We start from the raw sequence: 52,814 nt of genomic DNA, 5'->3' as shown, positions 1-52,814 counted from the left end.
CTCTGTTTGCAAAGAGCTTACATTCCACTGAAAGGAAACAACATGAACACAGATAATAAAATATAAACTATATTCAAAGTTAATACAGAGTAATGTTGGGGAGAGAACTCAAATAACTTGTGGAATCAGTAAAGGCCTTTGAGCTGGACCTTGAATGAAATGGGGTACAGCTTCACCCCTTATCATCTTTATTTTACAGATTTTGGAGAGTGGGGCCCAGAGATGTTAAATGACTTGTCTAAAATTTACACAGCAAGTTCATTGCAAAGCCAAGAGCCAAGACTAGCACCCCAGTCTCCCGAATGCCACCCCATCATTCTGTTGCACCATGCTATCCTCTAATTCACATTACTTGCTTCTTCCCAAGATAAGATAGCTCTATGTAGAGCACAGCAAAGTATAGTGGAAGTAGTAGTAGAAAAATAGTAGAAGAAGAAAAATACTAACCATATGTCACTGAAGAGAAGATTCACTTTTCACTCTTTAGCACCAAGAAGCATTGTAACTGATTTCTGCCTGCTTTGCCTTGGAGTAGAGATATTGGGGGCCATGCAGTTCATATAAATTTTGTGGCCACAGTTGCAAAGCCACATTTAGAGAAAGAGAAGTGAAACCAACATACTGTCAGAAAGCTAATTAAGCCAAACTCCTCCCCAAAGATTTTTTACTTCTACTGGGTTTTTTCCTCTTTCTCTTTAAATTAGAATTTTTAAATTTAGGGATGATGAAAGGAATCAAATTGATAACCTAGACATGGCCCTAATTCATCCCTTCAAGTAAGTGGTGTCAGTATGGCTATCCTAGAATATCTAGCCCATTCAAAGGATAATGGGTTTAAATATGGAAGGGGTCAGGCATGGGTATGCATGTCCTACAATCCCTGCTGCCAGAGAGACTAAGACTAGTGGATTGCTTGAGCTCAGGAGTTCTGAGCTACAGTAGAGCTAAAGCTAATTGGATGGCCAAACTAAATCCAACATCAATATGGTGAAACCATGTCTTTGCCTAAGAAGTGCAAAGCTAGTCTAGGTCAGAAAGAGAGCAGGTCAAAGCTTCCATGCTAATCAGCAGCTAAGTGGCAGCTACATTTCAAGACAAGACAGAGAGACCCAGTCTCACCAATAATTAAATAAAATAAAAATGGAATTGACCTTCTTGTCCAAATCCTTCATTTTATAGATGAAGAAACCAAGGTTCAGAGAGGAGAAATTATTTGCTGATGGTCAAACACATAGTGCAAAGCAGAATCAGGATTTTGACCCAGATTCTATGATTCCAAATTCAACATTCATTGCACTGCATCACCATTAATAGTATCCAGGTTTTTCACAAACATGCCTATCATTAGCCATTCTTCTTCAGGAATGGGTGATTGAATTCAGTCATGAAGGATCAGATATATGGCTCTGACTCTAAATTTGTAATTCTTGTCATCAATGCTTACATCCTTTTTTTGTATACTTTGTGTCTGGGTTCTCAAATGGTATAGAATCTAACCATGCACAACACAAGACATCAAAGACAACATAGACAGGCCATATAAATGTTCCTTCCTCAGAGCCATTCCTACCATTCATTTCTCCTTTCTCTCATACATCTTACTATAACTTGCACAGGGTTGTTGGGCTTACTATAACTCACCAGGGTACACCAGAAATGAAAGCAATGCAAAGATGGCTTTAATATCTATTCCCATCCTACTGAATATGGATGAAGATCCTGCCACATACTGCCTATATAACTTTGAGAAAGACATTTAAGAATAATGTAGTGGACAGAATGCTGAACTTGCAGTCAGGCAGATATGGGTTCAAATCTTGCCTTAGACACTTACTATCCATATGAACCTGGGCAGTTGGGTATAGACATCTACATTACTCAAAAGGTAAGTAGGAGGGGAAGGGGACAAGAGAAAAGGGGGTGTGAAAAGGAGGGTGGATTAAGGGAGGCAGTGGTCAAAAACAAAACACTTTTGAGGAGGGACAGGGTAAAAAGAGAAAGAATCTATTATACCTCAGCAAGACAGAGGTAGCAATTGTGATCTCAGATAAAGCATAAGCAAAAATAGACCTAATTAAAAGAGTAAGGGGAACTACATTTTGCTAATGGGTACCAGAGACAATGAAATAATATCAACACTAAAAATGTACACACCAAATGGTATAACATTGAAATTATTAAAGGAAAGGTTAAATGAGTTTTAGGAGGAGATAGTGAAACTATACTAGTGGGGGAAATCTCAATTTTTTCCTCTTTCAGAGCTGGATAAATGCAACTATAAAATAAATAAGAAAGTAGTTAAAGAGATGAATAGAGTTTTAGAAAAGTTAAATGTGATAGACCTCTGGAGAAAACTTAATGGAATAGAAAGGACTATACTTTTATCCTAGCTGTACATGACACCTTCACAAAACTTGACCGTGTTTTAGCACATAAAACCCTCACAGCCAAATGCAGAAAAGAATAAACATTAAATGTACATTTTTCAGTACATAATGCAATGAAAACTACATTCAACAAAGGACTGTGAAAGCATAGATTAAAATTTAATTAGAAACTAAATAATCTAATCCAAAAGAATGAGTAAATCAAAGAACAAATCATAGAAATAATAATAAATAATTTCTTTAAAAAGAATAACAAACAGGGGCAGCTAAGTGGCCAGTGGATAGAGACTTTTGACAGGATACAACTACCATTCCTATTTAAAACACTAAAAAGCATAAGAATAAAAGTTTTTCTTTTTTCTTTTTAAAAGTTTCTATTTAAATGTCTCTGGGAGACAGACCTACTAGTGATATTTCTGGGTCTGCAGTTTTGTAGCTCTGGGCATAGTTCCAAATTGTTCTCTAGAATGATTGGAGCAGTTTTGAACTCTACCAACAGTGCATTAGTGTCCCAATTTTCCCCATCCCCTCCAACATTTGTCATTTTCAAAAGGAGCTTTCTTAAAAAGACAAGTAGTATTGGGGCAGCTAGATGGCGCAGTGGATAGAGCACCAGCCCTGGAGTCAGGAGTACCTGAGTTCAGGTCCAGCCTCAGACACTTAACACTTACTAGCTGTGTGACCCTGGGCAAGTCACTTAACCCCAATTGCCTCACTAAAAAAAAAAGACAAGTAGTATCTAAAGCCAAGAATGAGCATCTGTAATAAGGAAAGCTAGAAGCCTTCCCAAAAAGATCAGAGTTAAGATGTCCAATATCATGACTATTATTCAATATTGTACTACAAATGCTAGCTACAGCAATAAGACAAGAAAAAGAAATTGAAGAAATAAGAATTGGCAATGAGGAAACAAAACTATTGCTCTTTCCAGATAATAAGAAATTATACTTATAGAACTCTAGAGAATCAACAAAAAAAACTAGTTAAGACAACTAACAACTTCAGCAAAGTTGCAGGATATAAAATAAACCCACATAAATCATCAGTATTTCTATATATTTCCAATAAAATTCAGCAGAAAGAGATGTAAAGAAAATTCCATTTAAATATAACTGCAGAGGGCAGCTAGGTAGCACAGTGGATAAAGCACTGGCCTTGGATTCAGGAGGACCTGAGTTCAAATCCAGCCTCAGACATTTGACACTTACTAGCTGTGTGACCCTGGGCAAGTCACTTAACCCTCATTGCCCCTAAAAAAAAAATTTAAAAAAAAAAACCAAATAAATATAATTGCAGGGGGCAGCTAGGTGGCACAGTGGATAAAGCACCAGCCCTGGAGTCAGGAGGACCTGAATTCAAATCTGGCCTCAGACATTTGACATTTACTAGCTGTGTGACCCTGGGCAAGTCACTTAACCCTCATTTGCCCAGCCAAAACAAACAAACAAAAAATAACTGCAGACAATAAAAAATATTTGGGAATCTACCTGCCAAGAAAAACCCAGGGACTATATGAACACAATTATAAAACACTTCTCACTTGAATAAAGACAGATCTAAACCGTAGCTTCTTAAACTGTGGGATGCAACCCCATATGGGGTCATGTAACTGAATGTGGGGGTTGAGAAAATTTTGGCAACAATAAAAGGTTATGTGTAGCTATTTTATATACCTATATACCTGGGGTCACATAAAAATTCCTTGGGCAAAAAGGGATTGTGAATGGAAAAGGTTTAAGAAACCCTAATCTAAAACAACTGGAGAAATATTAATTGCTCATGGGTAGAACAAGCCAAGATAATAAAAATGACAATTCTGCCTAAATTAATTTACTTATTCAGTATCATACTAATCAAATTACCAAAGAATTATTTTATAGAGTTAAAAAAAATAATAAAATTCATCTGGAAAACAAAAAGTCAAGATTATCAAGGGAATAAATAAAAAATGTGAAGAAGGCAGCTTAACAGTACCAAATTTCAAATTATATTTCAAAGCAGTAATCATCAAAACAATCTGGTACTGGCTAAAAAATAGAGTGGTGGATCAGTGGAATAGATTAGGTATACAACAATAGTAAAAGACCATATTAATCTAGTGTTTGATAAGTCCAAAGATCCAAGTTTTGGGGACAAGAACTCACCATTTGATTAAAATTGCTGGGGCAGCTCGGTGGTGCAGTGGATAGAGCACCAGCCCTGGAGTCAGGAGGACCTAAGTTCAAATCCGGCCTCAGACCCTTGACACTAGCTGTGTGACCCTGGGCAAGTCACTTAACCCCAATTGCCTCACCAAAAAAAAAAATTGCTGGGAAAAATTGGAAAGGAATTTAACAAAAACAAGGCATTGACCAACATCTCACACCATATACCAAGATTAAGTCAAGATGGATACATGATTTAGACATAAAGAATAATATAATAAGCAAATAGGGGACATGAAAATTTTTACCTGTCCAATCTTTGGATAAAGGAAGAGTTTGTAACCAGAGACAGACAAGATCATGGGAAGTAAAATGTATCATTTTGATTATATGAAAGTAAGAAGTTCTTGCAGAAACAAAATCGATGTAGCCAAAATCAGAAGGAAAGCAGGAAATTGGGGGTAAATTTTACAGCAAGTTTGATGAACTTGATGAAAACCTTATTTTTCAAGTATTTAGGGAACTAAGCCAGAATTATATAACTAAGAGCCATTTCCCAATTGACAAATTGTCAAAGGATGTGAACAGTTTTCAAAAAAAAAAGAAAACAAATATATCAATAAGCACATGAAAAAATACTCTAAATTACTACTGATTAGAGAAATGCACATTAAAACTACTCTGAGGTACCACCTCACATCTATCAAATCGGCTAACAAAGCCAAAAAAAAAAAAGACAAATGATTGAGGGGATGTGGAAAAATAGGGACACTAATACACTGTTAGTGGAGTTGTGAACTACTCAAACCATTCCGGAGAACAATTTGGAACTATGCCCAAAGGACTACAGAACTGCATACCCTTTGACCCAGCAATACCGCTACTATACCTGTGTCCCAAAGAAATTTTTTAAAAAGAAAAAAGGAGGGGGCAGCTAGGTGGCACAGTGGATAAAGCACCAGCCCTGGATTCAGGAGTACCTGAGTTCAAATCCGGCCTCAGACACTTTACACTTACTAGCTGTGTGACCCTGGGCAAATCACTTAACCCTTATTGCCCCGGAAAAAAAAAAAGGAAAAGGAAAAGGACATATATGTCCAAAAATATTTATAGCAACTCTTTTTCTGGTGGCAAAGAATTGGAAATTGAGGGGATGCCATCAATTGAAGAATGGCTGAACAAATTGTGGTATATGATTGTGATGAAATACTATTGTACTATAAGAAATGATGAGCAGGATGCTTTCAGAAAAACCAAGACTTATATGAACGATGCCAGATGAAGTGATCAGAACCAGAACATTATAGAGAGTAAACACAATGTTGCAATGATGATCAATTGTAAAAGACTTAGCTACTCTAATCAATAAAACGATGCAAGACAATTTTGAAGAATCTATTAAAAAAATGCTATGTACCTCCAGAGGAGGAAGTCATGAACTCTGAGTGCAGATCAAAGAATACTTTTTTTAAACTTTATTTTTCTTGCTTTTTTTTGTAACCTAAGATGGAAATGTTTTGAATGATTTCACATGTATTGTTGATATTATATTACTTGCCTTCTCAATAGGTGGAGGACAGGCTGGAGAGAAGGAATTTGGAACTCAAAATAAAAAATAATTCAATGTTAAAAATAAATGTTTTTTTAAAAAAAACAAGAAAGACACACTTTGAACATGGAAATCCATGCAGAATTAAAATGAGGGTTTTTTTTTAATTTACTTTTCCAGAAATAGCCTGTGATCTATCCTTCCATTTAGAGGCAACTTGTTTTTGTGATCTGCTTTCATTTATATCAGGAATGTTAATTTTCATATGATTTTATTCATCTAATATTATGTCAACTCATTTGTTATTGAACAAAAATTTCATGTTTAATGATAATAGCTACATTAATTTTATAGAAAAATGAAAAATAGCGAAATTCTTAGCACCCTCTGACCTCTTTTTTGCAACTCTGCCGCTAACACTGAAAAAAATAGAACTCGGCAGGGGGCATTTTGAATTTTTTTTTTTCTTTCATGACTTTTCATGGCTAAGGAATATGTCATCTAATAAGCATCCTACTAATCACAAGTTTCCATATATATTTATAGGCTGTTAGATGTAGACAGATTTTAAAAGTTTTTATTTATTTTCAATTAACAGGTCTTTATTTTCCATCCCTCCCTCCCACTGTCTTTGGGGGAGAGGAGAGGAAACCCTATAAAAATATGCAAAGTAAATTTCCACGGTATCCATGTAAAAATGTAAAGCTCATTCTGTATCCCAAGTCCCCCACCTCTTTGTCAGGAAGTCTTCATCATTTGTCTTCTGAAATCATGGTTGGTCATTGCATTGATTCTTTTTTTTTTTAGGGCAATGGAGGTTAAGTGATTTGCCCATGGTCACACAGCTAGTAAGTGTCAAGTATCTGAGGCCGGATTTGAACTCAGGTACTCCTGAATCCAGGGCCGGTGCTCTAACCACTATGCCACCTAGCTGCCCCCTATTACATTGATTCTTTGCCTGGAGCCCATTCATGGGTTCTTATCCTTTTTTTCATCTTAAACTCTTCTTCTATAATCACCATCTGTGATTATTTACTTTACTTAGTTAGTAATAATCCCATATCTATCCTCCCTCTTATTGCACCCCTCTATTTCCCCCTTTCTCTATTTCTGAGTGAAATACATTTCTGTACCCAAAAGTATGTGTATTCTCTCCTTTGAGATGTAGATGCCTCCACCCTTTCCTCTTTGTATGGATTTTTACTTGTACAACCCAACTAGGTGAGATAATTTTCTCCATCCTTCCACTGCCTTTTTCTGCCCTAGTGTATTCCTCTTCCTGCCTTGGTTATTCAGCTACAGACTTCAGAGTTGTCTGGGTGATGGATCTGAGTCCCCACTCTACTCTTAGAGTCAGTGCCACACTGTTGCTGCTTGCTTCTGTACTTCTTACTCAGTAAGCAGTCTAAGGTCCCCAACTATTCTTTTCCCTAGACCTAGGTGCAGGTCTTTACTCAATCTGCACAGGATCTGTGATTCAGCTCCGTATAATGAGTGATAGAGCTGCCAATTGGCACCTGTTCTTGCTCCCTGCACCAAGGCAGACCCCTCTGTAGCAGATAAATACTCCTCTGGCACCTTGTGCACAACTGCAGTCAGGACTTTGTTCAATCCCCATTCTCGAAGACTGTGTGTGGCTCCTCTTGGATAGATCCTACTCCCAATGCCCACAGTCTTTTTATCTGTCTCCCTAGGCTGCATGAGGCAGCTGTGAAAAGATTATGCACTGTGATTTTTTTTTCTTTGTTTTTCCCCATCAGGATTTATTCTGGTGCATTTTCTAAATCTTTGTGGAGTTGGAGGGGAGAGCTTGACTGTATTACTTCCTTCTATTCCACCCTCTTGGCTAATCTCCAGCAGACACAATTTGTAGGCAGGATCTTAATCAAAGCCTTTCCAGCAGAGTAGAATCTTTCAGACCATATTTTCTTAACTTTTTTTTTTCACTTTAAGGCAAAAATAGTTGGAGAGAGGAAGGAGGTGCAGTTATAACAACAGGCTGAAGTCTGGTCCTCAATCCAATAGGGGCTTTGGAGGAAAAGGTGGACATTGGAGAAAGGCACTATAGTGATAGGATCCCTAAGATGGTACCAGTTTGGCAGTATGGGTCAACAAAGGACTATAAAATGAGGCACAGAAACAATGGTCACCATGGGAAAGAAGTAAACCCTCCCAGGGGAGAAGCATATTTCCCTAGAAGATACTGGAACCCTGGGACAAGGCCCCATTTCATCTTGTGAACTCATCATTCTTCCCTGTAAAATCAACTCTGAAACCCAAACCTTCTCAGTATCACCTGCCCCTGGGGTCCCTCCCTCCCTCTGATTGAAGGTAGAAAGGTAGACATCAGGGAGATGCTCCCAGATGTCATCCAAGGGCATTCACCTCATCATCCCTACCAGGCTGTTCTCTTGGATATGATTTAAAGAAACTTATTCTGCAAGATGAAATCAGCTCCAAAACTCAAACCTCCTCAGATAATTTCCTGCCCCTGACACAGGATACCCTCTTCCCACTGCTACTTGCCCCACCCCCAACCACTGAGTCCTCTCCCCACTTTCAGCTTCTTTTTATCTTTTGTCTTTGTCCATTAGATTGTGAGCCCCTTGAAGACAAGGACTGGCTCATGCTTTTCTTTGGATCCTCATTGTTTAGTACAGGGGCTGGCACATAGTAAGCACTTAATATCTTTTTCTTTTTTTTTTTTTTTTAGTCGGGGCAATGAGAGTTAAGTGACTTGCCCAGGGTCACACAGCTAGTAAGTGTCAAGTGTCTGAGGTCGTATTTGAACTCAGGGCCTCCTGAAAACAGGGCTGATGCTTTATCTACTGCGCCACCTAGCTGCCCCCGCTCCTAATCTCTTTATTGACTGATTCTGTGCTAGTTATTGCGCTGGTCATCTCTATACTATAACGAGACACTAGAATAGAACTTTCTAATATTCGTGGTTTTAGAACTTAGATATGTGCCAGGTGTGTATGTGTACATATATACACAACAGGTATACATAATCTTTTACTGTTGCCAAATTTTTTTGTGACCTCCACATTCAGTTACACAATCCCAGATGGGGTCATGACCCACAGTTTAAGAAACTAGAGTCTAGGTACAGGTATGGTATCTTCACCAGGAGGTAGCTCAGCACATGTGACACTTTGTCTAGAGTTAAGAATATTGTGAATAAGTTAGCCTTCGATTCAAGTTCCATCATTGGATATTTCTGCAATCTGGAGAAAGTCTGACAATGCGTCTCTTGCTCATGTATAAAGTTTGAATATTTCCCAAAACAGCATTAACCTCCTCACTCTGATTCCTCTTGTGAATATTTAACTCATTTCTCCAGTGACACAAAAGCACCCTCTGCTGTTGAACAAGACACAATGTTCTCAGGAAATTATACTGTATTACCAAGAGGTTTATGAATAATAGTGGGTAAAAGGAAGTTGGGGGGGGGGGACTTTACTAGTACTAGAGAAGGAAAGTGCTACTAGACAACAGTTCATTTGAAAGATATGGGGGAGGGGGGGCAGCTAGGTGGTGCAGTGGAGAGAGCACCAGCCTTGGATTCAGGAGTACCTGAGTTCAAATCTGGCCTCAGACACTTGACACTTACTAGCTGTGTGACCCTGGGCAAGTCACTTAAGCCCCATTGCCCTGAAAAACAAAAACAAACCAAAAAAAAAGACAGGTACAGATTCTTGGCAGGCAGCTAGGTGGTGCAGTGGATAGAGCACCAACCCTGGATTCAGGAGTACCCGAGTTCAAATCCGGCCTCAGACACTGAACAATTATTAGCTGTGTGACCCTGTGTAAGTCACTTAACCCCCAACTGCCTCACCAAAAAAAAAAAAAGAATGGAAGCCACTTGACACATATTTTGGGGCAGCGAGGTGGCACAGTGGATAGAGCACCAGCCCTGGATTCAGGAGTACCTGAGTTCAAATCCAGCCTCAGACACTTAACACTTACTAGCTGTGTGACCCTGGGCAAGTCACTTAACCCCAATTGCCTCACGAAAAAATATTTTTAAAAAAATTTGGAGGGTTTACTACACTATAAGTTCAAAAGGGGTCAACAGGATGCTATGGCATTAAAAAAAAGTTAATGTTTTCTTGAGCTATACTGAAGTATCTAGAATAGCTATACTGTTCCCTGGTCAGACCACAATTAGTGTATTGTACAGTATTGTATACATTTCTGAGTAATATATCTTAACTACAGAGATGAAAAAATAAGATGGAGTCCAAAGGAAAACCTGGATAATAAAGAGCTTCACATACATGTTGCATGAAGATCAGTTGAAGGGGGGCAGCTAGGTGGCGCAGTGGATAAAGTACTGACCCTGGATTCAGGAGGACCTGAGTTCAAATCCAACTTCAGACACTTGACACTTACTAGCTGTGTGACCCTGGGCAAGTCACTTAACCCCAAATGCCTCACCAAAAAAAAAAAAAAAAAAAGAGCAGTTGAAGGAACTTGAGGGTGTTTAGAGAAATACTGAGATAGAAAATTTTAATAGTTCAAGAATTTGAAGGACTGCAAACTTGTTTAGTTTAGGCCAAGATGGTAAAAGTAGGAGCAGAAGGAGGTTGTCGAGAGACAGATTTAGGCTTGATGTGATGTAAAAATTCTGAGCCAAGAGTTATACAAAAATGGAATGTATTACCTTGGGAGGCAGCAAATTAACCTCAACTTGAAGTATTCAAGTGCAAGTTAGACAATCTCTTGTTTGGAATGCTTCCAAGGAAATTTTTGGTTAGGTATGGGGTTGGTACAGATGGCCTCTCCAAGGGTTCCTCTCATTCAGATTCTGTGATCCTGCTTTCCCACTAGTGAAAAGGGAGTAATACTTAACCTGGCCACAGGGTTGCTAGAAGGATAAAAATGGAATCATTTCAAAAACCAAGTTAGCAGCACACCACGGTTTATTGTTAATGGAACATAAGAACTGACACATCAGGTCAGCCCCATTTCCCAGCCAGGGTACATGCTCTTCTCAATGATGTTCCCTCAGTGTTGAGGGAGGTCCTCCAAAGCACTTATTTTCTTTAATGACACAACAGACCTATCTTTCATGCATTTACCTAAGCTATTCCTGATCCCCAATTACACATGTGAGTAGGACCACTTACAGACAGTAACAAATTCCTTCAGCTTACTCTGTGTTGTGCTAAAGGACACTTGCTTTTAATCACACCATTCCAACTTTAAAAGGCATCTCCTTGTCTGATAATTCTGGAGAATAAAATTCACATTCACCCTTCACAACTGTATAGACTCCAATTGCCATATTTTTTTAACTTTGCTCTCCAACCTGGAGGACACTAATTTTTATCTCAAACCTACAACACTCTTCTCTATTTCTGTCATGTCTTTTTTAAGCTATGGCAGCAAGAAACACGGAAGATACTATCCATGTACAGACAAATCGGTTTTACACAGGGGCTGAATGATGCATTACTTTGTTTTCTATACTGTCCAGGCTGGTCATCGTCATTTGATTGAACTTTTTGGCTCCAGCAGTACCCTGAGCTAATTATGTCAGGGAACAGTCTCTAACAACTTACAGTTTTTCCTGGGTCATGAATGGAATGGATAGTTAGCTTAGAAACCAATTCTATATGGTCTGGCTCACTGTCACCAAAGTCTCCCACTTTATACTTGTCTCCATGGAAGTACACCTGGGATTTCTGCCTCCTCCTATCAAATGTTCCTACAGTTTGCCTTCTGCTGGTTCAGCATTTCAGTGCTACCAGGAGTTTAATCATATCACCTGCACAGCTGAAGAGCATTGTGAGCTAGTGTTAACAAAACAAGCAAAACCGTAGCTTCTGCAGGCTACCCACCAGACTGAGAGAATGGACCCTCTGCATGTGCTGTGCCACTGAGAGGCCAACTGAGAACTGCTCTGGAGGGCTCCTTTCCAAAGGAAAAGCAGAGCCCTAATTCAGTGGAGTTAACCATGCTCTCAGTCTGATAGGCACACACACCAGAAACACCATCCTCCACTGAGCAGACTATATTAATGGATATAAACTTCCCCATCATTGCCTGCAGCCACTGAATAACTAGGTCAGCTGCTCAGCTGGAGCATCAAAAGACTGGTTCTTTCCCCCTCCCAAGTTCACCTCAAGTTGTTAGAGAGGTTGGAGAGGAAACAGCAAACCTAAATCGCTCTCCAAAGTCAAGTATTTAGGAAGAAGGTGGTCTCCATTTCCAACCATTTGGCATATTGGGCTAAACCCCACAGCACCCTTGGTTTCTCTCATCCTCTTTACTAAATATGGGTAACAATCCTTATGCTGATTCATTTGACCTAATAGTTCCTAAGGCTTAATAGCCTGTCCCCCACAACTCAAACAAACACCAATGCTTGCGTAAAAGTTAAATGGGATGCAAAGCCCAAGAACAAAACCATTTTAATTAACTTGCCTACTACTGCTCCCTTAAGTTGTTCCATTATTTACTTCCTCCTCTGCAATCCCTCCTCACTTGTTAGTCCTCTACCTACCAGAAGTGTCCAACGCACATTGAAATGAAATTGGCCTTGGGTGGCACTAGCCTCATCTCATAGGTGTAGATCATCTTACTCAGCAGACAAATGCATTGAATCAGAAAGGCCTAGAGATTTCAGCCGTCTTCATCACCTTTATTACGTCAGGTTCGAAAACAAGTCTTCGGGTCTCTAGAGATCCTGGTTTGACTTTTAGACCAGAGAGCTATGCTGGGTTTCTTGCCCTGTACTCTATGGTCCTGCAAAGAAAACTGTTGTGACACCTTCATGACCGTGTGTAGGGTGAGTAGGATAGACTTCCTCTCCCCTAACCCTTACACACAGTATCATCCCAATCTTGCCACAGAGGGCAACAGAGCCCTTCAAAGAATAATGGCTTTATTAAACAACCTCGAAAATGCAACATTTGTAATCATGTTCAGACCTGGCTGTTGGGGAAGGCTAACTACCAGCCCGGCTATCCCGACTGGCTTGGTTGGTATCTCATCAAGGAAGCCTCTGCTTCTTACTGATGTCACCTTTTGTTTGTTTTGATCTTGGTAACCCTACTAAAGGGAGGGAAGCTTTTATCCTCTGAGAATCAAGAGCTCCTAATCCCATGTGGTAATAATGTCTATGAAGTGTGGGAGCCCCAGTGGTATAGCTATCTGCTACATTAAAGGGGGTTTGGGGGTGGGGCAGAGGAGGGAAAAGGAGAAGGGAGTAGCTTGGAGGCCAAAACCTGTGGATCCCAGAGGATGGTATTGCATTTGCTGAATAGAGGCTACCCAGCCCAGTGGCTCTATAAGACACAGATGCCTATCCTTGATCACTGAGCAGGCAAACAAGGACAACAGTCTCAAAGAAAGTCTTCAAGATGTCAGGCAACATCACAAAGCAGTCGATATGCCTGCAGGCTCGTTGGAAGGCCACCATCACAGACGATGAATGCAGATGTTACACAGGGGTCTTCAAGGAGCTGGCGGCAATCGCTATAGGAAGAAGAAAGAAAGCACAATCAAGACTTAGCCCAGCAAAATAAAGGAGCCTTTGTTCTACAGTTCAGGAAAGAAAGGTAAGGATAAGGTAGAGGCCTCAGGAGTCAAGCTTAGTAGGTATACCCTAATTCTTGGAGATGGCATAAAAATCTAATCAAGTCAGATTCCTACAGAAAGGCCCTTCTTAAAACCCACATCCTACTCAAGGCACAGTTTTTCCCATTTCCTTCAATGGACTGAAACTGCCAGTCAACACTTAACTACTCAATAAATAATAATAAAATTACCACATGCAAGATCCCAGTTACACATGGTTGCAAGGAGCAAAGTTCACAAGTGTTAACAAGTCATCAGGTATTAAAATTCTTAGAAAACACCAAGCCCACTATGGGGTCTGATACAAGGGTCAAGGGTTTCAGCAGGACCTACATTCTTTTTTTCACTCACAGGCCTTACTAACCTTTACTTAGCATCTCCTGACCACCAGATTTTGTGAAATTCAAGATACATGGCAGAAAGAGCTCTGCTACAAAGCTGGCTGGCGGATTATGTTCAGTTCAGCTTTTCAGGTCAAGAGTGAGGCCGGGCCATCTGTCACCTGACCTAAAGCATCAGAAAAGCTCCCTGAAAACAAGGGCATGGTATGTAATCATGGCACAGTTCTGTGATCCAGGGCTTCACCCCAGACACGCCCTACTTATTCTCTGGTTCCATAAAAAAACAGCAGCCCAATTCACAGCATGAATATAAAAGTCTCCAGGATCATCTGCCCTTAGGACAGCTCTTTCTTGGGGAGGCACTGGTTCCTCAAACGTTTTTTAAAACTAACTATAGAGAGCTTACTATATTCCAAGCATTATGCTAGGTGCTTTACAATGATCGTTTGATCCTGACAACTCTAGGAATGTAAGTGCTATGATTATTCCCATTTTACAGATGAGGAAACTGAAACAAAGAGGTTAAAGTGGTCTGCCAGGGTCACAGAGCTAGTTAAGTGTCTGAGGTCAGATCTGAATTCAGGTTTTTCTGACTCCAGGCTCCCTCAACATATCAAAAACAATTTGTCTTTTCCCCAAAAACTTTTCCTTTCCTTCTGACTCTACCAATTCTGTCGATGTTACCCATTCACCTATGTTTAACTCCTCATTCTCCTTTTCTGCCTCAACATCTATATGACATCCCATAAAAGTGAGCATAACCCAAGGCTTTACCCTGGGCCCTCTTCTCTTTTCTCTCTTCTTCTGGATGTTATCGTCAGTTCCCATGGTTTCAATTGGCATCACTATGCAAAGGACTCCCAGATCTAAATATTCGGACCTTGTTTCCATTGAGTTCTAGTCATATATGAGGAACTGTTTATTGCATCATTTCCAAATGGATAGTCCATAGGTATGTCAAACTCAACATGTCCACAACAAAACTCATAATCTTTTCCCCAAATCCATCCCAGTTCCAAACATTCCTATTTCTGTCTAAGGTACTAACATACTTCCTGTTACCAAGGTTCTAAACCTTGGCTTCCTCCTTCTCCTCTCTCACCCCACCATATACAGTTGCCAAATCCTGTCAATTCTACCTACACAATCTCTCTCACATCCATCACCTTCTTTACATTCATAGAACCACCATCCTAGTTCAGAGGTCCTTATCACTTCTCACATGAACTACTACAAGAATTTAATTGGTTTCCCTGCCTCCATTCTCTCTGTTCTTCAATCCATTCCCCCACTGGTAACAAAATGACATTTTTAAAGCTCAGTTCTGACCAATTCACTTCCCTTCTCAAAAAGCTCCAATGCTTATCTATCACTACAAGAATAAAATCAAATGCCTCAGTGTAACATTTAAAGTACTATACTAAAATAAGGTCAAAATGGATACACGATTTAGACATAAGAGGTGATACCATAGGTAAATTAGGAGAGAAAGGAATAGTCTACCCATCAGACCTTTGGAAAGGAAAACAGTTTATGACCAAACAAGAGATAGAGTATATTATAAAATGCAAAATGGATGATTTTGATTACATTAAATTAAAAAATTTTTGTACAAACAGAAGCAATGCACCCAAAATTAGAAGGGAGGCAGAAAGCTGGGAAACAATTTTTGTGGCCAGTACTTCTGATAAAGGCCTCATCTCTAAAATATATAGGGAACTAAAATCAAATTTATAAGAATCCAAGTCATTCCCCAATTGAGAAATGGTCAAAGGATATGAACAGGCAGTTTTCTGATGAAGAAATCAAAGCTATCTATTCCCATATGAAAAAATGCTCTAAATCTCTAATGATTAGAGAGATGCAAATTAAAACAACTCTGAGGTACCACCTGACACCTATCAGACTGGCTAAAATGACAAAAAAGGAAAATAATAAATGCTGGAGAAGCTGTGGGAAAATTGGAACACTAATGCATTGTTGGTGGAGCTGTGAACTGATCCAACCATTCTGGAGAGCAATTTGGAATTATGCCCAAAGGGCGATAAAGCTATGCATACCCTTTGACCCAGTAATACCACTTTTGGGTCTTTTTCCCAAAGAGATCATGGAAGGGGGAAAGGGACCCACATGTACAAAAATATTTATAGCTGCTCTTTACGTGGTGGCAAGGAATTGGAAGTTGAGGGGATGCCCATCAATTGGGGAATGGCTGGACAAGTTGTGGTATATGAATACAATGGAATACTATTGTGCCGTAAGAAACGATGAGCAGGAGGAATTCAGAGAAACCTGGAGGGTCTTGCATGAGCTGATGATGAGTGAGATGAGCAGAACCAGAAGAACATTGTACACAGTATCATCAACATTGAGTGTTGATCTACTGTGATGGACTATATTCTTCTCACCAATGCAATGGTACAGAAGAGTTCCAGGGAACTCATGATGGAAGAGGATCTCCAAATCCAAGGAAAAAAAAAAAAAGAACTGCGGAGTATAGATGCTGAATGAACCATACTATTTCTTTTGTTTTTGGTCCTGTTGTTTTTTTCTATTTTGAGGTTTTTCATCATTGCTCTGATTTTTTCTCTTATAACATGACTAATGCAGAAATAGGATTAATGTTATTATGTGTATGTATGTATGTATGTGTGTGTGTGTATATATGTGTGTATATATATATATATATATATATATATATATATATATAAACACCTATATCAGATTACCTGTTGTCTAGGGGAGGGGGAAGGGAGGGGAGGGAGGGAGAAAAATCTGAAATTGTAAAGCTTGTATAAACAAAAGATGAGAACTATCTTTACATGTAAAGGGAAAAAAAATACTTTATTAATTAAAAAAAAAACATTAAAGTACTTCTCAATCTGACTTCAGGCTACCATTTCCTACCTTATTACATTATTATTCCACTTCACACACTTTACAGTCCAGCCTAACTGGCCTTCTTGTTGTTTTACTTCCCATCTCCTTGTCTTAATCTACCCTGATACCTGAAAGGCATCTCTCCCTCCTCATCTTCACCTCTTAGAATTCCTGCCTTTCAAAGTTCACATCAAATGCCACCTCCTATATTAGGTCTTTCTGGAATCTACCCAGCTTAGCTTCATTCATGTGTACCTGCCCTTACCCTGAAATTACCTGTTATTTACATAGATGTGCATATGTTGTTTCAACAAACAGAACGTGAGCTCCTTAGGAATGTTTCATTCTTGTCTCTGTCTGCCCAGGATCTAGTATAGTACCTGGCACACAGTAAGCTCCTAATGGGTACTGACTGACTGACAGTGCCAAGATCCCTCTTTACATCAATTCATTAACATTTCCCAAAATGGCCTCTCATTGATGGTCTTAGAGAGGGTGAAGGGTGCTGCTTTTCTTTTTTTTTTTTTTTTTAGTGAGGCAATTGGGGTTAAGTGACTTGCCCAGGGTCACACAGCTAGTAAGTGTGAAGTGTCTGAGGCCGGATTTGAACTCAGGTACTCCTGACTCCAGGGCCGGTGCTCTATCCACTGCGCCATCTAGCTGCCCCAGGGTGCTGCTTTTCTAACCACAACTGATACCAGGTAGCAATCATTAAGCCAACTTCTCCCCCAAAAGAGGAGTTTCAGAAGAGTGATGCTTATGAAAAGCTTCTGAAGTCATCTGACAACCACCCACTACCTACAGCACCCACTAAGCTCATTTCATATTCACACCAGGCACAGTACACAATAATGGACAGTGCCCATAAGCCATGCTCCCAGCAAGTATGTTCAAGACTGGAGTAAAATCCAGTTTTCTCTGGTGACACCAATATGTGGAGTGCTTTCCTGAGTTCCACCCTGTGATCTAGAATAGTTCACATCAAAAGCTTACAGTAGTGATCAGAGCAAATAAAGGTCATAATAATAACATCCTCAAAAGAAGCAAGGAGCAAGAAGTAAACACAAAAGAAACTGAAGAATGAAGCTCAGAGAACTGGGAAATAGAATATGTGTGAAGAACAACAAGATAGCCAATTAGAGTGTGTGAAGGAGTATAATGTGTAATAAGCCAGGAAAAAGTTGTTAATTTGAAAGGTTGTTCATTTAAAAGATTAACTTGAGGCAATTATATTTTTTCCTGTTTATCTTACGTTTAACTCAAAAAGAGAAATTATTGTCTAAATCTGTATAAAACCCTGACCTGCAATGCTACTGGAAAATGCAAGAATATTCTGTGCAAAGCCTTCCTCTACAGCTGCTGAATGATGGATTAGACAGATGGCTAGAGTATCCCACTAGTATTATTAGGTAGGTCTATGTCCTCCACCTCACATGGGACCTCCTTTCTCACTGTCAAGACTCACCTGTGGGGGGAGGCAGATAGGTGGCACAGTGGATAGAGCACCGGCCTTGGAGTCAGGAGTACCTGAGTTCAAATCCAGCCTCAGACACTTAACACTTACTAGCTGTGTGACCCTGGGCAAGTCACTTAACCCCAATTGCCTCACTAAAACAAACAAACAAACAAAAACTAACAAACAAAAACCCTTCTACCTGTGGGGTAGAAGGCAGAGCCTGAGAGGTGGACTCTTCTAGGGAGGCAGCTCCTGTGCCCATTGGGCTCAATGTGGTGACACGGCTGGGTTGGCCTCGTAGAGTTACTGTAATGGTGGTTGGAGCCTTCAAACCTAAGGGAAAAATGGATCCAAGTTACTACAACCCACTACCATTAATGGGGTCTTCCCAGCACCATCTCCTTTTTCTGATCAGTTTCTTTCTGCCCACCTATCCAACTATGTTCTTGTGACCTATTTAGAGGATGAGCCACTGAACCAAAGGAAAGGACCTTGGAGATAAATCTAGTCCAAGCTCCCATTCAATGCAAAACTCCCTTCTCCATTTCCCTTGACATAGGTTCACTCAATTTATGTTTGAATACTGATAGCCAAGGAAAACACAGTCCCTCACAAAGCAGCTCATTCTATTTTTAGACAGTTCTAACTGTTCCTTATATAAATGACATCTGCCTCCTATAAAACTTCTGTCCTTTACACAAAAATCCATGGAGCCAAATCAGTTGAAGGATCCCTTCCTATTCCTCTTGGGTTTCAATTTAAAGTCACATTTCACCCATATGACATGAGTAGGTAGGCTAAAGAGCTGGGATTTCCCAGCTCTGCCATTCCCAGAAAGCCTCAAGACTCACCTGCTGCTTGATTAGAAATCTGAGCCAGGCCAGGGAGGCTACTGGCCAACTTGGCAAGGCCCCCATTGGTCAGCAGTTGGTGGATGGCTGTAGGCTTCCCACCAGGAGTGGCACCCAAGGAGGAGAGAGTGGTGGCCACAGGAATGGTACGAACAATGGTGCCAGTGCCTGTGGTGATGGCACCCAAACTCTGCATAGGGGTGGGCAACTTCACACTGGTGGTCTGTGGGATATATAAACCCAAGTATTAAAAGGCAATATCATTTCATGACATTCTTTGAGTTTTCAAGAAACACAGAAGGTTAAGGGGATGGATGGAAGAAGCTCTAAAAACAACTGAGAGTCTCATGGTCCACCAGGTTTGCTGTGAGAGCAAATAAAATAATAATTATAAAGTGCCTGGCTACATAAATGTTTACTATTGTTGTTATTACTATTATTGACCCCAATCCCAACTCGACTGTGACAACCACTTCCCTAATTTGCCCATCCCAGTACAATGTAGATCTCAGAACTGCTGAACACTTACCTGTGTGGATGGCCCTGGGGAAGCACTAGCTGGGAGGGTAGGAGTTTTGCTGCTGATATCCTGCAGGCTGAAGCTGAGACCCTGAAGGAGACTGCTGGCAGATGTGGACCCTGGGATGAGAAGACCAGCACTGATGTTAACAGGCTTAGCCGCAACAGGCTAGCCCAAAAAAGGTTTCCCACCTCTCATCATCAACTAACATGCCAATCGTTGTTTGCTGGTCTGAACCTTTACTATACCTATAAGCTGGGCCAAAAAAGATCCCTGACACACGAACCCCCCTGCCAAAACCCCCACCTAACAGCATACCAAAAAGCACAGGAAGACAAGGTGGGGCACAGAGTACCTGGGAGTGTGCTGCCAGGGGAGGCTGCCACACAGTGACCACCACTGGCCACCAAGCGGCTCTGTAGAGTGTGAAAGGCACTAGGAGCAGTACTGTTGGGAATAATGGAGGAAGAAGCTGGGCTCACTGACACTGCTTCAGAAGCAGCACTTGATCTAGAGAGACAGGAAAAGAGTTGAAGAACTTCTCCAAATTTCAGCATGGCAAATGATGGGGACAGACTTACAGAGATAATGAAGAATCTTTAAAGAAGGGATCAAGTGGGGCAGCTAGGTGGCACAGTGGATAGAGCACCGGCCCTGGATTCAGGAGGACCTGAGTTCAAATCTGGCCTCAGACACTTAACACTTACTAGTTGTGTGACCCTGGGCAAGTCACTTAACCCCAATTGCCTCACCAAAAAAAAAAGAAGGGGTCAAGTGAGGAACAAGAGAGATAAGATGAGATATAACACCTCCTGACTCTCAAGTTCTCGAAATTCCCACAAATATCCTAAGCCAAATTCTACCAATAGGACATGAAGTCAAATATAAAAATCAGTAAGATAGAAGGGAGACTTCTATATCTCCCTCTGGAGGCCAGACCATTAGAACAAGGATATGAGTAATGGTATTAAGGTTGAAGATCCTCAAACAAAAAATGCCTCCACTTTTTGTGGATACAAATGTAAGATGTCCTATCCCACAGAGAAATGCTTGATGAAAGCAATCTAAAAGAAATTTGAATGACTAAGGACACAGTTCATGTGATCTATCAGGAAGAGACCAAAAAAACGACATTAAAAGAAAACAAAGTTAGACAGACTCACTTGGCTGTGGTGAGCAGTCCTGTTAGCTCCTTGGCACCTACAGCAGCTTGCCCTCGAGTCACAGTAATGGGCTTTCCTCCTGAAACTGCACAACAACAGCTTCTCAGCATATTGACTTGATCATGCCTACTTCTGCCTATACTTCTCAGAATCACAGAGCCCTGGGAAAATGCAAGAAACCCGTATTGATCTCACTATTCCCACCCTAAACTGAGCTATGGCTTAGTGATAAAGAACCCTGGATTGGAAGTCACTAGACAACCTAGTTTCAAGTCCTGATTCCACCCTTAACTATGTGACCATGGGTAATTTAATTCAAAGCATATTTTTATTAAGTACCTACTCTGTGCCAGACAATAATAAGTACTATCCCTGCCCTGAGAGAACTTACATTATAATAAAGGGAAGCAATAATTAAGTACAAAATATGTTAAAAGCAAATACAAAGCAATTTTGGGGGTTGGGGCAGAAGACACTAACAAGTGGGGGAATCAGGAAAAGGCTTCAAAGTAGATGGCACCTGAGCTATGTCTTAGAATTTTTTTGGGGGGGGGAGGGGGCAGTCAGGGCAATGAGGGTTAAGTGACTTGCCCAGGATCACACAGCTAGTGTGTGTCCAGTGTCTGAGGCCCGATTTGAACTCAGGTCCTTCTGAATCCAAGGCTGGTGCTCTATCCACTGCGCCACCTAGCTGCCCCACCTGAGCTATGTCTTGAGGGGAACAAGAAATTTCAAGAGGCAGAAGGAGAACATTTTAGGGATGGGGAAGAGCCTAAGCAGCAAAGAAAAGGGAAATGGGATTTCATATAATAAGAATGGCAAGCATGCCAATCTGACTGGTACATAGAGTGGGTGAGGGCAATATGAAATCAGTCTAGAAAGATAGGTTTGGAAACAGATTTTGAAGGGCTTTAAATAACAAATAAAGTCCCTATTTTGTCCTAGAGGAAAAAGAAAGCCACTGAAGTTTCTTGAGCAGGGGAGTGACATAATCAAATTTGTGTTTTAGGAATATCAATTTAATGGTTAGCCATTTCCCTTCTCTGGAATCTAGTTTCTTTAATAATAAAATGAAGCGGGGCAGCTAGGTGGTACAGTGGATAGAGCACCAGCCCTGGAGTCAGGAGGACCTGAGTTCAAATCCTGCCTCAGACATTTAACACTTAGCAGCTGTGTGACCCTGTGAAAGTCACTTAACCCCCATTGCCCCGCAAAAGCAAAACAAAACAAAAACAAAATAATAATAAAATGAAGGAGTGAAATTATATTTGCTCTAAAAGTCCATTCAAAAGTCCATTCTAACAGTCTATAACTCCAATCTCAGATCAACGAACACTCCCTAGTTTCTTCAACATGTACTCCAATGTCTGCTTCCACTGTAGGCTTTTTGTAAGTTGGAATGAAGACAAGACCCCAAAGCAGGAGCCACAAATTGGGCAGTCTGGGTTCTCTGTAAGTGTATAATTAATGCAATAACAGCGTCTCTAGACACTTGCCCTCTGTGGTTCCTCCTTGGGATGGAAGACTTGGTCCACTAGCTCCATCCCCATGAGAGACAATGGTCACTTTGATCTTAGCTCGCTTGGAAGCCTTGCTACCCGGAGGAGGGCTAGGAGGATGCTGACGCTTCAGCTGGCCCCGAAGGTCTTCTTTATCAGCTTCTTCTGTTTGGTCTGAGGAGATGGGAACTGAAAAGTGAAGAAGATCAGTTTGAGGTCTCCAACCCAGGAAGGCCCAACAAACACTGCCTCAAAGAGGTGCAAAAGCATGTATAACACACATACGCACCACTCAAATTGAACGATCAGCCCAAGTCCAAGGCCTTGCACCCAAGATGCTTCCTAAAGTCAATTCTGCCTACAGGTTCCTGACCTCAGATTCTACCCCATAGTAGCACCCTGACTACATCCCTGCTCATCCCTATCCCAGCCCTGGAGAATGTGATGGTCCACTGGATCCAGCAAGAAAATATATGGGTGACAGGGAGACTAAGAGGCATAGGTAGCATTTCCCAGTCTCTGAAACAACTCCATCCTTCTCTGCTCCCATCTGTCCCTCAAATCACCAATCGAGAGTTCCTTTGGGGATATTACACATTGCAGAGAGCACAGCCAGGCAGAGAAGTGAGCAGGACCAGAGGAAGGCCCCCAGTATACCTGAGGATCACACACCATATGGCCACTAGCCCTGTCCAACAAGAGAAGGCCATCCTCCTCTAAAAGTTAAAATTTCCATGGAAACAATGAGTTTTGCCCAGACCCCTAAAATCTGTGGGGTTTCCTTTATCAAATGTAGGAGACCTAAAGGAATTTCGCTGTTGAAAAAACAGCCGACTTTTCTGTCCTCAGGCTAGAGGAGTTCCAGTATGGATCCCAAAGCTCCTGTTCCAAAGGGACCAGGACAACAGCAAAGCACGAAACCATCTTCAGAAATTGTTTCTCTCCAACATAAAAAACAGCCTCTCTTCATTAACTGGTGAATAGATCCAAATCGAGCTCATCTACAAAGATGGCCAAGCTTTCCTTGTTCTCCTCTCACCAAAGCTCCCTTCACCTAAAGCCTCTACAGACTGGCTCATTCTTCGAGGTTTGCTGCCCACTCCTCAAGGAGACTGTCCCACCCCATCACTTCCCAATTCAAGCACAGAGGGCAATATCAGGGCTCCATGAGGGAGAGGATCCTGGCTGAGAACCACAAGCATGTCCTCCTGATCACCATCACAGCACAATCAGAGCTAGATGGGATCATTCAGGATCTGGATGCACTAGCTCAAACGGAAAGGACTGGAGAAGAGACAGGGAAGGTTTTTTAAAAAGCTCTGAAGCTTGCAAATAGCATGCTTCCTTTAGTGGCCATGATGGGAACAGGAAAGCACATGCAAAACAAAGAGTACAGAAACACAGGCCTTTTTATATATACTAAGGCTTGCAGACAAAAAAGGGTCATGCAGATAAAGCAAGAAAATGAACGGAAAAAAGAAAATGAAACCGAGAATAAAAGACAGTAGGAGAAAGATCAAGAAAAAATAAGAAAGATGCAGCATGGCATTGGCAAAGGCAAGAGGGTTCTACAGAGACAAATCCATTGAGAAAAAATAGGATAATGGAGAGGGGCACAAAGATGGAAGGAGTAAGAGGAAACACAACAAAAGGCAAATGAGAGGAAAGACTAGAGCAAAACTTCAATCTCAACTCAAATATTAAGCACCTACTTTGTGCAAGTAATCAGGCTAGAATGTTACGTGAGAGAGGCAAGTTGAGCAGCAGATGCAGAGAAAGCAAGAGACAGACAAGCAAGAGAAAGATACTCACCAAAGAGACAGGAGGAGGTGCCGGGAGGAAGAGTTTTCCTCACCAGCATGTTTTGTTTCAGAAAAGCAGCAAACTGTGCTGGAATGAATCAGAAAGAATTACAGAATCATAGCCGGCCAAGGAAGATAGGAAGGGGAGAGGGCCAGGATGGGGCCTAAAGATGGCTCCTCATTACTTCTTGCTGACTGAAACCATCATTAATGGGGTTCTAAGGTTACTGATCTTACTCATGACTAACTAGTCCCTAAACAAAAAGGAATATCCCATTTTGATTCCCTGACTGACCAGTGTCCATTAGCAAGAAATCTCTAAACATTCCCTGAATTGCTGTGCCCTATCTGATGGTCCAAATGGAAGTAACAGCTAACATCTCACCGTTTCCTTCTGCCAAAAACAAAATGAAACACCACTTAATAGTAACTTAGATACAACTACAAAGCCACCATGCAGACACACAGCACAAAAACACTATCACAGAAACTTGGGGAACTTGTTTTCTCTCAGACATTCACCCACATACATGATTTTCTCTTTTGTTCCTTGTTAGCATTATTTTTTAGACTGCCTTGAAGGAATATAGGGTTTGACTTCTGACCCTTAAGCACCAGATAAAGAAATATAGAGCACATAAGCAGATGAGATGATCCTGTTTGACAGGCAGTGTGAGTTCAATTACAACAGGAAAGAACTGCTATTTTCAGGCACGCAACCCCCCCAGGGAAATTCTGAACATGTTAGATGTTCCTGGATAACCAGTCAATTCCCATAATACCAGCTCCTATCTAGGCTAAACCAAAGCTGGAATCATTAGTATAAAAATTATCCCCTTCCCTTAAGCAATTTCTTCTCTGACACTTGCCTTCTTCCTCTTTCTTCATTGATTCTTTGCAGTGTTCACATTATCAAAAGCTGTTCATTTCAATCACATTTCAAAATTCCCCAAATCAAATCTTAAGGACAGTCACAAATCCCTCCCACCAGAAATCCCCGCTGAGTTTAGCATGGAAATCATGACTCTCAAGTCACAGAGCAAAGGAAGAGCCCAGTGAACCTGAATATCTCCAGGCCTCACCCTTTGGAAAGCCACTTTCTGTAAGCAGTGACTCAGGGAAGCTGTCTATAAGAAGAGCAAGGAAATGGCTTTCCCTGCTGACAATTAAGATATGAGGTTCAGCACACAAAACCCCTGCCATTAACAAGGCAAAGCAAGGAATACTATCCTTCCACACTTTCCACCCCTTTAGGCTATCCCTTTGTGACTTCTTTTCATTTCAAGACTCTCCCAGATAGTTAACCTGCCTTAAAATGTTAAAAAGGAGAGTGAGAACATGATATCCTCAGATCATGTCACACTAAGAATGGTTAGGGAGGCCAATCATTTCAGAAACCCAAATTCTAAGGAACAACTACAAAAAAGATGGGAAGGAAACCCTTTTGGCATTAGGCCTGGGATCTGTACCTTGAGCCTGTTTATGGGTCAAAACAGCTTCTGTTCGCTGTACATGTCTCTTCAATAGCTGGGCAGCGCCAATTTGGCTAGACTTGGGGGCAGAGGTCACTGTAGCCATTTTGGTCTTGGGACTAGAGGTGGGGCTGCTAGATACACTTGATAGATCCTGGATGGAGTTAGAGAGAGAAAGAAAAATGTCATCTGACTATAATAACTCAATTCAATAACAAGCAATAGTATTAAGTAGTGTTAAGAGAGAAGCACAAAATTTCATGAGACTCCTTGGACTCACAAGCAGGAATTTTCTTTTTATGAATATGTAAAACCTGAAGCCTTGAGAGATTCAAGAGATAGGAGTTACAGTTAGAACAGATCCCAGAGGAGACAAAATACAAGTCCTTCCTTTTACAGATGAGGAAACTAAAGCCTCAGTGTTTAAATAACTTGCCTAAGATAATACAGGTCATTAATAGTAAAGCCATGATTTGAACCAGGTCCTCTGACTCCAAATCCAGTGTTCTTTCCACTTTCCATCTTGCTGAGAACCAAACTTAGAAGTCCTAACTTTCTACCAACTTGCTCCCTTCCCAATGAGCCCAGATACAAGCATATTATCCTTAAGCTACATTACCTCAGAACCAGAAGGTGAAGCAGGAAGCTTAGCCGCAGGAGAGGTAGGCCTGCTTCCCCGTTCAGGAAGTTCAAAAGCCAAGTCCCGGCGGGCTGAATCACGTGGCTTCTTCTTCTTCTCAGCATCCTGATCTCGAGGCTCTGAGCCGCTGTGACCCTCAGCTCTAGTGAGCACACCAGTCAGAAAGTCTGCAATTTCATCCTGGTTCAAGCAGGAAATGACTATCAGTGCCAATCAGTGTCATTCCTGGGATACAATCTCAAGGACATTTTCAGACCATTATCAACTCCATCCTGCTTTTGACATTAAGATGAACTGGTCATTCCCCTTCCATGCAAAGCCTGACATAAGTCTTATCAGTCAGTCTACAAATAAATACTGAAACCAAGTAGTAGCACCCCTGAGGGGTACCTGAAACTGACAGTACTCCACCACTGTCCTCCACCTGAACTTTTTTCTTCTGCTTCAAGCTATTTTTCTTCCTTCTCTTCTTTCCCTGACTATGCTTTGAATTTCCCAGTAGCTCCAAAAGAAAAAACTTAGTACTATGAGATCAAGAAGTTTCTAATCCCTCAATTGAACCAACCCCCAGAATGATATGATACAAATGTAGCAGAAAGAAAAGAACAAAACTGTTTACCTGAACACATCTGTCCACCATGCTCTGAGTCAAGCCTTCAGACTTCTTCTTTGCTTTGCTTATCCTGAGAGAAAGAAGGAAATGATATGAAAACATCATTTATTTAAAATAAATTCTACTGAAAGATATGGAATTTTAGGATTGATTTCTTTTCTGAGCACAACAAGAAGCATAAGTTATAAAAAAAAAAATAGGGCAAATCTCTCTAAAAGTCACTCACAAAATTGTAAAACTAAAAGAGACCTTAGAGATAATCAGGTCCAACACTCTCAATTTACAGAGGAGACTAAGACCCCAGAACAGTGAAATGACAACATTTGGTAGTGGAAGAACTGGAGCTCCAACCCAGGACTCCTAATTCCTTTTTTTTTTTTTGCGAGGCAATGAGGGTTAAGTGACTTGCCCAGGGTCACACAGCTAGTAAATGTCAAGTATCTAAAGCTGGATTTGAACTCAGGTACTCCTGAATCCAGGGACGGTGCTTTATCCACTGCGCCATCTGGCTGCCCCGAGGACTCCTAATTCCTAATTAAGCATTCTATCTACTTATAACTCCATGTAGCCTCCCAATATATTTATCATAGAATCAAGAGCTAGAAGGAATCTTTAGCAATGCATCTCCTCTAACTCCCTCATTGTTCAGTCTTTTTTCAGTTGTGACCCCTTTTGAGATTTTCCTGGCATCTTAAAGATACCGGAGTGGTTTGCCATTTCCTTCTTCAGTACATTTATTTTTACAGATGAGGAAACTGAGGCAAACAGGGTTAAGTGATTTGCCCAGGGTCACACAACTAGTAAGTATCTGAGGCCAGGGCAGTTAGGTGGCACACTGGATAAAGCACCAGCCCTGGATTCAGGAGGACCTGAGTTCAAATCTGGCCACACTTGACACTTACTAGCTGTGTGACCCTAGGGAAGTCACTTAACCCTCATTGCCCTGCCAAAAAAAAAAAAAATTTACTCCAAAGTATCTGAGGCCAGATTTGAACTCAGGAAGATTCATCTTCCTGACTCCAGGCCCTGCGCTCTATCCACTGGGCTACCTAGATGGCCAATTTCCTCATTATGGATAAGGAAACAAAGAGCCCACACTTAGAGGACATTTTCTTCCACCTTACTTGAACTATTCTTGCATGACTCTTTGTAGTCCAACAAGAAGCAGCAAACATTCCCAAATGTGCCCACCTGAGATTGTCATCAGCTCCCCCAACTACAACCATGCTGTTATCTGCACGGATCTTCTCCCTAAAGTCCTCCATGGCCTCAGTATGACACTGTAAGGAGTTTTGGCCAATGACAAAGAGTACTGGAGTCTTCATATCGAGGAGAGGGTCATCCACATCCTGACAAGAGAAAATCTTGAGGATATATTGACCAAACAACACATACTCAGTAAATGCCTACCTGGAAATCCATACAGGAAAGGGGGGTAGGACCAGGAAATTTCTTAGGTATAGGAAAATTCCTTTATTTGAATGGAACATAGGAGGGAGATTGTAGTGGTACCTGACTTTCCTTTCCCATTCTAATAACTACCCATAATTTTAATCCTATCCTTACCCCTCTGGGTCCATCCACTGTAAGCAGAGGAAATCCAAGGCAGACAACTGCAGTGACGTACTCCATCACTGACACCTGGAAATAATACAATTGTTGATGTAAGGATTCATCTCCTTGGAGCTTGGGCCAGCCAAGAATTCTTTAAGTAACCCAATCTACCAATTAGTTCTAACCTCCAAGACACCATTGTGATCTCTAGGTCTTTCAGTGATGACATCATTGGGCATTATCTTTCACAAAGTAGGTGTTTAATAAATGTTTGCTGAATTAAATAGTAAGGAATACAAGGGGTATCATTTTGTAAATAGTCATGTAACCTGAAGACCTGGCCTGGAGGTGAACCTGGAAGAATACTGAGGCTATAAATTCCGCAGCCTTCTAATTCCCCAGAATAGAGTCTAAGCTGTTGACTTCTTCCATAGTTAGTAAATGAGATCAGAAGAATTCCAAAAGAGAGTTCTCTACCTCAATTTTTAAAAACCCTTTCTGACACTTAATACTTACTAGCTGTGTGACCCTGGGCAAGTCACTTAATTCCAAGTGCCTCCCCCAAAAAAGGTTGAAAAACCCTTTCAATCGTAATTAAATCCAATATATGACCCCCCCCTTACTCCTCCTTTCTCAAGAACACTCCTTTACTATTTCCTTCCCTCTTCTATACTACTTTTGAGATCAAAGAATATAAAAAAGATGGATTGCTTCCTTCAGTCATCCTAAATAATGGGTTCAAATTTTTAAATTATGCATTTCACTAATTATATTTATTTTGTATTCTTGAGAGGTAAAGCTTTTTAGCATATCAGGCAAATCCATATCAACCAATATTCAAACTTATGCTGGATAGTAAATAAATATTTCCCTAATTTTGCTAGAAAACTATGGAGATAACCCAAAAGGTAAGACCAAAGACAAATAATTATAGTTAAAGTTCCACTTCAGGACTGTAAATCATCCCAAATCTTTAAAGAATGGTCCTCAAAAAGAATGAGAAATTACTTACATGACAAGCCACCAAGGCTCCTGTATTCCAGCCAATCAAGATGATAGGTTTGTGGGGGAAATGATTGTGTATCTTTGAGAGAAAAGAGAGAGATAAGATAATAAGACAAGTCCCTGGACAGTTGCAGAGCCAGCCCAAGGCCTGCTTCGGTGCCACAGAAGACAGATGAGAGTATTCTTACCTCCAGTACTTTGCCTCGAACAGCCCCAATCATGTGCTCAAGACACTGAAGAACTCCTACTCCACTCCCATTATTTAGGAGATGGGTGGCAACTGGGATTACCTACAGAAGACAAGGGTGCCAAAGTAATAAAGACTATGTACAAGGAAGCTGAGCAAAGATGGCAGAGGAAAGGCAGTAACTTGCCTGAGCTCTCCCCAAGACCCCTCCAAATACCTTAAAATAATGCTATAAGACAATTCCTGGGGCAGTAGAACCCACAAATACAGGTACAAAAAGCCAATGAGGAAAAGAATGCCTTGAAAAGCCGAACTGGCCAAATGGGAAAAGAGGTACAAAAGCTCTCTGAAGAAAATAACTCCTTAAAAATTAGGATGGAGCAAATGGAAGCTTTATGAGAAATCAAAAAACAATAAAGCAAAACCAAAAGAATAAAAAAATAGAAGACAATGGGAAGCATCTCTCTGGAAAAACAACTGACTTGGAAAATAGATCCATGAGAGATAATATGAAAATTATTGGACCACCTGAAAGCTGTGATCAAAAAACGAGCCTAGACATCATCTTCCAAAAAGCTGTCAGGGAAAACTGCCCTGATATTCTAGAATCAGAAGGTAAAATAGAAATTGAAAGAATCCACCCATCACCTCCTGAAAGAAATTCCAAAATGAAAACTCCCAGAAATATTATAGTCAAATTCCAGAGCTCCCAGGTCGAGAAGAAAATATTGCAAGCAGCCAGAAAGAAACAATTCAAGTATTGTGGAGCTAGTCAAAATAACAATTATTTAGCAGCTTCTACATTAAAGGATCAGAGGGCTTGGAATATGATATTCCGGAGGGCAAACAAACTGGGATCATAAGCAAGAATCACCTACTCAGCAAAACTGAGTATATTCCTTCAAGGTTTGAAAAAAATGGGAATTCAATGAAAGACTGGCATTCAATGAAAGATCAGGCATTCTTGATGAAAAGACCTGAGCTGAATAGAAAATTTTACTTTCAAATACAAGACTCTAGAGAAGTATAAAAATGGTAGAGGAAAAAGAAATCATAAGGGATATTAAAAGGTTAAACTGTTTACATTCCTACATGGGAAGATGATACTTGTAACTCATAAGAACTTTCTCATTATTAGGGCAGATGGCGTATATTTAGACAGAAGGCACAAGTGTGAGTTGAATATGAAGGGATGATATCTTTAAAAGAATAAAATTATAGGGTAAGAGAAGAATTCACTGAGAGAGGTGGAATCTCACATAAAAGAAGCAAGAAAAAGTTTATGCAGTGGAGGGGAAGATAGGGGAGGTGCTGGGGAGTGAGTGAACCTTACTCTCATCAGAACTGGCTCAAAGAGGGAATAACATACACACTCAAATGGGTATAGTAATCTATCTTACCCTGCAGGAAAGTAGGAGGGGAAGGGGATGGGGAGGAGGGGTTGGGAGATAGAAGGGAGAGCAGATTGGGGGAGGGGGCATTCAGAAGCAAAACACTTTTGAAGAAGGACAGGGTGAAAGGAGAAAGAGAATAGCATAAATATCATGTGGAGGAATAGGATAGAGGGAAATAACAGCTAGCAATAGTAACTGTGAAAAAATTTTGAAGCAAGTTTGCCTGACAAACGGCTCATTTCTCAAACACATAGAGAATGGAGCCAAATTTATTAACATAAGAGCCATTCCCCAATTGATAAATGATCAAAAGATATGAAGAGATCCAACCATTCTGGAGAGCAATTCGCAACTATGCCGAAAGGGCTATAGAACTGTGCATACCCTTTGATCTAGCAATACCACTGTTAGGTTTACATCCCAAAGACATCCCCCAAAAGAGAAAAAGATCTATTTGTACAAAAATATTTATAGCAACTCTTTTTGTGGTGGCTAAGAATTGGAAATCCAAGGAATGCCCACCAATTAGGGAATGGCTAAACAAACTGTGGTAAATAATGGTGATGGAATTATTGTGCTATAAGAAATGACAAACGGGATGACTTCAGAAAGGCCTGGAAAGGCATGTATGAAATGATGTATTGTGAAGTAAGCAGAACCAAGAGAACACTGTACACAGAGATAGCAATACTGTTTGATGAAGAACTGTGAATGACTTGACTATTTTCAACAATACAATGATCCAAGACAATCCCAAAGGACTATTGATGAAACACATTATCCACCTCCAAAGAAAGAACTGATATTGTTGGAACAGACTGAAGCATGCTATTTTTCACTTTCTTTCATTTTTTTTCTTTTAATCAAGTTTTCTTGTACAAAATGACAAATACGGTAATGTTTTACATAACTATACATGTATAACCCATATATGATTGTTTGCCACCTCAGGGAGGGGAGAGGAGGGAGGGAAAGAGGGATAAAAATTGGAACCCAAAAGTATAAATAAAAATGTTTATTATTTTTTTTTAAAGATATGAAGAATTTTATCTACAGCCATATGAAAAAATGCTCTACTCACTACTGATTAGAAAGATGCAAGTCAAAACAATTCTGGGGTACTTAGCTCATACCTATTGGATTGGATAATAGGACAGCAGAGGAAAATGACAAATGTTGTGGGGGATATGGGGAAAATGAGACATTAATGCACTGTTGGTGGAGTTGTAAATTGATTCAAACATTCTGCAGAGCAATTTGGAACAATGGCCAAAGGGCTATAAAATCACGAATACTCTTTGACCTAGTAATACCAGTACTAGGTCAGTATCCAAAAAGAGATAAAAAACAAAAAGTTAAAGGACCTATATATACAAAAAATATTTATGGCAGCCCTTTTCTGGTGCAAAGAATTTAAAATTGAGGAGACGCCCATCAATTAGGGAATGGTGAACAAATTATGGGATGAGATTATAATGGAATACTATTCTGCTATAAGAAATGATGAGCAGGATGCTCTCAGAAAAACCTGAAAAGACTAACATGAGCTGATGCAAAGTGAAATGTACTGTGTACAAAGTAATACAGTAGTGTACGATGATCAGGTGTGAATGACTTGGCTATTCTCAGCAATACAATGATCCAATACAACTCTGAAGGACTTATGATGAAAAATGTGATCCATCTCCAGAGAAAGAACTGATGGTATATGAGTACAGATTGAAGCATAATTTTTTTTAGCTTAGTTTTCTTGAGGGTTTTTTTGTCTGTTTTCTTTCACAACCTGACTAATATTGGAAATGTTTTGCATGACTACACATGTAAAACTTATATTCAATTGCTTGCATGCTTTAATGGGGGGGGGGGAATGAGGAAGAGAATATAGAGTACAAAGTTTTAAAAATGGACATTAAAAATTGTTTTTACATGTAATTGGGCAAAAATAAAATTCTAAATGGGGGAGACAATATACAATGGCAAATTTTGAGATCCCTTCTTCAATTCTTCTCAAAGCCTAGCCAAATCCTAACCCAAATCTCAACAATCTTTCATTAGCACTATTTCTATATTCACATGAAACCAAAGTAGAAATAAGCTCCCCACTAAAGTCCAGATCTCTAGAAAATATCATCAAAAATACTCTTCACCACCCACCCACCCCCCAGTTTTTCTGCCTTATTCTTCAAAGATCTTATATGCAAGGTTACCATGTCCACAACATACCTTGCCCAAGCAGGAGAGTTGTGACTGCCAAAAGCGGTGTCTTCGAGAGGTAGGGAACATGGAGCTCGAGGGACCAGAGGAGGCAATAAGAATCAGTGGAGATCCAGGGAGCTTGCTCTAAGGAGAAAGAACCCCATCCACTTACAGATAAGTAAAAGTTGTTTGCCCTTTCAAGTCTCAAGGAGTCCACTATTCTCCCCTTTTAATAAAAGGACAATTTATTTGATAGTAGTGCTAGGTGGATTAAGTAGACACAATTCCTTAAGTTTATTAATCTAAACTTTGTAATTTTCTCACCATAGAACTGGGCTTTATAATATAAAATAAGTCCTCAGGGCAGTTGCTATGTCAGTTTTCTTTATTTGTTACAAGAGAGAGTTGGGGAGGAAATGATGGCCATGGGGGAGAGGATGAATGGGAAATGACTGCAGTGTAGGAAAACAAAAGGCATCAATAACACTTTTAAAATAAGTTACTGAAAAAAAAAATAAACTACTGGTTGTCCAGCTTACTGGTTTGTTATGAGAAAGCACTCCTACAGCAGGGTCCCAGGGCCTTTTGAGCAGAAGAGACAAGGCTTCAGCTCCTGCAGCACCAGTCTTTGTGGTAGATGACATCAACATCCGGTCAATCAAGGTTGGTATCTAAAAGAATAGACCAAAAAGAAATGTTAATATTGTGTGAGTGGGAGGCCTCTTGTCACTGAGAGAAAACTGAAGCCCTGCTGTCTGAAATAAATCTCAGCTTCTCAGACATTTTAATCTAATACTATCTGTACCTAGGACTCCCTTAAGAATAAAATATGTAGACCACCAGCTACAGCATGTGACTGATATAAAATGTTGTTACTCCTGTGGTAAAACAGTCTACTCTCAAATACATATTATGGTTTCAATTGTAGCCAATTTTAATGTAAACTTAAAAGGTGGTCTTATATCTATATAAATGCTAATGTCTGCAGTAAAATGACTCAAATGAAGAAAGGGTTTGTGATAATTTCCATGCCACCCATGAAGGTCAATGATTCACATGGTAGACAGGGTATTTTTAAAGGTAAACAGCTTTTAGAAAAACAATTTTGAAAATACTAAAAAAAAAACTGGACAACAGAAAATAGAATGATCTGACATAGGGTCAAGAAAAAAAAGAAAGGCTCAAGAAAGATGATCAGAAACTGTGTACCCAGAAAAAACTGATTCACAGAGATCAGAGGAGTCACTTATGTCACTTAGGATGTCAAGGAATTAACTGGAGTACGATCTGGTTGAAGTTTAACAGCCAGATCTTCTTAAAAACAAGACATGAAGGACCACACTTCCTCAGTGACCATAAGAGTTAAAAGAATGATTTAGGGGGCAGCTAGGTGGCACAGTGGATAAAGCACCAGCCCTGGATTCAGGAGGACCTGAGTTCAGATCCGGCCTCAGACACATGACACTTACTAGCTGCGTGACCCTGGGCAAGTCACTTAACCTTCACTGCCCCACAAAACAAAACAAAACAGCAACAAAAAAGAAATCACTGGGGCATCTAGGTGGCGCAGTGGATAAAGCACTGGCCCTGGATTCAGGAGTACCTGAGTTCAAATCCGGCCTCAGACACTTGACACATACTAGCTGTGTGACCCTGGGCAAGTCACTTAACCCCCACTGCCCCGCCAAAAAAAAAAAAAATCACTTATCCAGCACCATCAACTAAAAAATTAAAAACAATAAAAAAGAGGGGAAAAGCCCCATAGAGGTTAAAACAGGTCACAATCCATAAATTCAAGTTCATATGAATTATTCATAGTAGAGCTACTCAGACAGTTCTAATATTCTTTGCTAGTTGATTTCCCAGGCCATAAGGATCAGAACCAACAACTTAAGAAGACTAAGCGGCTGTGCCCGAAATAAGCATGGTAACACTAAAAAATAAGGTGATTGACAGCTGACAGCCTAACAGTGGAAAAAAAACAACACAAAAAAAACACAAAAGGCACATAAAAACTCAAAAAAACCCTGGCTACAGTCTGGCACCCACTACTGAAGGAACTAAAGTCTCCAATCTTCAACAACCTAACATCACGGTACATAACAAACAGCATCGGAGATTTGTCAATGACAACTGCTTCATCCTCCCTAAAGTTAACTGGCTATTCAAGGTCCTCCAGGATCCTTCCCGGCTTTCTTCCTATTCTTTCCCTACATAAACCTGATGTCATAGCCAAAGTGTATTCACCTGAAGAGGCCTTCAATTTCCCCAGTATTCTACCCTTCCTCACAGCATTGTCCCTGCCTAGAACAGAATGCCCCATAGTCCTACATGAGCCATCACCTCTACCTCTCAAAATGCTATATCTTTAAGGCTCAAATGCTACCACCTTCTTATGAGGTCTGCCCTGATCACCATATTAAGAAGTCTTAAACCTTCTTCTCCAATTCCCTTAGCACCACATACTTGTCATCAGAAACGGCCTGGTATTGAGGTTATATCTGTAAACGTGTCTCCTCTATAAGATTCTAAAATCCCTGAGGGCAAAGACCCTATCTTATTTCTGAATTCAAGAGGCCTGGCACAGTGCCCACACAAAGTAAGTACTCAGAGCGTATTAAATTAATATATGCATCAAGAAGGCACTGGGTATAATTTATTATTTACTTTTCAAAGAATGCAAGTAGCATGAAATGAAGATTCAGTTTCATATAGAATCCTCTTTTTGTGTTCTACAGAGTACATGGAAATACTTTTTTGTATAATTTTATAAAAAGTTGTATAAGTTTTTGTGTCAGTTTAGAATTTTTAAAAAAGAAAGCATTAGGGAAAAAAACTTAAATAATCAATAAACTATATTCAAAGGACAGGAGAGTAACATTGATATAGAACAACAAATGAAATGCATCTCCCTCCTGGTAGAAAGATAGAAGACTGTTTCAAACACTCTCAGATTCATTCCTTTTGTCTTAATTAATTTTCTTTGTTACAAGGGAGGTCTCAATGGGTGGAGCTAATCTGGAAATGACAAAAGGCATCAAACTTATTTTAAACAAATTAAACTCTAAAATTACTTTGTCATTGAAAAATAACTTTTTAAAACGTCTAAATTTTAAAAATATATAAAATGCAGGGAAGTATGGAACACGTTTTAGAAAATGTCCATTTTTTTCAAAAGAGGAAACCTTAAAGGGAAACACCAGTTACGTGGAAACTCACTTTTTAAAGACTAGGTCATTCCCTTATGATGCATAATGTTACTGTATTCTTTTTTATTATGCTCATATGTGGTAGCCTATGGTTAGAAAGCCCTGGGGTTTAACCACAGATGCCTGCCTGGTATTTCTCCTTGGTAAATATTTCATCTCCTCTGAGGTACCCTAATTTTCATACATTCACCTTAGCTAAGGGCTGACAAAAATCTCAGTTTCTAAAAGCTGAAAAACACATGACAGTTTTCAACAACTACACCTGAATCTAGAGACAGAAATGACAGAAACATTTAAGTGAAAAGGTCACAGGAAATAACAAGGGGCACATACAAAGAAAAGGCTTTTTTTCCCCCAACTTCTTTCCCATCTTGAGACAGAAATCCTATTTTTTTTTCATTTACCTGATACTCTTTCTATTATCATTCAAGGAGCAAAACTGGGTAGAAACCACCCCTAACTCTTTAATGCAGAGAACAATGAGCTCTGCTTCCAGCAGTGAAGCAAACCAAATAAGTATCCTTACCTTCCCTTTCAATGTCTGCAATGCATCAAGGTATGCTGCTAACATAGGTAGACTCAGGGTTTCCACCAACGTTGTATGCAACCACTGGACAAGTTTAATGTCCCAACTCACACTTGCCAGTGCCTGCCGAACTCTCCTCGCACATTTATCCACAGCAATTCGCCGCAGCACAGGCTCATTGCAAGCCTAGAAGATGACAGTATGGGTTAGAAATATGAAGAGGTGAAGGGAACCATCACATTTTACTGACCAATCCTAGGGGCATAGCTCTATACGGTATGGATGGGGATGTCACACCTGGCTGATGTCACCCTACAAAGGATAAGAAATGCTCAAAAAGTTCTAAGAACTGGGCAGCTAGGTAGCACAGTGGATAAAGCACCAGCCCTGGATTCAGGAGAACCTGAGTTCAAATCTGACCTCAAACACTTGACACTTACTAGCTGTGTGACCCTGGGCAAGTCACTTAACCCACATTGCCCCACCCACCCCCACCCCAAAAAGTTTTGAGAACCAAGAAGTAATAATGAGGAGTAAGCTTTTAAAAATGCCTCCTCAGCTACTGTCAATAGCAAATGAAAGATTTTAAAATTTACAGGGCTCACCCTATCAAACTTACCCCTTCATTGGCTAGCCGGGCCAGCCGGTCAGACTGCAAGGCTTTGAGAATCTTGTTGAACAGCTTGTTCTGAGCAATTGTCCAACCAGTCCTGGAGAAGAAATTGAGAAAAATTAAAGTCAAATATCTACGGTCTCTCTAGACCCTTTAAAGATGACCTAATAACCTAGTAAGCCCTGTTTCCACTATAAGATTGTATAATTCGAAATGGCATATAATCCAACAAGCACTTATTAAGTACCTGCTATGTATAAATACTATTCTGAACATTGGGAATATGAATACAAAATGAAAAAGTCCCTACCTTCAAGGAATTTACAATCTATTAAGGAAATGTAAAATATAAAAGATAAGTATATTCATGATAATTTGAAGAGAAAGAATAAAATAAAAAGGAGATCAAGAAAGGGTTACCATAGGAAAGGAGAAGCTGATCCTTGAAGGAAGTTAGGGCTTTTAAATGGTGGAGGTAAATAGAGAGATCATTCCAGGCATGGAGGAAAGTCTATGCAAAGGGACAGGTATAGGAGATAGAATGTTGTGTATGGGGAACAGTAAGTAAAGCCTGTTTGGCTGAAACAGAGTATGACAAGGACAGTAATATGAAATAAGTCTGGAAAGAGAGGCGGAAGTCAGACTGTGGTGAGCTTTAAATGCTAAACAGTGAAGTTTGTATTTTATTCTAAATGTAATAGGAAGCCAAGGGAGTGATATGGTCAGGCTTGTGCTTCAGGAATACAGATCTGGCAGTTATGTGGAGGACATATTTGAAGTAAAAGACTTGCTCGAGACAGGAAGAACAATTGGGAGACTACTGAAATAGTAAATGTACAAGGTGATGAGGGCCTGAACCAAAAGAGTGATCAAGTAAATAGAAAAAAGGGGACAGGTTCAGGAAATGTTGTAGAGAATAGTAAGAACTGGCAACTGATTGTGGGGAGAGAGGGGTTGAAGCAATTGAAGAATAGAGGATGCCTCTGACACTGAACTGAAAAATTAGAAGGAGGGTGATGCTCTTGACAAAAAAAAAAATACTTAGATGCTTTAGAGAGATATGGTCTGGTTTGGATCTATTGAGTTTGTATTCCCTATGGGATATCCAAGTGGAGGCATCCAGCAGGTAGCTATGAAACTGAATCTTAGAAGATATATGAGACATGTAAATTTGGAAATTATCTGCCTAGACATGAAAACTGAATCTACAGGAACTGAAGAGATCATCAAGAAAGAGAATATTAGGAGAGAAGAATGCCCAAGGCAAAGCAAACCCCCCTGGGGAGGTTGGGGGAACATGCATGATAATTCAAAAAGAGAGAGAGAGAGAGAAGTAGGATTCATACAATTAGAAGAACTAAGAGCAATGTTATAAAAACCCAGGGAGAGGGAAGCATCCAGGAGGAGGAGGTGGTCAATAGTGTCAAATACTGCTGTGTTCAAGAAAGATAAAAGGATGAGGACTGAAAACAAGCCATCAGATTTAGCAATTAAAAGATCAGAAAAGGTCATTTTGGGGCAGCTAGGTGGCACAGTGGATAGAAAACTGGCCCTGGAGTCAGGAGGACCTGAGTTCAAATCCAGCCTCAGACACTTAACACTTACTGGCTGTGTGACCCTGGGCAAGTCACTTAACCCCAATTGCCCCACCAAAAACCAAACCAAACCAAAAAAAAGTCGTTTTAGTGAAGGTTTTCAGAAGCCAGTTTTTCAAAGGGCTGAAAGGTAGGAGGAAAGGAAAAAAATGCAATGAATGTAAACAGTTTTTTCTATGAAAGGCATGAGATATAAAATGATAACTTGAGGAATTTTTTTAATTGAAGGGGAGATTTGGGCATGTTCATAGCAACAAGGAAAAAGCCAGTAGTTGAGGAAAGATTAAAGAAACAGAAAACAAGATGATTTAAGAAGATGAGCTGATAAAAGAATGGATTGATGGCACAAGAAGACAAGAAAACTGAGTTGATTCAACCCACGGGAAATCCCATCCTCTTCTCAACACAAGTATATGAATAATAATTATAGTAATTATAATTCAAATATATAAAGTATTTTTTAAGGTCTGTAAAGCATTTTCCTCATTAACAGCCCATTGAGGGATATAATGAAAGAATTATAATCCCTTTTATGGACAGAGAAACAAGACAAAGAGATTGTGATTCACCTAAGGTTAAATAGCTACTGTCAAGAGTTGAACTTGTGTCCATCTGATTATGATCCTCTATCAATATTCTTTCCACTATGCCAGTCTCTCATTACACACCACAACATAAGTCAGGAGAAAAGTCATAAGCTCTATTTCTGTTTATGCTTATAAAATCAAAGCTAGTCGGGGGGCGGCTAGGTGGCGCAGTGGATAAAGCACTGGCCCTGGATTCAGGAGTACCTGAGTTCAAATCCGGCCTCAGACACCTGACACTTACTAGCTGTGTGACCCTGGGCAAGTCACTTAACCCCCATTGCCCCGCAAAAATAAAAAAATAAAAAAATAAAAAAAAAAATCAAAGCTAGTCCTTTAAGTAAGTTATTCTCTTCATTATGCCATTAGTGAAAGTATATTTACAGCTCCTAATCCCCACAGCAACCAGTGCTCTGTTCCCAAATAACTGTGTATTTACTTCATATATGCTTTGTATTTACTGAGCATATGTACTGCCTGTATCTATATTTGTGTATACCATTTCCCCCAATGAAATTTAAGCTTTTTGAGTGCATGGAATGAAGGAAAGAAATAAGCATTTATTAAGCTCCTACTATACACTAAGCACTGTGTGAAGGGCTTTACAAATATTATCTTATTTAATCCTCACACAATCCTGTCCTGTAGGTGGTATTAGTTTTGATCCTTACAACAACCCTGTGAGATAAGTGTCATTATTATATCCCATTTTACAGTCAGGGAAACTGAGGCAAGATTTAAACTCAGGTCTTTTGGCTCCAAGTCCAACATTTTTTTCTAGTGTACCAACTAGCAGCCTTGAGATTTATAGGAACTAATTTTAAAAATAAGAACAGCAGCCATTTTCCAAGAGATAAATGGTCATGGGATATACAAGCAGTTCTCAAAGGAAGAAAAGTAAGCTATCAACAAGCATATTAAAAAATGACCCAGGGGCAGCTAGGTGGCACAGTGGATAGAGAACTGGCTCTGGAGTCAGGAGGACCTGAGTTCAAATCTGGCCTCAGACACTTAACACTTACTAGCTGTGTGACCCTGGGCAAGTCACTTAACCCCAATTGCCTCACAAAAAAACCCAAAAACCAAAACCAAAACCAAAAAAAATAAATGACCCAAATTATAAATAAGGGAAATTCAAACTAAGACAACTCAATTTCCATCTTATAGTCATCAAGTGGGCAAAAATAACAAGAGAGAAAAGTAATAATTGTTGGAGGGGATATGGGAGAACAAGAACACTAATACATTATTAGCGTATTATCTGTGAACTGGTTTAGTCATTCTGGAAAGCCATTTGCTTTCCTACTTTATTTTGTATTCAGGTACACTTTATTATTTTTATCACTATTTGTGGGGTTTTTTAACCTTTTGATGACTGCCCATTTGAGGTTTTTACCAAAGTAGACAAGCATAAAATTAATTTTCAATAGGAATTTGCTAAAATTTGGAAACTATGAAGCCTGGTAACATGTAAAGGATTGGGTGCTAGTTCATCACCTTGGTAATTAATTCTGCAAACTCATTTAGTAAATTGCCTAGGAAAGTGATATGCCCAGAGTCACATGGCCAACAAGCTAATATGCATTAGAGACAAAAGTTGACCAGAGGTCTGTTGTCTAAGATTATTAATACGTCCTTTTATTTTCCTCGAGATATTTTCTTATCACTTCACATTTCTGAGTTTGGGACAGACTTCCTTTCAAAGACAAAGAACTAGAATCTGATATTTCTTTATGAAGCTACAAAATATTGTTTTCAACTTATCTTACCATTTATTATATGACAGAATGTTTTCCTTATCTGCTTTTCTTGTTACTATATTTATTCTGAAACCCAAATTGGTAAGGGATGGAAATGATGCAGACACTGGAGAAGAAAAAAAACTCAACTACCTAGAAATTACTATCATACTCTGATGACAGCTGAGATCACATTAAAAGCCACAATGTTGACATACCAAAAACCAAGAAAAGATTTTAAGGTTGTTGCTGGATGTATGCCAAACTAGTTCCAAGAACTAAGATAATTGTTTGCTGTTTTGTGTTAGCTCTATGGGAGGTCTAAAAAATTAAACTGACAGAAGAAAAAATATGATCTAACCCAAGGATCACGATAAATAGTGCCTGAGAGATATAATTTAAAAAATTTTTAAAGAGGAGACAGAATTTTAACTACAAGTCTGTAGGGTAGGATAAGCCCCACTGGGCTTTGCTGATGTTGACTGTGGTGAACTGAACTGGATCCCCTCCCAAATGTTCCCCACCAGTTCAATTTAAACAGGGAAATAACGTCTCTTCTTGATTTCTCAGACCAGACACCAAGACTAGGAACCCATCTTCCCTCTAGCTTTGAGTAAGCCCAGATGAGACATTCAGGGGGAAGGGAGGAGGGGGAGGGAGAGACAGTATTCACTGTTTATGCTGACCTCTGCCCTATGCCAATTCCCACACTCTCAGTCCTAGAGAAACCTTAAATTAGTGAGTATGGAAATACATCCTTTGGTATCATATCACACAGAGTCTATTTTATGTGAAAATACCTAAAAGACTTAAAACCCATTGTCATGGTCATAATTTCTCTCTTCCTTATGAAATTTTAAAACAACTTTGCTTGAACATTAACAAAATTATAAGTCTCCTGAAATCTATTAAATCACCTTGCTTACAAAAAGGGTGGGAGGGGGAGAGGAGAAGAGGTGGCCAATCTCAAGGATTCAACTACCCAATATGAGATGTTTTCATTTTATTCAGCCTTATAAAATATCCAGGTATGCTCATTACTAGAACATGTGCTTCTGACACAGATTCCCATTTCTTAAAAATTTCAAAATTGGGGCAGCTAGGTGGCACAGTGGATAGAGCACCAGCCCTGGAGTCAGGAATACCTGAGTTCAAATCCTGCCTCAGACACTTAACACTTACTAGCTGTGTGACCCTGGGCAAGTCACTTAACCTCAACTGCCTCACCAAAAAAAACAAAAATATAGCACCTACCTCACAGGATTGCTGTGAAAATTAAATGAGATAAATGGAAAGTTCTTAGGTAGGAAAGTGTCCCTACATCTAGTAGTTTACATATGTAGTTTAATACTGTAATAACTATACTTTGGTTCAGTTCTAACAATTAAACGCCACTGAGGGTATTCTATTAACAACCCTGGCCCATATACATTACCCTTGACTATAGAGAAGAAGCTCCAAATATATGGAATTGAATTCTCTCGCCAAGGAGAAACACTGAAATTTTAGCTGAAGAACAGCAAAGTGTTTGAGTATGTTTCTTGTAAATTGGAACCTTTCGTCTTATATTTAGGAAAAACCTGCTGAACTGTGTAAACATCATATGGAAGGACCAAGATATTCTATGACACGATAGCTTGCTACAAACCACTTTGAGTATTTACTGAATGATAACTACAATATAGCACTGTTGGTGGAGCTGTAAATTGGTCTGATAAGCAATTTGGAACTAAGCCCAAACGGTCAATAAATTGTGCAGACTCTCTGACCAAGTGTCACCACTAATAGGCCTATTCCCCAAAGACATCAAAGAAAGAGGAAAAGAACCCATATGTAAAAGAATATTTATAGCAGTTATTTTTGTAGAGGCAAAAAACTGAAACTAACGTGGTACCCATCAACTGGGGAATGGCTAAACAAATTATGGTATGCAAATGTAATGGAATACTACTGTGCTATAAGAAGTGATGAAGACGATAGTTTCAGAGAAATCTGGGAAGATTTGTATGAATTGATACAATCAGGAGAACAATTTATACTATAACACCACTGTAAAGACAAACTACTTTAAAAGATTTAATAACTCTGATGCAATGCCCAATCAAGTCTGCAGAGGACCTATAATGAAGCATGTTACCCACTTCTTGACTGAGGTATGATAGACTCAAGGTGCAAAAAAAGAAAAAGATGTTAGGATATAGCCACTGGGTGGGTCTGTTTTGCTTGACTGTTTAGTTACTATAAGTATTCTTTAGAAGGAACATTTCTAAGTATTTGAGTTTTTTCCTTCTCCAATATCTGTAATTCCAGCCCTTTCTTCCTCTCTTTTTATTTAGGGAGAAAAGGTTATTGGGAGGAAGCAACAGTAATGCCAAAAAAAGTGGTCCACTGAAACATTTTTTAAATGCACAGAGGAAAACAGAAGTTCAAATGGAAATACAACTACTGCTCAGGGAAGAAGGAATAACAAGCTAACATGCTGGAAAAAAAAACTAAAATGAAATAAAATAGAGATGAATTTACATTCAAGTAATTTTCATACAATTCTACCACTCAAGTTCAAAGAGTTAATTTCACAAGACTAAGATGGGGGAAGATATAGCTAGCCAACAGCTTATTGAAAAAGATCTGTGTTTTAAGTAAACTACAAGCTCAACATGAATCCAAAATATGACATGGCAATCCCATGTAATCTAATGTAACATTAGGCTGCACTGGCAGCCATGATGATGAAATCCATGCCATAAAAGAATCAGATCAAAGAACTGAGGATGTTCAGTTTGGAAAAGACAAGATTGGGGAGGCAGTGGAAGAAAGGGCAGGAGAAGATAATCAATAAATATTATTTATTCAACCAATATTTATTAAGTATGTACAACGCGGCAGGCACCGTGCTAGGCAATGAGAATGCAAAGACAAAAACAAACCAGCGCCTCAAAAAGTTTACATTGAGGAAAAACAATGTATACATACATATATTTATGTGTATATTTATGTGTATGTATGTAAATATGTATACATGCATGTACATATATTAGATATGTATATACATATGCTAAAATGTACTTTTGAATTCTTATACATAAACAGACACACACAAATTAAATATTAAATTTCAGGGGAGAGGTACTGGCTACTGGGGGAGGGGGGATGAAGAAGAGCCTCATTTAGGATGTAAGAAGCTATGGATTATAAAAGGAGGAAATAAGGGAGAGGGCATTCCAAGCATGGGGAACAAACAGCCTAGAGACACAGAGGCAGGAGACAAAATGTCACACATGGGGAACAACAAGAAGGCCAGTTTGGTTGGAACATAGAATGTGTGATGAGAAGTAACATGTAATAAGTTTGGAAAGGGAAGCTGAAGCCAGATTGTGAAGTCCTTTAAATGTCAAACAGAGGAGTTTGTATTTGATCCTGGAGGCCTTGGAAGAAAGACTATTCCCCTTCATTGGAAGTTTTCCCAAAAAAAGCTAGATAAGCACTAGTCAGAATATGCTATAGAGGATATTCCTGTTCATCTATGGTTGGTCTAGATGATCTGTAAGGTCCCTTCCAACTCTGAGATTCTGAAAAAGATTACAAACTGCTTTCTCAGTAACCTATAAAGTACTCTAGGAACCAACACACTTCCCAGACTTAATGAAGAAGGCCTTTGTATGGCTCTGGAATTCCCTTCATGCATTTTACATTTACAAAATGCTTTACCAACTGCAGAATATTTTATACACATTTTCTCTCCTTTGATCCTCAATACTCAGTGAGGTAAGTGGTACAATTCCCCATTTTATAGATGAAACAGTTGAGGATTACAAATGTTAATAAATCACAGTCATATAGTGTTTTAAGGTTATTAAAACTTTACATACATTATCTCAGGTGATCCTCACAACTTGTGAAGTAAACACCACTCTTTTTACACCTTGCTTTTTTGTTTTTGTTTTTGTTTTTGTTTTGTTTTTTTGCGGGGCAATGGGCATTAAGTGACTTGTCCAGGGTCACACAGCTAGCAAGTGTCAAGTGTTTGAGGCCAGATTTGAACTCAGGTACTCCTGAATCCAGGGCTGGTGCTTTATCCACTGCACCACCTAGCTGCCCCTACACCTTGCTTTTTACAAATGAGGAAACTAAAGCTCAAAGAAATGAAAAAACTTGCCTAAGGTCACAGAGTTGATGGCCAAACTTAGAACTGCACCCAGGAAATATGTTTAACATGATTATAATGTATAACCTATATCAAGTTGCTTACTGGCTTCGGGAGGGGGAAGGGAGGGTGGGAGAAAAATTTGGAACTCAAATAATCTTTACATGTAATTGAGAAAAATGAAAAGAAAGCAAAGGAGGAAGGAAAGGAAAGAAGGAAGGAAAGAAGGAAGGACTGCACCCAAATCTTCTGACTCCAAGTGTTTTTTCTGCCATATCACATCCCTAAGAAAGTATCTGCCTAACTCAACCTGAATTACATAGCACCATGTGCAAACAAGTTTTCAGTTTATGTTTTAGGATGATGATGAGATGATAATAAAAAAGAATACCAGTTTGGAAACTGTGACCATTATCCCATGGGATTCAATGTTCCTGAGGAGTCCTACCTGTTGACATGCTCCTCCCAGTCCTCAGGTGGGGGTGGAGCATCCGCATCTGTCCGAGCAAAGATGACATGACGTTCACACTCATTCATCACACTTCGTGCCTTCTGGTTGTCGTAGAGTGGCACTGGGGTAGACGTGACAGTCTCCACATCAATAGGGATGTCTGCCTCACTACAAATAAACAAAGTATAATCAGACTACTACTATTTTGCTTAATTTGTTAATGTGCTTAATGTTTGTCCAGCTACCAACATATCCTTTTTATAGTCAGTTCTCAATTTCCCAATTGCATGTTATCCACATAAAATTTTTTACTCAGATTTTCAGCACATGCCACTGCCCTGATGGTATATGCACAAGGACAATAGACTAATTTTAATACTGTCCAAATCAAGACGATTAGAAAGGTAAATCTACTACAAAATTCACAAATATCATTCAGGTCTAAATACGAATATTTTAAGTTCCAGTTTTGTAATGAATCATAAGTGCTCCCTTTCAGGGATATGAGTAATAGATAAATATTTAGGAGCTTCCTTGATCTCAGGAAATGCCCTATGGCAGGAGCAATGTCTTACTCACTCTCCCTGTTCCCCTAGTTTTTCCTAAAAAAGTTTTGAAACATTCCTTCTTGAGACTCTGGTTCAGGAAACTAAGAATTCAGACCTTAGACATCATTTCCCCAATGCCTGACTACAAAGCAGTCATGTGGATTTGGAGGCACTCTCAGATGCATGGCTGAGGAGAAAAATGGGACTTTCTCTCGGCTAAATCAACAGAAGGTATTTTCAACGCCTAGCCTTGTTGATCATCCCTCTCCTGCTATGGCTAAGTAAATCTCCTTTTGTTAACTGTTGAAGGGGCAAAGTGAGTGTCTCATTTTGTCCCAATATCTAACCTAAATTAATAAGAGTCTGGCCTGAGTTAGGCCTATCCTAAAACATCCCCCATCTCAAATTTCATTAAAACTAAAATATAAGGTAAATAAAATCGGTTACGATCTAATTAATTATAATATGGCAGAAGTAATGGTGTCATAACAGAACAGTAATGATCTCTAGAAAAGCAAAGTCAAACAGTAAGAATCTGTCATGTATATCCAGCACTGGCTAAGGAAAAGACACAAAACACTTTGAAAACATGAGTATTCTGGTTACTAAAAATGTGTTTGCTATGGTGAATGAATGCTGGCTATACAACCTTCAAGATTATCCAGTTTCCTTTGCTCTGATTCCTTTGTTTGTTCCAAGTACCTTGACATGTGTGGGGGGGGGAGGTGTCCCTGGATAGTTAAGACAATTATGCAAGCCCCTGAAAAAGTACATCCACCATAGTAAATTGACGTTCTGATGCCTTAAACAGTACTTTGTTGAAAGTCCCAGAGACTGATTTCCCCCGAAGGAATTGATAAAATTGATTTCCTAAACATGCAAAGCTGAGCACCAAATGTTATAACTGTAGCAGACACCTGAACCAACAGCCAATTAGCTGATTTCTCTCCTTATTCTGTTCTTCTACATCATTCTAATTATAACCCTCATTTTCAAACTATCTAATGACTTTTTTTATTTTTTTGGTGTGAGAATCAGAGAGCCACCACCCTGCTAAGAAAGGCATTGTGAGAACCAGGGGAGCTCCACCCTGAGGAGAAAGCATGTGAAAGCATGAGAAAGCCTCTGGAAACTGCCTGGTGTCCGGAAGTTATGTCTACTCATAGACTGCCTGTTAAGCCATGCCAATCAGTGGACCAGCCAATTAGCTTGGAGCTGTGTGTGCCTGGGCAGCCACAGAGGGCTTCTGCTGTAGAGAATGAGGATTGGCCTTTCCATTGGAGGTGGCGATAGGAGCAGGAGGTGCAGTCAGCTAGGCTCTTTTCTTTCTCTAGGTATTCTCTTTACTAACTTCTAATATACTTTAATAAATACACAATGCCCAAAGATTGGTGCTATATGTTTCTAATTTAAGGCGACCACTGATTAGATTTTTAGACATCACAGATTTTTTTAAGCTTCACATTGGTGAGGCAATTGGGGTTAAGTGACTTGCCCAGAGTCACACAGGTAGTAAGTGTCAAGTGTCTGAGGCTGGATTTGAACTCAGGTTCTCCTGCCTCCAGGACCGGTGCTCTACCACTCTACCTAATGATTTTGTTCTCCTTTGGAACTTCCCCCAAACCCCAAAGTCAAGTATCAATACCATTTTCCACAACATATCTGTTTTGACTGTGTTATGGGTCCTGACAGAAACATATTTATTTTATCAAGGTATTCAGATATAAGTCCTACGCTAAGGCCAAAGGGGTCCAAGTCTTTCTAATACTTAGCATATGCTCAGGATATGTTCGTTCATTTTGTACTATTAGCAATGCTGGATTATGGTCTGTTAGTTACTCAGAATGATTTTGAGTATTATTACTAGTACTGAAGTCTAAAAGCAATTTAATCAACTCAATCCTATAAAAATTCAGTTACAAGCCATGTACTAGTCATCAATTCGTTTTGATAAAGTCAATGAGAAAACTAGTATTTAACAGGCTGAACTGTTCTTGAGAACTATGGCATATAGTCAGAGCACATCTGAATTCTTACTCCAGGTTTACCTCTCTGATGGTGGTTCAAAAGATTTATTTTCAGAAATTTCATGAAAGAGAATATACTTTCTTCCAAGTACTTTTTTTTTTTTCGGGGGGGGGGGCAATGAGGGTTAAGTGACTTGCCCAAGGTCACACAGCTAGGAAGTGTCAAGTGTCTGAGGCTGGATTTGAACTCAGGTCCTCCTGACTCCAGGGCCAGTGCTTTATCCACTGCGCCACCTAATTGCCCACGAGAATATACTTTCTTTAAAGAGACTGGCCGCATAACCAGAAATGTCACTGGTTAAATCCTAATGAACTACTAGGATTAAAGATTATGGGGTTGAAGGAACCTCAGAGATCATCTAGTCCAACCCTGACACTGCCCAATGTCAAACAGGTAATAAATGACAGGGTGGGGAGTTAAACTCAGTTCTCTAATTCTAAATCCAGAACTCTTTATTTATTTTCATGTGTTAGGTAACTCACTTAAATTTTTTTTTTGGCTAAAAATCTTAAGCAGTCATATGTACCAAAATATTCATAGTGCATTTTTTTGTGGAAACAAAAAGCAAGGTATAATTAACTGAGTGTCCACGAACTGAGAAATGGCTGCATGAATTATGGTATTTGAATGCAATGGATTATTAACAGCATCAGAAACAATGAAAAGGAGAAAGAAGGTAAGATTTCTGTGAACTGATACAGAATAAACTAAGTAGAACCACGAAAACAATATCCACAATGACAACTATAATGTAAATAAAAAGGAAGCCAAATGCTGAAAAATTACAATGACCACTCTTGGTCCCAGAGAACAGATGATGAAACACACCTCCCTCCTTTTGGTAGAGAGTTGGGGACTACAGATGCAGAACGTCAGATGTGGCCACTGTGTCGGTTGGTTTTTGCTTAACTATTTTTCTTTATTACAAGTGAGGCTCAATGAAGGTGGGGATATATCCAGTAATGACTGTGATATAAAAACAAAAGGCATCAATAAAACTTTTTTTTTTAAATGACAGAATTTTAAATACAAAAATGTCAGGCCAACTGAATCAGCCAGGCCACATTTAGTCATGTGTTGGACACCCAGGCCTTAATCTGATATGCTAGACGTTATAGAATTGTCTCAGATTCCTCAATCCCCCAAACCAGTCTCCTCCAGAATCCCCAGAAACACCCTCCCCATACCCCATTATCCAACAACTGTGGTACCTGTTGTTGGGGTACTCTCAGCACCCTAATGGAGGAAAACCACACACTCACATGGTACTGTCCTGGTGACGCCTGGGGGTGACAAAGAGCATGCGGGTTGGGCGGGCACTGCTGGCATCTGGGTGAGCACTCCATGGCTTGGCATAGCTATGATCCAAAAAAACCAGGTCCAGCTCCCGTTCATGTACCGAAAGCTGGAAAAGCAGAGAGGTGCCCATGCGCCGGGCTGAAGTCTGGAAGTCTCGTTCACCACCCCGGTGGGACATCTCTATAGAAGCAACACTGTGTCTCAGAGACTGGGAGTCAGCATGTCGTCAGTCTGCAACAAGAAGAGATCAAATTGCTATGGGGATAGAGCAAAATTCAATTCCAATAGTATAAACTTCTGACTCAAATAATCTTATCCTTTTCTCAGAAAAAGGTTAGCACTAATAGTCTGTATTTTCACAACTGAGTACTCATTTCCTTATCTTGTGCCGTTGTCTAATTACATATACCTTGTCAACATTATACAGTAGAAAGATAACTGGACTTAAAGAATCAAAAGCCCTGTGTTCAAGTTCCAGCTTTACCATTGATTTGCTAAACCACTTCCCCTCTGACATTTCTCAGTCAAGGAAATGTGGGTAATTGTGCTGCCTTCCTTACATGGTCATTTTCAGGAACAAATAAGATGTATACAAATCACTGCAAAATGTAAAGCACCTTTATGTGCCAGCTATTATTTAAATGATCATAAAGAACTTTTAAGAGTGGATAACCTGGGGGGCAGCTAGATGGTGCAGTGCATTCAGGAGTACCTGAGTTCAAATCCGGCCTCAGATACTTGACACTTACTAGCAGTGTGACCCTGGGCAAGTCACTTAACCCCCATTACCCCGCAAAAAAAAAAAGAGAGAGAGAGAGAGAGAGAGAGAGAGAGAGAGAGAGAGAGAGAGAGAGAGAGAGAGAGGAGAAGATAACCTTTCAGGCTTTAAGAAGCCAGAATTTATTTTCCTCTGGAAATCTCACCTCTGCCAGCCACCCTTCAAATGCCCAAGGGCCTACAACCAGCCGCACCTCCACCCCCATCCTTAATTCCCAACCACCACTTGTTTGTTTTGTTGTTGTTTTTTAAGTTAAGTGACTTGCCCAGGGTCACACAGCTAGTTAAGTGTCAAGTGTCTGAGGCGGGATATGAACTCATGTACTCTTGAATCCAGGGCTGGTGCTTTATCCACTTCACCACCTAGCTGCCCCCAGCAACCACCACTTCTGAATGTGAGTTTATCATCCCACCCCCACCCCCTCCACGAGACTACTCTCCCACCCTGAGGCCCCCTCTCTAATGCCCAGTCTTCAGACCCTAGGGGAGCTCATAGAATACCATAGATTTGAAGCAGGAAAGGAACTGTGATCGCCATTATTTCTCGAGGAAACAGGCAAAGTTTGGACAAGTGATTGACTCAAGGTCAAACAAGAGCCTGGAAGAGTGAGGCTGGACACGTGGATTAAAACCTTAGTTTTGTGGATAAAGCACTGGCCCTGGATTCAGGAGGACCTGAGTTCAAATCCGACCTTGGACACTTGACACTGTGTGACCCTGTGGGCAAGTCACTTAACCCTCAATGCCCCTCAAAAAATAAAAAACAAAAAAAAAAACCCTTGGTTTACTTCCTACCCTCAGTGAACTTTAAGAATTTACTTTACTTGGATTAGAAAAGAGCGTCTTAAACTTTTTTCCACTCGAGACCCCTTCTTGCCCGAGAAATTTTGACACGACCCCAGGTATATAAGTATATAAAATAGGTATACATAGTTTACCATGGCCAAATTTTTCATGACCCCTACGTTGTTACGAGACCCGTAAGGGGTGGGGACCCACAGTTTAAGAAACTAGGGACTAAATGACCTACAAGGTCCTTCCCAGCTTTAAGTCAAGGCGTTCCCGAGTGGCAGCGCTGAGATTCGAACCCAGGGCGGAGGGCTCTTTCTACGACACGGCCGGGGTCACCTAAGGGGATCGGGTTCCAAACTCCGGGTGCTTCAATGTCATTTCCAACGTGTTCTTCTAAACAACACGTCCTTCCCTAACTGCATTCCTTTCCTATCTCTTCTTTCCTTTCCCCTCCCCCCATTCCTTCAGTCAATTTCCCTTTTATTCCCCTTCCCCCAACCATTCGCCTTCCCCGACCCCACCCCACACAACGGCGCGCTCCCACGCCCCCACGTGCCCGCCTCCGCCCGCTCCTCCCCCCTCGCTCGCTTCCGCCTCCCCTCCCCCACTTATCTCAGAGCCTCCACTCCCGCCCGCCCTCCACCCTGCGCAGGCCACCGCCCAGACCCAGGACCCCGGTCCCCCGAGGATACCTCCCAGTGGCGCTACTCGGGCCGGTCCCGGCGCCCCTCAGGCCCCAGGGCCCGGCCCCCAGCGACGTCCCCGCCCCCTCGACGGTTCCGAGGCCCAGGCCCGGACTCTCACCGAAGGCGCGGCGGGGCCCAGCGGCGCAACGCCCGGGCCCCGTCGCTGTACGCATGCGTGCCCCCGCCCCTCCCTGCCGGTCGGAGCAATCTGCAAAACTCGGAAGTGGATTAAAACTGAGGCGTGAAAACTGTGTGGCCATCGCAAAAACCCGGATAACCGATCCTTCTGTTTTCGGAGCGCAACTGCACGGGGGATGATCCTGGTCCTTTGGAGGGAGCCATTTCCCGGGAAAGGTTGAAGCGAAAATGGGACGTGTTTTATTAAAATTTACACAGGATTTTCCATATGGACTGGTACAGAGTGAAGTAACCAAAGCCAAGAAAACAATATACGCGTTGACTACGACGATGTAAACGGAAAGCACACATACATCAAAAGTGAGTGTAGGGGCAGCTAGGTGGCACAGCGGATAGAGCTCTGGCCCTGGATTCAGGAGTACCTGAGTTCAAATCCGGCCTCTGA

The 52,814-nt window shown here is 40.3% G+C and overlaps 1 protein-coding gene across 5 annotated transcripts; it reads right to left on the bottom strand.

Annotated features, from left to right (window-relative positions):
• Nucleotides 1-10,987: 10,987 nt before the first annotated feature.
• Nucleotides 10,988-52,405, bottom strand: KANSL3 (KAT8 regulatory NSL complex subunit 3). Of its 5 annotated transcripts, none has more exons than XM_043982834.1 (22): nt 52,350-52,405; nt 49,940-50,207; nt 46,099-46,269; nt 37,595-37,685; nt 36,976-37,161; nt 33,780-33,911; nt 33,268-33,384; nt 29,652-29,753; nt 29,471-29,542; nt 28,471-28,545; nt 28,096-28,253; nt 26,911-26,974; nt 26,271-26,471; nt 25,649-25,805; nt 24,190-24,267; nt 22,375-22,566; nt 20,879-20,963; nt 20,071-20,225; nt 19,725-19,834; nt 19,196-19,418; nt 18,544-18,677; nt 10,988-13,565 (listed from the first exon to the last, which is right to left on the bottom strand). In XM_043982834.1, exons 2-22 carry the CDS (start codon nt 50,152-50,154, stop codon nt 13,545-13,547), a joined length of 2,739 nt encoding a protein of 912 aa, XP_043838769.1. In that variant the 5' UTR covers nt 50,155-50,207; nt 52,350-52,405; the 3' UTR covers nt 10,988-13,544. The 5 variants fall into 5 exon arrangements, with proteins under 5 accessions (XP_043838769.1, XP_043838768.1, XP_043838772.1 ...); XM_043982833.1 differs by having other exon boundaries at nt 52,238-52,377; XM_043982837.1 differs by lacking the exon at nt 52,350-52,405 and adding an exon at nt 49,506-49,643 and having other exon boundaries at nt 49,940-50,079.
• Between the last annotated feature and the right edge of the window lie 409 nt (nt 52,406-52,814).

The sequence above is a fragment of the Dromiciops gliroides genome, chromosome 2, assembly GCF_019393635.1.
Source record: "Dromiciops gliroides isolate mDroGli1 chromosome 2, mDroGli1.pri, whole genome shotgun sequence".
NCBI classification, from domain to species: Eukaryota; Metazoa; Chordata; class Mammalia; order Microbiotheria; family Microbiotheriidae; genus Dromiciops; species Dromiciops gliroides.
Note: the sequence above shows the minus strand (reverse complement) of the source record. Positions and strands in the feature narration are given on the sequence as shown.

Bases quoted from the DNA above. Each gene is read 5' to 3' on its own strand.
- KANSL3 (XM_043982834.1), bottom strand. From the start codon at position 50,154: ATGTCCCACCGGGGTGGTGAACGAGACTTCCAGACTTCAGCCCGGCGC. The intron at 37,162-37,594 runs GTAAGTTTGATA...GTCATCTTCTAG, and splicing joins CCCGGCTAGCCAATGAAGGG to GCTTGCAATGAGCCTGTGCT. The intron at 26,975-28,095 runs GTGGGCACATTT...TCTTTCTCTCAG, and splicing joins GGAGCTGATGACAATCTCAG to GATAAGCAAAGCAAAGAAGA.